Here is a 72089-nt window from a genome sequence, read left to right as displayed (position 1 = left end):
AGGATTTGCTGCTTGTTTGTTTCTAGCCCCTAGATCATTGCCAGGTGTTCTGGCTGGTTTCAATCCCATTTTGAGATTTTAAAAAATTGGTTAGGTACAGCTAATGAGTATTTCAGAGTCAACCATGGAGCTGCATGTAGTGCAGACCAAGTAAGAAGGATAAATTTCCTTCCCCAAAAAGATCATTAGTAAACCAGTGGGTTTTTAATGACAATGGTTTTCCTAGTCATCATTTGACATTTAATTCCCAACTTTTACATTTATTCTGCTTTGATGGGATTTTAATCCAGATCTCCAGAATATTACCTATGTCTCTGGGTTATTAATATGACGACAAAACCACTATGATGTCACCACAAGCCTACTTGGATGCATACCTATACTTACTCCATAAGAGAGATTTGAAACAAATAGTAAACATTTGGAATCATCTATTACCTTACAGCATCCTAGCAGAACAGTCAGGGAGCACATATATTTCCATTTATGCACTGGACAAAATAGCCGAGGACTAGCAAGATTAAATTTGATTAGGATGTTAAATTACTCTGCATGCATTTTCGAACAGGTACAATTTCAATGCTTAGTTGGTGAACAAAGTCTGGAATTCAGAGCACAAATTCTGCAGACATTACCTGACAGTTGGATACAAGAATATATCGAGAGGGCTCTTGTGGTACAGTGATAGTATCACACCTTTGAGTGATTAATCTGGTGTTCAAGTCTCACCTGTTTCACATCCACATTACAACACATTTGAACAGATTGATTAAATAAAATTACTCAAGAACATATTCCCAAGATCAATGCCTATCACAGGTCAGTTGCAAGCAGATATTTTTATAGCTCTCAACATTAAACTGATGGAGCCATGGGTTAATGGGATACAGGAGAACTGCATTCTGTGGTCAGGATAGTTGTTCTCTCACAATTTCTCTTTAACTGCCAATTCAAGAGGAAGAATAGAAAGAGACATGTGCGGCTTTGCGCAATTGCGATATCTCCATGGTGAAAAAATTAAAGTCCATGCGCTTTTGAACCTCTACCATACTGTACATTCTGATAATTTAGTCCCCAGGAAGGGAGGGGACTTCCAAAGTGTGGCGGATGACTGACATGGTTATTCTGACCCATTATGGGTCATAGAGTTGTACAGCTGAAAACAGACCATTCGGTCGAACGTATCTGCACCGACCAGATATCCTAAATTAATCTAGTTCCATTTGCCAGCATTTGGCCGATATCCTTCTAAACCCTTCCTATTCATGTACCCATCCACATGCTTTTTAAATGTTGTAATTGTACCGGCCTCCACCACCTCCTCTGGCAGCTCATTCCATGCACGCACAACTCTATGCATGAAAACGTTGCCCCTTAGGTCCCTTTTAAATCTTTCCCCTCTCCGCTCAAACTTAAGCACTCTAGTTTTGGACTCCCCTATCCTGGGGAAAGACCTTGACTATTCACCTTATCTATGCCCCGCTTGATTTTATACGTGCCTAAGGTCACCTCGCATTCTCCAAGGAAAATAGCTCAAGCCTATTTAGTCTCTCCCTATAGCTCATACCTTCCAACCCTGGCAACATCTTTGTGAAACTTGAAAGGGTTTAGAAAAGATTCATAACATCTTTGTAGCAGGGATACCAGAACTGAATACAGTATTGCAAAAGTAGACTAACCAATGTTGTGTACAGCAGCAATAGGACATCACATCTCCTACATTTTTAAGGAGCCTGGAGGAACAGAACTACAATAGTTTAAACACATCCATAGATCTCTCTCTCTCTCTCTTAACACCCTCTAGCCCTATAAACTTGAAAGGGTTCAAAAACGATTTACAAGGATGTTGCCAGGCCTGGAGGATTTGAGCTATAGGAAGAGGTTGAATAGGTTGGGGCTGCTTTCCCTGGACCATCGAAGGCCGAGGGATGACCTTTTAGAGGTTTAATAAATCATGAGGGGCATGGATAGGATAAATAGACAAGGTCTTTTCCCTGAGGTGGGAGAGTCCAGAACTAGAGGGCATAGGTTTAGGGTGAGAGGGGAAAGATATAAAGGAGACCTAAGGGGCAACTTTTTCATACAGAGGATGGCATGTGTATGGAATGAGCTGCCAGAGGAAGTGGTGGAGGCTAGTATGGGCGGCACGGTGGCACAGTGGTTAGCACTGCTGCCTCACAGCGCCCGAGACCCAGGTTTAATTCCCGCCTCAGGTGACTGACTGTGTGGAGTTTGCACGTTCTCCCAGTGTCTGCGTGGGTTTTCTTCGGGTGCTCCGGTTTCGTCCCACAGTCCAAAAGATGTGCAGGTCAGGTGAATTGGTCATGCTAAATTGCCCGTAGTGTTAGGTAAGGGGTAAATGTATGGGTGGGTTGCGCTTCGACGGGTCGGTGTGGACTTGTTGGGCCGAAGGGCCTGTTTCCACGCTGCTAGATATCTAATTGATCACGAGAAGAGATACAAAAAAATAATGTAATCTAATCTAATGTAATGTAATCTAATCTAGTACAATTGCAACATTGAAAAGGCATCCGGATGGGTATAGGAAGAGTTTGGAGGGACATGGGTCGGCAGGTGGGACTACATTGGGTTGGGATATCTGGTCGGCATGGACAGGGGTTGGACCAAAGGGTCTATTTTCGTGCTGTACATCTCTATGACTCTATAACTCTTTGTAAAGTTTTGTTTCATTGACTGATCTTTAGAGCAACTTTCCCTCTTCTTATCCTACCTTTCAAGGGCCCAAATTTAAAATCCCCTCTTTGAACCCATTCATCCAGAGTTTCATTCTTCTTAAAATTCACCACTTTGACTAAATTCTAATCACCCCCTTATAGCCATCATATTTAATGTGGCATCATAATAGGATCAGGCTTCTACTTACACCCTATCACCAGCGTATGGATGTCAAACGTAGACATCAACATTTAATAAAGATACTATAAGGATGAAATAAAAAAAAGAAAATGAATCAGTGTTTAAAATAAAGACACTTTTCTTCCAGGAATTCCTATCTTGCAGTTCTCTCCAAGGAGACTTGCATTTAACTCTTTTACCACTTTTATTTTTTTGTATCTCTTCTCGTGATCAATTAGATATCTAGCAGAGTTTACTATTCACAGCCAGATCTCCTTTCTCAACCACATTACACTCCTAATTCCAATGTTCGGATTATATCCTTGGTTAACAAATATGTTAAAGCATATTAGGCGCATGCAGGAAAGTGGAAAAAAGGCCACAATCAAATCAATCTTACCAAATGTCATAGTAACCTTTGAGCAGCCAAATGGCGTGGTCCTGCACTAAATGGTTTTTCAAAGATCAGTTCTGAGGCAAGGTCATTGACCTAAAACATTAACTTTTTTTCCCCTCCACCGATGTTGCTTGCTACAAAAAAGTGTACACAATATTTTCTGTTTTTAATATCATTTATTACTGTTTTTTAAGTAAAAGAAGAATGCTGACAAGATGGTAGTATGACACACTGTCCTCAACACCACTGAAGGCAGACTCCAACTCACCAAACTATCATCTCCATGACCATCCACAATCTCATCACCTCAGGTGATCTCCCACCCTCAGCCTCCAATCTCAGTCCCCCAAACCGCACCGCCTGGTTCTATCTCTTGCCAAAAATGCACAAAACCAACTGCCCCAATCGACCAATTGTCTCCGCCTGCTCCGCTCCACCTGAACATATCTCGGCTTATCTTTACTCCATCCTGTCCCCCTTGGTCCAGGAACTCCCTACATACGTTCGATACATCACCCATGCTTTCCACCTCCTCATGACTTCCAATTCCCCGGCTCCCAAAACCTCATCATGGACCTAGAGTCCCTCTATACCTGCATTCCCCATAAGGAAGGCCTAAAAGTCCTCAATTTCTTCCTCTTCCACCAACCTACCCAGGCCCCCTCCACCGATACTCTCATTCAATTGGCAGAACCGGTCTTTACCCTCAATGTCTCCTTTCAATCCTCCCACTTCATACAAACCAGATGGGTAGCTATGGGTATCCACATGGGTCCCAGCTACGCCTGCTTCTTTATAGGATGCGTGGAGCAATCCCTCTTCCACTTTTTCTGCCACTACATTGATGACTATATTGCCAATGCCACACGGTCTCGCATGGAGCTTGAACATTTATTCATCACACTAATAACTGCCACCCAGACCTCAAATTGGTTCATCTCCGACAGCTCCCTCCCCTTCCTGGATTCCTCTATTTCCATCTCCGGTGACTGATAACACACTGACATCTCCTCCAAACCCACTATTGCCACAGCTATCTTGACTACACCTCCTTACCGCCCTCTTCTGTAAAAATGCAATGCCCTACTCCCAATTTCTCCACCACTGTATTGCTCTCAGGTTGAACAATTTCTACTCCAGGACATCCCAGATGTCCACCTACTTCAAGGGCCATAATATTCTCTCCCCAGTGATCAATGGTGCTCTAAATCACATCTCCTCCATTTCCCACACTTCTGACCTCAAGCCCCAACCCCCCGACCCCAAAGACAGAATCTCCTGATCCTCCGCGACTTTCACCACCTAGTCAGACCCTACCACCGAAAATATATTTCCCTCCCTATCTGCATTCTATAGGGACCATTCCCTCCTCCACTTCCTCTTAGGATTAGTGGTGAGTGTGGACCTTTCTCCACTCCTGGCACCTTCCCCTACCACCATAAGAGGTGCAAAACTTGCTGCCAAACCTCCCCCCTCACCTCAGTCTTTGGCCCCCAAGGATAATTTCAAATCAGCAGAGATTTACTTGTACATCCTCCAACCTCATTTACACTAGTCCGGTGCTCTCTACGTTGGACAGACTAAATGCAATCTCATAGAATGGCTCAAGGAATATTTCTGGTCCATATGCATGAACCAACCCCACCTTCCCATGGCCATCTACTTCACTGCCCCCCCAAATAAGTACATATCCATTCTGGGCCTCCTCCACCACCTACAAAAGGCCACCCACAAACGGTAGGAGGAACACTTTCTGCTTTGGAGCTTACAGCCACACAGTGTGAACACTGTATTCACCAATTTCCAAATCTCCCCTCTCCCCATCCCATCCCAGACCCAACCCTCTGACTCAGATCCACCCTCTTGACCTGACCTACCTATCCATCTTACTTCCCACCTATCCGGTCCACTCTTCCCACTGATCTATCACTATCATCTCCCACCTCTTGCCTACCTTTCCCCTAGCCTCTCCCCATTTATCTTTCAATCCCTTTTTCCCTCTGAAGGGTCCTGCTTGAAATGTCGACTCTCTTGCTCCTTGGATGCTGCTCGACCTGCTGTGCCTTTTCCAGCGCCATGCTTTATCATCAAAGAAGAATGCCAGACATTATGGTGGTAACACTAAGAGATAAATTCACTACTCATGCTTTCATAGTGATTTTCTATCCCAGTTAGCAGACAGACCACTGATATAGCATCATTTGCAAAACAATATTTGAGACAATCTAGCACTTCCTCCATACAGAGCATACATTGTTCCCAGCAATCACTTGCTAATAAGTATGCTTGTCCACCTATAAAATTCCATGTCACTGATCATGGATTCTGTTGGTCTTTGTGTAACCGATAATCTTAGATCCACATCTCTCACCACATATTTGGCAGGGGTTTCCACCAAGCAGAAATGGTCCTTGGCCTTGAGAACATTGGTGTTCCTTTCTCTGGTTCCCTTTCTGTACTTGCTCTAGCCAACAGGTGTGCTCGAAGAATTGTGTCCCTTCGTACAGGAGTTTCCTCGAAGTTAACTTCTTCTGAATGAGGGTCTCCTATGCCTTGATATCTGTCTTGCATTTCTTGAAAGAAACAAATCTTAAGGGAGTCGTTGAAACATTTCCTTTGTCCTCTGGCATGAGTGCTTTGCTACAGCTGAGAGAAGATTAACTTTGTTAGATGGAACTCAGGCACCCTTAACCAAGTCAGCTGGGCTGGCATATGCTTTTGTATGGCAGTGGCTTGGGCTATTAGCTGCTCCAACAATACTTTTGTGAGCATGCCTGTTCTCCCACCTGATGCAGCAAATCCATCTCAAAAAAGTGTTAATTGTACTTCGCAAGGGTCTTCGGGTAGCATCCATACGTAGTCTAAGTTTCAAGCCAAATGGATGAGTTAGAAAGATGATTGCTTTAAAAGAAGTGAAGCTAAGTATGCTAAAAGCTTAGAACAGGTTTAGCACACTAAAATCAGGGAATTTCTTCCACTTTTGGGTTCAATTCACTTCCTTGTAAGAGTTGACACATTTGATTTCTCTTAATGGGTGCAATGAGAACTTGGTGTGTAGGGGAAGTGTAGAGTAAATGTACTGAGTTCGACAAAGCAGCTATGAAAAATAAAAGGACAAGGGGTAAGGTCTCAGAAATAGAAATTGCTAGAGAAACTCAGCAGGTCTGTCACCATTTATAGAGAGAAAGCAGGCATTTTGGGTCCGATGACCATTCACAGAGTCATGAAGATTCACAAGGACAGAACTTCAGTCCAACCGATCCATGCTGACCAAGTTTCCCCAAACTAAAGTAGTCCCATTTGTCTATATCTGGCCCATATCACTCTAAACCTTCCCTATTCATGATTATTCCTGCCCAAATATGTTTTAAGTTGTAACTGTACCTGCATCTACTTTGAGGTGATGTGTGCATTCAGGACCATTATGCGCACAACTTATCTATAATAACTGAATAATTTACTATGTCAGTACAATGAAAATCACTAATGAGCACAGACTCAATTAACATGCTTACCACAATAGCTGTAACAAGCATATACAAATGTTGTGGAGTGGAAATTGATAAAAAGACTGATCAAAGTACAATATTCATACAAAACCACCCTTAGCTTTTGACATCACATAAGGAAGCCAGATTTATGTTTATATGACATATTTCAAAACCTCAGGACATTCTAAAGTGTTTACAAATAATTAAGTACTTTTTAAATGTAGCCACTGTTGTGATGTAGAAAACTCGACAGCTAATTCACACAGAAAAGTTCTTCAAAGAGCATCATTACGAAAATTGAGTCTTCTCCGCCATTTATTAAAATCATATCTGACTGTCATCTTAAAGCTACATTCCTGCCAAAATTCCAATAGTTTTTCAACCCGTAACTTGCTCAAAATCTATACTTTTGTCTCAAAATATTCAGACTCGTCTTCCAGCATCTTTTCAGGAAGAGAGTTTTAAAGGCCGATGACCCTCTTTGAGAAAATATGTCACCTCATCTGTTTTAAATTCCTCAAAACTGATAGCAACTGGGTAAAAAGTGGCATTAATCTTGATAATAAGAGTGAAGGTGTCAAGACCTGAAATGATGATAAACCTCAACATGTTGTTGCTGAAGAGCTGTCGACATGAGCTAAAACCCCAAAGGGACGCCTCCAAGTTCATCCATTAAACAAACTCGCTATCAGGTGACACAAACCTTGTTGGCACCTCAAGCCCGTACAAACCAGTGGCCCCCACAACAAATGGCGGCGGCGACGACCTGCGGCCTAGGGTGATGGTGCATTACCTTGATCTTGTTGAGGACGCCGCTATTCTCCAGGGTTTGCACCAGTAAGTCCCGCAACTCCGTGTCTTCCTCTGCCGACATTTTACCAAGACAACCGTCCAAGCTTCGCTAGTGCTCCATTCACAGCGGCATTTTGACAATGTCAAGTTTTCTTTAGAATATGTGCAGAATCGGCCGCAATATTTTCTAAATAATCGTTGGCGCGTGCGTGTTAAATAAAAGAATGTTGTTGACGTTTGAGGCGGTTTGACGAAATGTAAGGCGCGAATGGAGCGCTAACTGTCTGTTAAACGGAGCGCGCGAGTAGCGCTCTGGGCGGCGGTTCGGCGAATGCGGGAATATAGCAGAAGTTTACAGTCTGATGTAACTGAAATGATATATTGAAAAAGACCTAAAGTATTTGTTCAGTCTCTCATCTTTTAGAACAGGCATGTTGGTTTCAGTTCTTTCATGTGCATATACCAGAACTTTCTCAAAGTTACATTCTCAAGTGAACTTTAACAATAGGTGCCATGTTGGCCCAGATAAGGCATTGAAGGTGTGAGGTGCCCTGTCTGAGGCTGTCCAGCCCTAATGTTCAGACTGATTCTAATCTAAAAAAATTTTACAGAATCGTACATGGATTCATATGATCTTATACTCCACAACTACCTAATGAAGAACAAGCGCTCCGAAAGCTAGTGCTTTCAAATAAACCTGCTGGATTATAAGCTGGTGTTGTGTGATTTTTAACTTCATTTTATCTAACACTCTATGACTCAATAACTACATCAAAAACCTCTTAAGAAATTTTGCCTCTATAGTTTCTTGAACATTTCCATGTAAAGAGCAAGGCTGTGCAAATCTCTTAGTAATTCTTGTTGCAGTTTGAGTTCTGCAAATTTGAAGATATTAAGTTCACTTTGAAAACAAAGTTCTTCCGGGAGTTTAATCTATAACTTATTTTCAATTTAAATTAATGGATTGTGTCAAATTTGATTACTGTATGTGATTGAAATGTTGCACAAAAATGTATAATTTATCATGACATTAAGTGCTGTGTATATATGGTAATAAAGAAATAGTATTAAAGATGTGTGTTCAGGTTAGTTTTTGCATTGTGTTGCAATAGACTGAAAACAAATTTGAGAGGGGAGACAAAGCTATTAATTTTTTTACTAAAAAGATTCTGCTTGACGTGTTGATTGATAATTATAACTTGGTCTCAGGTCATATTTTTCAATGTATTTATAAATAGCATTTTTCAAAACCCTTTAAAAGTATTCTGCTTTAAGAAAATGTTTAATAACTTAAATAACTAATTTAGTCAGGGTAAATGACTAAATTAAATTATACCAATGAATACCACATGCAAACACTCCAGGAAGCAATATGGCAGATTGTACATTTGCAAATATATTCTTTCTGGAACAGAAATATATCATGGGTACCTTCATTTTTTTTTTAGAACATTCTTTCAGGTACTTTTAAATTGTTTAAAATTTTCTTCAGACCTTTTTACCTGAAAAGTGCAGAAAAGCAAACATTGGACTTGCAATGGACGTAATGGTGCACAAACTTGAATTATAAAAAGCAGAGCTTTACCGCAGAAAAGAGCTAGTTAAACAATAAATGCAAAATATTTTGATCCTGCAATTACTCATTTTATTAATTATTTATCAACAAAATCGTAAGACAAGATGTGGAATTATGTTGCTTTCTGAAGGCCAGGAGAATTTGTTTCAGGAATATAACGGAACCAGTACCTACAGTGATAAAAACATTTTTTTCTTTCATGGATACAAAGTTTATCCAAATACATGGACAAGTATAAAAATTCCCACATCTTGAAGGAATAAGAGAGTACGCCCATAGGAATAGCTGGTAAAATAGAAAACAAAATATGTAGAATTTAAAAAGTGGCTTCAACTACAATGTAAGAGTGAGAAAGTATGCATGAGGGTGAAATGCATGCTTTGTTCATTAACTGGAACTTATGTAACTAATGCTATTCTGTACAGAGTGTAATACACTGTAACCTCTATAGAGTGGTAGGATTGTGACCAAAACATTTCTGGATTTCAGAATTATCTGGATTATAGAACGATATTGTCACAGCATGTAGCACGGAAACAGACCCTTCAGTTGAACTCGTCCATGAATGTTTAACCATGTAAGAGAACTGGAAAACACAACAGATATAAATATTTACCTGTTGGATGAGTGATTGAAACAAATAACATTTCACTTATACAAATTGCATCCTCCACATTTCTACTCTCAAGGAACAAATCAAAATTAGTTTCTTGGGTGCACTCAAACATTTCTGAGTGACTGGTGTTTCCAAACTATGTTGATTTTTCTCACAGTTAATAAAGAAGGTTGTTATGTAGTAAGCAAAGTAACATTGTTACATATCCATTTCTTCAGTTGCACTTAGGATTTATAGTCATAGAATCGTACAGCACAGAGGAGGTCCCCTAGTCCATCGTCTGTACTGCCAAAGTATACTTGCCGTATTACACTTACACTTTGAATTTTATGACAAGTACTTTTTAAAAGTTGTGATATTTTCCTCCTCAAGTACCCTCCCAGGAAGCACATTTCAGAGTCCAACCACTCTCTGAGTCAAAAGATTTTCCTGAAATCTCCTCTAAACCTCTTGCCTTTCACTTTAAAATGATGTCCCCCTTTTATTGACCCTTCAACTAAGGGGGACAGTGCTTTATATTCACCCTGTCCATGCCCCCTCAACTTTATACACTTCAGATCATGTCCCCCTCAGCCTTCTCTGCTGATCCATTCTTTTGCTTTCTGGCATTCACTGAGCTCATGCCACAAATAATGAATCACAAAATATCCAGTCACAATAGTGATTTGTTCAGGACTGTAACATAATTAAAGAACTGTGACAAGGTTATAAAGCTTAAACAACATTGAAATTGTCAATGCACTAGAGGCTGGCCTGATTGATCATATATGTGAGTAACACAGGGGGAAGATTCTGCACTTTACTGCCAATGATCTCAGCTTTTTGCCAGGAATAGCCTTGCAAAATTAGCCCTCAGATATTCTGAGGTCACAGCTTTTGAAATGTTGATGTTTTGATGCAGAAACAGGATACTGATTGTGGATGATCAGCCATGATCATAATGAATGGTGGTGCTGGCTCGAAGGGCCAAATGGCCTATTCCTGCACCTATTGTCTATTTTGTCCACTTTACACATTGTTCAGGAAGTGTCTGCAATCAGAGCTACAATTGTAACATTTTAACAATGGTGGAATGAAAAGGAAAAATACAAGTATTAGAAATGCCAAGTATGAAGTTCCAGAGAAAGACAGGGCCAATGGGACAGAATTATAATCATTAAGATGTACAGCATGGAAACAGACCTTTCAGTCCAACTCATCCATGCCAATCAGATATCCTAACCCAATCTAATCCCACCTGCCAGCACCTGGCTCATAGCCCTCCAAACCCTTCCTGTTCATTTACCCATCCAAATACCTTTTAAATGTTGCAATTGTACCAGCCTCCACCATTTCCTCTGACAGCTCATTTCATATGCTTACCACCCTTTGCATGAAAAATTGCCCCTTAGATCTCTTTTGTATATTTCCCCTCTCACCCTAAACCTATGCCCTTTAGTTCTGGACTTCCCTACGCCAGGAAAAAGACTTTGCTTATTTATCTTGTCTATGCCCATGATTTTATAAACCTCTATAAGATCACCCCTCAGCTTCCAACGCTCCAGGGAAAATAGCCATAACCTCCCTATAGCTCAAATCCTCCAACCCTGGCAACATCCTTGTAAATCTTTTCTGAACCCTTACAAGTTTCACAATATCTTTCCTATAGGAATGAGACCAGAACCACATGCAATATTCCAAGTGGCCTAACCAATGTCCTGTACCGCCGCAACATGACCTCCCAACTCCTGTACTCAATACTCTAACCAATAAAGGAAAGCATACCAAATGCCTTCTTCACTGTCCTATCTACCTGCTACTCCGCTTTCAAGGAACTATGACCCTACACTCCAAGGTGTCTTTGTTCAGCAACACTCCCTAGGACTTTACCATTAAGTGTATAAGTCCTGCCAAGATTTGCTTTCCCAAAATGCAGCACCTCACATGTATCTAAATGAAACTCCATCTGCCACTCCGCAGCCTATTGGCCCATCTGATCAAGATCCCGTTGTACTCTGAGTTAACCTTCTTCATTGTCCACTACACCTCCAATTTTGGTGTCATCTGCTAACTTACTAACTATACCTCTTATGCTCACATCCAAATCATTTATATAAAGCTTTTGATAAAGTCCAACATAGGAGGTTAGTGAGCAAAATTAGGGCGCATGGTATTGGGGGCAAAGTACTGACTTGGATTGAAAGTTGGTTGGCTGACAGGAAACAAAGAGTAGTGATAAACGGTTCCATTTCGGAATGGCAGGCAGTGACCAGTGGGGTGCCGCTGGGATCAGTGCTGGGACTGCAGCTTTTTACAATATATATTAATGATATAGAAGATGGTATTAGTAATAACATAACAAGAGGGATTGAGTATAGAAGCAAAGAGGTTCTTCTGCAGCTGTACACGGTCCTGGTGAGACCACTCCTGGAGTACTGTGTGCAGTTATGGTCTCCAAATTTGAGGAAAAACATTCTGGCTATTGAGGGAGTGCAACATAGGTTCATGAGGTCAATTCCTGGAATGGCGGGACTACCTTACGCTGAAAGACTGGAGTGACTGGGCTTGTATACCCTTGAGTTTAGAAGACTGAGAGGGGATCTGATTGAGACATATAAGATTATTAAAGGATTGGACGCTCGGGAGGCAGGTAACATGTTTCTGCTGATGGGTGAGTGCCGAATCAGAGGAGACAGCTTAAAAATACAGGGGTATACCATTTAGGACAGAGATGAGGAGAAACTTCTTCACCCAGAGAGTGGTGGCTGTGTGGAATGCTCTGCCCCAGAGGGCAGTGGAGGCCCAGTCTCTGGATTCATTTAAGAAAGAGTTGGATAGAGCTCTCAAGGATAGTGGAATCAAGGGTTATGGAGATAAGGCAGGAACAGGATACTGATTTAGGATGATCATCCAAACTCAATCTCTCTCACATTCTGAAGGATGATTTTGATTCTGTTTATGCACCACTACTTACCCTTCCCTGCAATACATTGGGAATATTCAAGCATTCTCCATCTTTCTCACATTTTATTTCAATTCTTTCTACTTCATTTCCTCACCCAGCCAGTGAAATGACAAATTTGACAAGCCTGTTCTCAATTTTATATTGTTTAGAATCAATGGATATGGCTTTTAATAGATTGAGATTAGATTCCAAAATTCAATTTAACTTTAAGCAAAAGACACAATGCCTAAATATGAAACCATTTTCAGGTACAAATAGGTTTAATCAATACAAGAAATGGCATTTAACCAGACAGTGCACTCAGCTGTTCCACAATAGAGTATCAATTCTCAGCCGGCTGAGGTATAATGTCTCTTCTTACTGCATACATAGCTCTGGAAAAATAGACCTTATTAACGTTGTCTACCGCACAATCCATAGCATGATCAGAAATATAGTTGAATCCTGATATGTCCAGGCATTTCACCATCAGTTTATTAATTGGCTAGCTGCAGCATACACAGTATATGGATAATTCATAGTTAATCTGCATTGGCTCAGTAATGTATGGCAAATTTGATTAGTTTCTTGAAGTAATTGTCATCTACTGACAGCATCTGCAGTACTGTGTTTTTATTGCACTGTTACAATCTGCTGTGAAACATGCCAAATCTTCCCCAATCCAAAGGTTTTGGATCCAATTCAGACCTTCATAGAATTATCCAAGTTGAGATCAGCAACTCAACATTGACTCAGGATTTAGTTTGGAGCGTATATGCCTTAACAACTTATAAAACAAAGTCCTTGGAAGAGTTGTACTTCAAGTCATAGCACAGAATTTCAAATAACCCATAACCATGTACTTGTGCATATTCCTTTAAAAAAAATTCAGCAATATTTTTATGATATAGTGAGACACAAAAAGAGGTGTAATTTTGAACTATGACTTTATTGATCTATCAGCACAAATGCAAGGCCAGTAAGTGCAGTTGCACTTTATTGAAACACAAAATATTTGATATAAACATCATTTGTCGCACCTAGAGATGAATACTTGCATTCAAGTATTTTCTATGCCTAAAAAGGGTGTTGGTATTCAAGTATCCGATTTTTGGATTGAGAGTTTCCAACTGCTTTAAAGAAAGGTCAAATTATATTGGACAGGTATGAACATAGAGTTCAACAAACTGATTAATTTATAAAAGGATTCCTTTAACAACGAAAAGTCAGTTAATGAACTCTTTTGTATTGCAATGCGGACTAAACAAATTTTAATTCAAATATCTGTAATCCACAATTTCCTAACTCCAGAGATCAGCCACATAAAACAACAAGGAGCTTTCAGAAAGAGTCTGTCAAAAGACTAAATGTATGTTTCATCTGAAAAGATCTTTAATCCAATTGGTAACAGCCTAAAGCAAGTTCCAACAATCTTTAGAAACAACTTAACCAAGTAATTATTTAAAAAAATACAAATTTTCAAAAGTGTGATAAATAAACTTTAATTACATTCATTTCACAAGAATTTTTTCCAACAGTAGCTAGGACAATACTTTTAACTCTCTGTTGCATGGCTGATTTATGCTGTGGTCTGTGCGTTCGTAAATATTCATTCCTCAGCCCCAAAAGAAAATACTTTTATGTTTCAATCTATTGAGAAGAATTTCACAACAAAGAGTGGAACTGGAACAGGAAATTGTTTGCTTATTTTTTCAAGAAGAAAAGGAAAACTCCCCTTTCCCAAATCTGCGCAAGAATAATTTCTCCAGCACTAGACATAGCAACATTGAGCCATTTACAGCCAGACCTTTATTTTCATACCAATAATATCACTTACATTCCAATAAATTACAACTGACAAAATTTGCACTCTGTTGTCAAAATCCAGCTCCCTCCCACCCCCGCACACCTACTAACCCGATCGTGTTACTCCCACTTCGCCTCCCATAAAGGAAACACACACTAATTCCCTCAACAACTTGTAGTAAAGGAGCTAATGACCTCAAAACAAGAGATGTTTGACAACATAAATCATAAGAGAGTTGCAACTACTCAGTATGATCGCCATTGGTTACCAGCTCACATTTACTCTCGTTGCAACAGAAGGTTTTTGTTTACCCTGCTAAAATAGCTTTTAGTTACACCATCTGCAGCCAGGCTGTTCTAGAAATGATAATGACAAGAATATTTGGTATAGGGTTTTGGGAAATCACCATTATTTGAAGATACTTTATAGCATAAAAGATTATGATCTGTAATATGTTGTGTTGAAATATTATACTGATTTCATTCCTCTCCTCCAATTTCAGCTGCCAATTAACTACTTATTTATTGGTGGCATGTGAATGCATTGGTCAAAAACAGTAAGCAAAATAATTTCAATTTTTCGTTTTCACAGAAGAGACAAAACAATTATCTACAGGAACTGAAAATAAGACATATTGACAATTATACATGCATTTGACCAGTGTTGTGTCTTAGCTAACGATCACTAGAGCTAGTTGCAGTTTGTTAACGCTAAGGGGAAATAATCACCATATGTACAGAAAATAACACGTACATTTCAATCGGTCCTTATCTGAACTTGCACATTCCACTGAATTTCTGGTTGGTAAGAAAGAACAAAAGTGCAATTAATTTTTACCATTGCTTAAGAAATATTAAAAGCAATTTCTAGAATAGGTCCAAGAATATTAACATCTATATGCACAGATTTTAGAATTTATAGCCATTAACATCGATTGTTTAAAAACGTGATCAAGCAATTTTGCACTATACTGCTTCACCTGCAAATCAAAATGTTTTCAGCATATTTTCGCAGACATCAATCAGATACTGACAATGCACCAAAGACACAGCCAAATCTCACTTCATATACAATAACTGGAATTGCTTTCTAAGATCTTCCTAAAGCTTCATCATATATCAGAACTTTAGATGGATGCACATGCAATTATTCTGTTGCAAAGACACTACTAATTAGGAATGTCAGCGCTTGTGTTGCGGCTTCCATATTTGTGATGGATGATCAGTAGTACGACTCCCAGAAAGAAGCAGATAGAACCAACAGTGATGTACGCAATCCCAAGGAATGGATTCTTTCCTCCCATCCAAGAAATAGTGCTCAAGATCATCCTTTTTCGCCCATCAAAGCTGCGCACTGGATAATCTGAACGGTTTAGTATAGGAAGACTAGTACTTAACTTAAATCTTACACTTCTTGATCATTGATTTATTTTTTCTAGATTAATTTTCAAGAATGCTTATTTAATCCCCCTTTTGTTCAGTTACTTCTGAACACATTAAATCCCAATGAGACCAAAAGTCACCTCACATTCTTACACTGACAGCACATATTGAACTGCTCAGCTATGATGAAATATGGGGTTATATCATCATCAGGCTGGTTTTCTCTGTGAGGAAGTGCCTAAACTTTACTATTTGGAAAGTATCAAATCTGAACCAATCCTACACTGGCTCAAAAGGTACTTCCCAGCAATGATCACAGAGATTAGAAGGGGGCATCCTGTCTCAGTCAACTGCAAAAGTCCAACAAATCAGCTAATTCAGCTCAGACCTGGGATCAAACCAGATAACATTTAATGAAGTAGCATTTTGAGTGTTCATACATTATTTCATGGCACAGTCCAATTTTCAAAATTGATTACACTATTTATTCAATTATAGATTAATTTCCACCTGCTGGAGGAAATAAGAGAGCAATTTTAACTTTCATTTAAAATTAGAATTGGATTTCACATTCTAGCTGTTCTGACTAGGTAATTTGGTATGTTACACCATTTATAAATTGTAATCATACTTTAATACATTGCACACTCTTTGCACTTTTCTCAATACTGTAATCTTACACAATAAAGGGTAACATTCTCTTGACCATTTTCACTTTTATATACGAGTCCAGGTAGTAGATATATTTTTTTGTAACGCTTCAGTTGGGGTGAGCAAAACTTTCATTAGCTCAAAACAAATCTTTTACAACTTCTTTGTCAATCTAATCTTTTTATACTACTCCAGAAAATGCTGTGCAATTATAATGGCTGACATAAAGGAAGAATTTCAAATATTAGATGGAACATTCATTACTTGTCTGGACAAATGTGGTTTCAACTGCACAACCAAATTGACAAAACAGAACAGAACAGCTCACTTGATTGGCACCACATCTTCCAACATTCACTCCTTCCATCAACGATGTACACTATCAACAGTATGTACCGTCTATAAGGTGCACTATAGCAATTTATCATAGATCTTTAGACAGCACCTGTCACTTTCACTTAGACGGACAAGGAAAGCAGATATATGAAAACACCACCACCTGCATGGTTCCCTCCAAGCCACTCACCATACTGACTGAGAAATAGAATTGCTATTTCCTCAGTGTTGCTGGATCAAAATGCAGGAAATCAGTTCCTTGTTAGTCTATCTACAGCAAATGGACTGCAGTGGTTCAAGGAGGAGCCTGACCACCATTTTCTCAAGGGCAGTTTGGGATGGGCAATAGATTTGGCCCAGTCAGCGATGCCCACATCCCATAAATTATTTTTTTTTTAAAATTTGAGACCAATTACTTGACAGCTCAAACAGATCTAATAAAATGAAAAGATAAGCCATATTTGTTATCTTGTCACAGAATGAAAATTTTCCTGATGCCATTAGAGAAAATTGCATGCAAACTGTAATATTTCCTTCTTTCCACAATTCAGATGTGCAAACAGGATAATTGGTACAGTAATTTACAAAATTGATCTGTTGCTGATTTCATAGTTGAGATTATGTCACTGTACAAGCAGAGACATATTAGATTAGATTACATTACAGTGTGGAAACAGCCCCTTCGGCCCAACAAGTCCACACCGACCCTCCGAAGCGCAACCCACCCACACCCCATTTACCCCTATACCTAACACTACGGGCAATTTAGCATGGCCAATTCACCTGACCTGCACATCTTTGGATTGTGGGAGGAAACCGGAGCACCCGGGGGAAACCCACGCAGACACGGGGAGAATGACTGTGTGGAGTTTGCACAGTCACCTGAGGCAGGAATTGAACCCGGGTCTCAGGCGCTATGAGGCAGCAGTGCTAACCACTGTGCCACCGTGCCGCCCACTCTTCAAGTATAAAATGCAAAACCAACTGTAACTTTAAGCAGGCTGACTTGCAGAATAAATTCACATTTTATCTCTTATGATCAATTAAATCTGAACTGCCTTTCCTCTAGATACCTAACTAATATAGTTTTACTGCTTAAGTATTTGCAGGTCTAATAGTTGTTGATGCAACATCTATATTCATTTCATTCCCATTTACAGCATAATGCAATTAGAAAAGTGAAAAGATAGGTACGCAAATGAGCCAATATGCAGTTTATACAAAAGGATAGCAGGTATTATTTGGCCGATAGCTGCAAACATTTGATTGTAGCAAGAAAGTAAACTCATGTACACTGCACCACCGTATGGGCGGCACGGTGGTTAGCACTGTTGCCTCACAGCGCCAGAGACCCGGGTTCAATTCCCGCCTCAGGCGACTAACTGTGGAGTTTGCACGTTCTCCCCGTGTCTGCGTGGGTTTCCTCCGGGTGCTCCGGTTTCCTCCCACAGTCCAAAGATGTGCAGGTCAGGTGAATTGGCCATGCTAAATTGCCCGTAGTGTTAGGTATAGGGGTAAATGTAGGGGTATGGGTGGGTTGCGCTTCGGCGGGTCGGTGTGGACTTGTTGGGCAGAAGGGCCTGTTTCCACACTGTAATGTAATGTAAAAAATGTAATATAAAATGTAATACTTTCCGAACAAACACGAATCAGTACTTCAAGCACAGTACTTCATTAAGACTTCAAAAGGCAAATTAAAATGATAAACGGGCAGCATGTTTAGTTTTTAGCACTTTTAGTAAAAAGGATACTGTATGTAATGTGCAATGTATAATTTCCCTGTTGTAATGTAGGAGTCAACACATCCTTTTTCTCAATAAGCCTGTACAGCTTGCGAAAGGTGGGTAAAGCTGCAGTACGCATCCACACAATGAAATCTTCATTGATGAATCCATTGTTGTCCTTATCAGTTGGATCCAGCTCATACACTGGCTTTGGCCAGTTCACAGGTTTCGCAGTGTCTGTAATATAAGAACAAAGAAAATTACTGCATAGGAACAGGCCCTTTGGCCCTCTAAGCCTGCGACAATCCAGATACTCTATCTAAACCTGTCGCCTATTTTCTAAGGATCTGTACTCCTTTGATCTCTGCTCATTCATGTATCGGTCTAGATACATCTTAAATGGCACTATTGTGCCCGCGTCGACCACCTCTGCTGACAATGCATTACAAGCACTACCCATCTTCTGCGTAAAGAACCTTTCACGCATACCTCTCAAACTTTCCCCCTTTCACCTTGAACTCGTGACCCCTAGTAATTGAGTCCCCCACTCTGAGAAAAATGTTCTTGCTATCCACCCTGTCTATACCTCTCATGATTTTGTAGACCTCAATCAAGTCCCCCCTCAACCTCTGTATTTCTAATGAAAACAATCCTAATCTAATCAACCCCCCTTCATAGCTACTGCCTTGCATACAAGGCAACATCCTGGTAAACCCCCTCTGCATCCTCTCCAAAGCATCCACATCGTTTTGGTAATGTGGCAACCAGAACTGTACACAGCATTTCAAATGTGGCCAAACCAAAGTCCAAAATATACCATGATATTACCTTTAACTTAACCAGTTCCACCAGAGAACTCTTGAATTATGAAAAGGTCTTCTGGAAAATTTTGAAAGATTGAGATAGTTGTAGATGAAAGATATCTGAATTTAACCTGAAGTTTATCTATTCAAAATGCTATTTATTTTTATTTTGAAACTGATTTTACAATTTCTATACCTATTTTAATATTCTAAAAGGAAGCCCAGCCAGTTCTGAAGAGGAGTAACACTGGACTCAAACTTCAACTCTCTCTCTCTCTCTCCACAGATGCTGCCAGACTTGCTCATTTCTGCAGCATTTTCTGTTTTTAAACTCAGTCCTCATGTTGGTCATACACCAAAGACATTTGTTTCAGTTTGAACACGTGAAACTTGCCTTATATCATAGCTTAGGTAGAAATAGTGTTCCACAACGTCATTATTCATTAATTCTGGGGTCAGTTAGCTCAGTTGGCTGGACAGCTGGTTTGCAATGCACAGTCACTGTGGGTTTAATTCCCACACCAGCTAAGGTTACCTTGAAGGATTTGCCTTCTCAACCTCTCTCCTCACCTAAGTCATGGTGACCTTCAGATTAAACCATCAGTCATCTCTCCCTCGAAAAAGAGAGCAGTCTTATGGTCTGGTAGAACTATGACAACTTTACCTTTTACTCATTAAAGTAGAAATTCAACTTTTATTCAATTTCTTCCAAGACTGGACAGCCCACATTTGTCCAATTATTAACCCTACTGCAATATGAATTGGACAATTAGTCAGAGTCATACAGCATGGTAACAGACCCTTCGATCCAACCAGTCCATGCCAACCATAATCCCAAGTTAACCTATCCGACTGACATGTGCTTTGCCCATATCCCTCTTAACATTTATTTGTGTACTTATCTAAACGTCTTTAAAAAGTTGTTAACTCTATCTGCATTCACCACTTCCTCTGGAAGTTCATTCCACACACAAACCACTCTGTTTAAAAATGTTTTTACCCCTTATGCCTTTTTCAAAAATATTTCTCCTCTCACTTTAAAAATATGCCCTCAATTTGAATTCCCCAAACATAGCAAGAACACCTTTGCTATTCACCTTATCTATACCCCTCTTGATTTTATAAACCTCAAAGGTCACCCCTCAACCTCTTACATTCCAGTGAAAAAGGACCCAGTTAATTCAGCCTCTCCCTATAACTCGAACCTTCCATTCCTGGCAACATCCTGATAAATGTTTCTGAACTCACTCCAGGTTAATTATATCCTTCCTGTAACAGGGAAACCAGAACTTGTCGCTGTACTCCAGAAGAGGCCTCACTACATAACATCCCAATTCATATAGTTTAACATCTGAGCAATGAAGACAAGCATGTTAAATGCCTTCTTAACCACCCTGTCTACATGTGACACAAACTTCAAAGAATTATGTACCTGAACCTCTACGTTTTTCTATTCTACAACACTACTCAAGTCCTTTTTTTTTATTGTCTCCATTTGTTTTACCAAAATCCAATACCTCACATTTATCCAAATTAAACTCTAACTGCCATTTGTCAGCCCATTGACCCAATTGATCAAGATCTCTTTGTAATCTTAGATAACCTTCTTCACAACCCACTCTACCATTTCAAATGGTGATGTCATTTGCAAACCTACTAAACTTGCCTTATATATGATTTAGGTGGGAATATAGATCTACTGAGATGTAATAACTATAAGAAATCTAGAAGTAAGCCTGCGACCTTAGGAGCAGCTGCAAGATCCACATTACTCTCAGTCTATCATTTCAAGCACATCAATAGGTGACGCAGTTTCGACACTCAACAGAATATTCCTTAATGTATTACTGCGGTATTTCTGTTCCACACATTTGCTAATCTAATGCTAATTTTCTTATTCAGCAGACTTTTTTGCACAGTATACTCATCTACTAAAATTGCAATTAAATCCAACCAATTTACCGTCAGAGACCAAATACCCCAACCTGGAAAAGGTATACTTACTCCACCATACTGTTATAACTCTGATTTCTTAACTATAGGTGACCCATATAGTTTTTCTCAAAGAGTATTTAAATATATTAATTGCAAAGTTAAGGCATTCAAGAAAACAGGGGCACAACTTTTTACCAACTCAGATAATTTCCAGCATAGAATTTACATTAAAAAAAACCTTATACTGATTCAAAGATATAATCCAATGTTGAAATTAAGGTACCTTTAAAAATGGTTGATAAATTGGAATCCCCAGTTGGGTTCCTGAACTTGACATTCTTATCTGTCCACCATGCAATGCCTTTTTTAATCAATGGAATCGCACTTTGAGTGCCATTGTCAATGTAGTACAGTATCAAAGTATCTAAATGAAAAATCAAAGAACCAAGAAATTAATAGGTGAGGGGGTAAGACAGAGGTGAGAGCACAACAAAAGCCAATTCAAATTTATTTCATGAGATTTTGAAAACACATTATGGAATAAAGACTAGATAAAGCTTGCTCTCAATAACTCAGTGGATAAATGCACCTTGTAGAAAAGAACAGTCAGGCTAGGTGGATTCTTTGCTCCACCATGAGCAGGTACCAGGGGTGTGGAATGACCACTGCTGCTGCCCTTAGGCATCAAAATAAGAAAAGAAGTCAGCTAAGAATTAGGGATGTTTAAAAGTGATCCTTGATGGAAGTTGATTTGCATTATGTCAGTGTTGGACTTAACTGTGATTTCATTGGTCAATTTTTCAGCAAGATTCACCATCTAGCCTGTCCCATGAATCAAGAGAGAGCGAGAGCGAGAAAAATGAGGTGGGAGGATGTGGAAGATGGCATGGAAGCCTCTGCGATAGAGGGGGAGCTACCTAGTTGCCGGTGGTTTTCCAGGCGGGCATACTGGAGACTAGCAATGAATGAAAAAGCATTTACGCTGTACCACTAATCAGCGGTCTTTGTTTGCTGAGTTTCTAGAAAACGCTTAGAGCAGCTTAAGTTATTGGATCACCCTCCCACCTCAAGTGAAAGTGGAAGCGGAAGCGTTGGAGCTAGGGACTGATTACTTAGAAATCTCCCAGCCCATTAGCTTTCCGGTGCTCTCCATAGGAACTGCCTGACACACTGAATGTTTCTAGTACTTATTTTTATTTCAGATTTCAGATACAGATGCACAATCCTTTATCAGAAATCCTTAGGGCGTTATTTTTCAGAATTTTTCAGGTTTCAGAATAAATGACATTTTCACAGTGAAATAAAAAAATCACCTAACAGCAGACGCACATGTGAATAGTACGAGCACTGAGACTCAATTGACACCTGCCAATGCTGGGCCATGCTGCCACCTCACATCTGAGTGACGTGGTTTGAGTGGGTGTGGAGGTGGGTCACCTGTATCCTAAATGATGCTCCACACTCCACAAGAAACATTCGGAATTTGGAAGCTTTTCAGATTTTGGAATTTCGGACAAAGAATTGTGTACCTGTATTTTGTTTTTGAAAAACAGTATGTATTCCTCTATTATCACTTAAAATATTTCAAACATACAAATCAGTAATACACACAGAACATGTAGAACAGGAGTGACTGATTGAAATAAGTCAAAGAATATTAGCAAGATTCATTGACAAGTGATGCAATGGAATGGGAGAGAGGATACACAAACAGAAAAGAATTAGTGACAAGAGATGTATGTCATTCTTACTTAAGGCCATCAGCAAAATTACACTAATTGAATTATTTACAATTTCTTAATTGTCAATAACCTGAATGCCATTGCTCATTTCTTAAAACAAATCATTGGCTGAATAGTATAATGATTTGGAACAAACACTAACTGAATAAAATATGTTCATTGCATTAATTGAGAATTGAATAGTTTCCTTATTTTGATTGGAGGTACCAACACACTCAACTTGGGAGTATGTACCAGCAATTTGCCCCACGGCTCTGTATGAGGTCTTTGAATGGCACTTCTGAGATATACCCTCACTGACACTCTACCTTCATTCTAAGTGACTTTCTTCCACAGGGAGGTTAAATATGTCTGAGTATTTGTTGTCTTGGTACATTGTGCCACCAGGCTAACAAATATTTTTACAAAGTAGTATTCTTTCTAACACACAGAGGTGATGTACATTCACAGACTGTTCCAAATCAAAGCATGTTGTATATAAGCTATGCAATCTGATTTTTAATTTACTTACACAGAAAAGGTGCTTACATACCATTAAACAGACTGTTTGCAATCGCTCCACAAGGGGCAATAGGTAATCCATCAGACATTCGATATGGGTCACACTCTTTGCTTGGATCCTGAGTGGGTAGAGAACAAAGATTTAAGATTGTAGTACTGAAAAAACAAAAAGATTTTTGTATGAAGGATGCTGAAAAAGCCTCACCTAGATATTGGTTGTAAATGGATATTGAAATGATGCAGTTGCGTTCATTTACTTTTCCATTTTATAATAAATGCATAAAGGTACCCTGAAATTAATTGATCTGAAGAATTTTAAAAAGTGGACTAGGGAGTGAAATTACTCCAGTATATAAACCGACTATGCAGGAAGCCCAAACAGGGAAGATTCATCACTAAATTTAGGAATGGATTGTGAAGTCAAGCAGATAGGAGGAAAGTGAATGTATGGGCAACAGCAAGGCAACAGTACTCAATATACTATAATTTATGTGCAAACCTAAAAATACAAGCATGACAAAAAAAAAATAAATGAAGTGCAGAAAATCCAACAGAGGAACAGTTAACTGGGAAAGTTAAAACAGGCAAATAATGGTACAAAACAGCAATGGGAAACATGAGCCTGGAAAAAGAATATCCGTTTCAGAACTCTACTGAAACACCATAACTAACAACATAAAAGAAAAATCAAGGATAATGCTAAGTACAGGGACAACAAGAGACAATATGTGGAAAATACAAAGAGACTTGAGATAAGTTACAGAAGTTCTATAAAAAAAAATCAAGAAACAAAAAATAAAATAGCAAGTGATCTACAACCATGTAAATATGAAAATGAAAGTCCTGTTCCTACCTTATGACAAAAATTACAGATGGGTGGTACAGAAAGATGGGATTAGTCAGAGATAATGTAGTAGATAAATACATTTGAGATTTCAGGACATTCTTTGATAAGGTAGCAAATAATAGGCAAGTGAATATGATCCCCTGACACCATGCTGACAGATAGCAGAATGGATAGTGTCACCAAAACATTTTATATTTAACAATGGCTTGAACGACCAAGTTTTAAAAGATTATGGAAAATTGAATTATTTCAAGCTTCGGGAAGTGGATTTCCTTAAAAAGACGTCACTGAAAAGAGGGCATAGTTTTGTTTTAAATGTCTGCCTGCAAATCACATGACTGTTGATACGGCTTTGAAGTAAACCCCTGCTGGGGCCATTTTTGAACTGTGGTTGACTTGAAGAAATGCCGGTTTTAATCTGGTTCTATAAGAGATTCCAGGACATTCTTTGATAAGGTAGCAAATAATAGGCAAGTGAATATGATCCCCTGACACTATGGGACCAGGAGTGTGCTCGTTGCTCAAATATTCAGGATAATCAGAAGATACAGTCCGCATAACTGCAGTAACGCTGACCAAGCAAAGTTTCAAGGCAGCCACATTCCTCAAAAAATCTATGTAAAAACATCAACACATCTCCTAAAATCAATGTAAAAGCACACTAAGTAATAGAAACATAATTCAGGAGGTATACATATCACTGTTATACTTTATTTACAGTGTAACTGCTTGGACATCACATTAGTTCATGGTATCTGAGGTATATAATTTTTTGACTGTTTATTAAGAGTGCAGGTTGATCAGGCACAGTTTGTTCCTAACTTCACAAAGTTAGGGATGATGTGGGCACTCTCATTAAAGAGAGTGTGAAATATTAGACAAGAGAACCAATGGAGGGACTGATGTCCTTGAAGGTAGATGACTTGTAATCTAGGATGAGATAAAGGAAGCTAGAGAGGAAATACGGATTCTCAGAGGATCCAACCCTCATTTGTTACAGGCAAGATAAAAAAAGGTTGGAATTCTGCAAATATTATACATTATTCAAAAATGATATTAGGGATAAGCCAAATAATTATACGCTAATCTTCTCTCTGTGGTGGGCAAATTATTGGAATTCAGTGTACTGATGAAGACCAAATTCTCTTCACCAGGGAGATCCAGGCATGAATTTAGCCATAAAAGACAGGCAGGCAGCTGGGTTAAATTACCACCTCAACTACTCACTGCCTGAACTTGTTTCTGACCAGCATGGCCAGGCCCAGAAGCAGATTAGGAAAAATTCCTCTCTTTGCCTACCCTCTCCATGTTGGATTACCAAAGGTCAGGAGTGTGTTGCTATGGTGCAGCCAAAGCTTGAAGATAAAGGTTGAAATTTGGGTCCTGTAACACTACGCATTCAACATAAACAGGAAACACTGACACAAGGCCGCAAGAATTCCAGGCAGCCTGCAAATCCATGTATTGTACAGGACTATTCTATACAACATCCTTCTTGCCAAATCCGAAAGAAACTCTCCCATAGTCAGTTTGCCACCAGGGGTTCCCGCAACCTCAAGTTGGCAAGAAGAATGCTACAGGTCACCTCAGCCAACAACTGCTGGGAAGTTCCACACAGAAGGTTGCAGAGGTATTCAACTCATAAGGAGTCCAGATTAAATTGACAGAAGAAAATATTGCCAATGGTAGAGGGCTAAGAAAAAAGGGGGACAAATTGGCAAAAGAACAAGAACAGATACGAGTTAAAAAAAAAATTTGGTTAGCAAATAGTGACGATGTGGTATATACAGCCTGAAGGGGTAATGGAATAGATTTAATTGTGGCTTTCAATAGGGAATTAGATAAGCACCTGAAGGAAATAGAATTGCAGGGTCATAGGGGAAAGACAGGATTGAGTCCAGGCAAATTACTACCACAGTGAGACAGCAAAGACTCAAATGGTTTTGGTCTGTGGTGTAACCATTCTGATTCTACGATGTGAATGTAATATTACAAAAGGAGAGACAAAAGTTATGGACATGATGATAATCAATAGAAAATACACACTAAAAATAATAATTTAAGTTAGTAACTCATCCAGTCCACTGAGAAATTCCTCTTTGATAGCTAAAACCACTTACGGACTTTGGTCAAAATCTTTCAGTCCTCAATGGATACCAGAACAGTACTAAAGACTGAGCTGATGTTGTAGCACTATTCGAGGAAAGGGCAAAACATAAGACCCAAAATACAGAGCAGTCAGCTATATGTGTCAGTGGCAGGAAAGTTAGTTGAAACCATTTCAGAGACAAAATAAGCTTTCATTCAAAAAACCCTGCTTAACTAAGGGGTTCCAGTGTGTATTTGGTAAAGGAAAATCTCATATGATTAGCCCAATCAAGATGGTACAGTTGATGGATGCACTAACTTTTGGAAGAACCACACAGGCCTTTATTGAGAATATGGAAGACCACAGAATTAAAGGAAGAGTTGCAGCATAAATTTAAAATTGGCTAGTGACAAGAAGAAAAAGGTTGGCAGCAGATGGATGTTTTTCAGACTGTGTGGCAGACAGTTCCCAGAGAACAATTTTGGATCAAGTACTCTATAGAAGTCTCCTCTACATTGGGGAGACAGGCCGCCTACTTGCGGAACATTTCAGAGAACAGACACCCGCACCAACCAACCCAACCGCCCCGTGGCTGAACACTTTAACTCCCCCTCTCATTCCGCTAAGGACATGCAGGTCCTTGGCCTCCTCCATCGCCAGACCATGGCAACACAACACCTAGGGATGAATGCAGATTTCTCCAGCTTCTTCATTTCCCCTCTCCTCACCATATCTCAGTCCCAAGTCTCGGACTCAGCCCCGCCTTCTTGACCTGCAATCTTCTTCCTGACCTCTCCGCGCCCACCCCCTCTCCGGCCTATCACCCTCACCTTAACCTCTTTCCACCTATCGCATTCCCAACGCCCCTCCTCCCTACCTTTTATCTCAGCCTGCTTGGCATGCCCTCCTCATTACTGAAGAAGGGCTTATGCCTGAAACGTCGATTCTCCTCCTCCTTGGATGCTGAAGCATCTGTACTCAGCAAAGGATGTGATTTTATCCCTTTATACGCCTACCACAATGAATTTCAGGCAAACCATGACTTCAAACTCTTCTTTCAATGTTTTGGCATCCATGCCCACGAGTCCTCTCCCCATCCCACAGAATGCTTTACCCACCTCTTACTCTCTCTCCAGCTGGGTCCCTTACTTGCAGTTGACATGTCGATTGAGAGCTGTAGTTGAGAGATTAGCCACCTTAAATTTCTCTACTCCCCTGACCCATTTTAACTTAATGTCCTTGTAACTTATTTTTCCATGAGTTCTCGGATCCAACCCTGACTTTGTAATCAAACCTGCTGACAAGGGTGGTGCTGATGTTGTCTGCTGTACTGACAAATACCTTGCGGAGGCTGTGCAACAGCTCTCTGACATCTCCTCCTATGATCTTACCATCAAACATCAAGCTATTGTTTCCACAACTGTGACTAACTTAATCTCATTTAGGGACATCTACAGGAATGCCCAGGCAGACTCATTGTTCCTGCCCCATAAAACCTTTTCCTTTCTACCTTGACTTGATTTTCTCTTCCAAACATCAAGCTATTGTTTCCACAACTGTGACTAACTTAATCTCATTTAGGGACATCTACAGGAATGCCCAGGCAGACTCATTGTTTTCAGATTGTTCCTGCCCCATAAAACCTTTTTCTTTCTACCTTGACTTGATTTTCTCTTCCCTTGTCCATTTCTTTCCACGTATATCTATGATTCATCTGACACCCGCCACATCCTCTTCACATCTATCCCCCATCAAGGTGATCTGAGGGCTCTCCAATTCTTCTATGAGAGAAATCCTGAACCATCCCCATCCACCAGCAACTTCCTTCACCTTGCCAAACTCGTCCCCACTTTGAGCAACAACTCCTTTGACTCCCCTCACTTTCTCAATGTCAAATGTGCAGTCACGGGAATCCACATGGGCCTCAGTTTGAGACTTTGTGGGTTACATGGAACACGGGGAGAACGTGCAAATTCCACACAGACAGTTGCCGAAGGTCCCTGACAATGTGAGGTAGAAGTGCTAACCACTGAGCTACCATACCACCTCTCATTCGGAATTGGAAAATTTATCAGTTTTGCTTCCAATTTTTGCCTTGCTCTCAGTTTCACCTGACCCAGCTCAGATTCCTCCTTTCCCTTCCTTGATATCTCAGGTTCTATTTCTGAGGATAAACTGGCCACCAATATCCATTACCGAACCCACAGATTCCCACAATTACCTTGACTATACATCTTTACACCCTCTGCTCCCTGTAAGGACTCCATTCCATTCTCTCAGTTTCTCTTATGCATCCATTTCAATAAATGCCGAAGAAACGTCTACCTTTTTTTCCCTTACAGACCTACCGTGGTTGACAGCCTTCAGCTGTGTTTGACCCATTTCCAACACTTCTGCCCTCACCCCTTCTCTGCCCTCAGCCCATAAGTCCACCTGATGCTCACTTTCAATCCCACCAGCCACCATACCCTAAGGATCATAAGCTGTCACTGCCACCGCCAGACACAAATCCCCCTCCCTTCCTTGAAAACATTCCACAGGGCCATTCCCTTCAGAACACCTTGGTCCATTCTCCTCCACTCCTAGCAACTATCACATCCCTATGGCACTTCCCATGCAATCGTAGAAGGTGCAACAGTTGCTCATTTACCTTCTTCCTTTTCACTATTCCAGGTCCCAGACCCACCTTTAATTATATCATCCAAAACAATACTCGCTGCTCATAATGTGATCTCCTCTATATAAGGGAGATGAAACGCAGACAGGATTACTGCTTGCTGAACACCTAAGCGTTACCTATAAAAATGACCTCAAGCTTACAGTTGCCTGCCACTTCAAAGCACCATTGTGTTCCCATTCCAACATCGCTGTCTCAGGCCTGCTGCATTGTTCCAGCAAGACTGAACACAATCTGGACCAATACATCATCTTCCACCTCAGCACCTTTACAGCCTTCAGGACTTACTGAGTTTAACAATTTCAGAATGTGAACATCGTCCTCTATGTTTGTTAACTACCTCACACATCTAAATCCCGTTTCATTGGTTTGTCCCCAGCACATCCAACCCAATTTCAACCATTTACACTTCTCTTAGTACCCTACCTAACATTCATTTTTCTCAGTTTATCAGCAGCAATCTCCGGTTGCCTAGCCCCATCTTCACTCTCTCTCTGGACACATTCTCCATGTACTCTATTCACTTGCCCCTCCCCCACCAACATAAATAAATACCAGACTTTCCCTGTTATTTTCAGTTCTGAAAAAACAAACAGTCACTGGACCCAAAATGCTAACCGTCACTGGACTAATGATTCAGAACCCCAGGCTAACATTCTGGAGACATTGGTCCGAATCTCACCGTAGCAGATGGTGAAATTTGAATTGAATATAAATCTGGAACAACAAGTTAGCCAAATGACAACCGTGTAACCACTATGGATCGACATAAAAACCCACCCGGTTCACTGATATCTATTCGGGAAGAAAATCCCACTTATGAAACTTGACCCAAAGCAACATGCCTGTTTCTTAACTGCCTCCAAGCAATTAGGGTCAGGTATTAAATGCTGGCCTAGCCAGCAACATCCACATCTACAAATTAACAATAAAAAGAGTTGCAAGATTAAATGCAACACTTATGATGTTCTTAAATTGAGAAAATTCTTTCATTCAACAATGTCGGGTTCTGGAATGCTCTCTGATCTCATAAATAATTCTGAAGTGAGTTGAAGAAATGGGAGTTGAGGAAGTCAAACTTGCAGGGTTACAGACAAAAAGCAGGAAATACAGGATTAAGCAGGACTGCTCGTTCCAAGAGTCAACGCAAGCATGGCAGGCTAGAGAGCACAATCATACCCAATATTTATGAGAGCACCAGGGTCCATGACAGATTAAGCCAGAAGCAGTGCAAAGCAACTACTGCTGCTCAGAACAGAGCATGTCTGAGACCACAGTGAGCTAGAATCACTCTCCTTACCAGGGCTGGAGCCAGAAGCAGTAGCCCAACGCAATTCGATTGGAGTGGTTACTCCACCTGTAATGAGCCTCAGGTTGGCTGAGAAAATCCAGCTATTTTCAACCAACAGCACAGAATCCTCCAGCAAAGAGGCGGCACGGTGGCACAGTGGTTAGCACTCCGGTTTCCTCCCACAGTCCAAAGATGTGCAGGTCAGGTGAATTGGCCATGCTAAATTGCCCGTAGTGTTAGATTAAAGGGGTAAATGTAGGGGTATGGGTGGGTTGCGCTTCGGCGGGTCGGTGTGGACTTGTTGGGCCGAAGGGCCTGTTTCCACACTGTAAGTAATCTAATTTAATCTAACCTGTCAGGGTACTTATGGGAACAACATGCCACCATAGCCTCTGCATCTTACAATCACACAAATAAGCGAAAGCCTGGTCAAACTGATGGCACTTTAAATAGAGACCAGAAGAGCGTCAGTTCTTTTAGGCCAGACAAAGGTCAGATGAAAAGAAAATCAAACAGTCAAGTCCAATATTCCGTAAGTCTGAAATCCACAAATGACTGAGTTCTCATCTCTACAGAAAGGTAATTATCACAAATTAACCCTAAGGCTATGCTACAGTGATCAAACATCCACACCCAACAGCTCGTGAGACTTCAAGGGTTAATTTTTTTTTATTCTTACTAACTCCTTCATTATGTAATCATATAGTAACATTATCTTTGATACTTACTTTGACACATGGGTATCTGGCCCCTCAATTAGAATAAAAATGTTTCAGTAATACCTCAACAATTATCAACCTTCTATTAAACTTAAAGCCACAAGGACAGCATAAATTTCCTTGACACCACAGAATTTAAATTGGCACAAAACAACAGCTATAAGTTAAATGTAAAAATTTTCTTTTTGATAACGATAACAAACAAACTTCATTACCTGTGATTAAGTTTTCCTATTTCGCAGTTTGCTAGCTATCCCTGCGTTAAAAGGCAACCATTGATAGCATTCTGCTCTCTTCTCTTTACAACCAATCGCTTCTCACTTCTCTTCCCTTTCTAATGACTCACTTCACATCTTGCCCAACAAACTGCCTGACATCCCCAATCACCAGACACATGCCCCTCACCCAATCACCCTCTGTCTCATCTAATTTCGCAATTATATAACAGCTGGTCAGTTACATTCTGGTCAACAAAAAAAAAATCCACAAACGGAATTAAATTCCTCCTGACCTTTATTATGTACTTCATTAACTGAATAGGTAAATTGACAAGAATTTCATTTCATGGTTGAAATGAACAGAAGTTAGAAATTGTTCAAGCGTCACTCCACAGAACATAGAAATGATACAGCACAGAAAGGGGACATTGACTCCATCTTGTCAATGCCAAGCCAAAGACACTTTTTCTAATCCCACTTTTTGCAACTGGCCCATAGCCTTGCAGTACTTAAGGTTCAAATCCACATACTATTTAGTGTCTCTGCCTCTACCACCAACTAGATCAAATTCTAGATGCCTCCCACCCTCTACGTAAAAACGGTTTCCCTCACATCCCCTCTAATTCTTATGCCAGTTAGCTCTAATCTATGACCTCCGGTTTTTGAACTCTGCCCAGGGAAACAGGTTCTTCCTGTCTATTCTATCCCCATCCCACACCATTTTTTGGTACCTCAATCATATCAGCCCTCAGCCTTCTCTGTTCCAAGGAAAACAACCCCAATGTCTCATAGATACAATTCTCCAGCCTTGGCATCATTTTAGTAAACCTTCTCTGCACGCTCGTCAGAGCAATTTGGTCCTTCCTGAAATGTGGTGACCAGAACTGCATACATTACTCCAGTTGTGGCCTCACCAGTGCCTTCTATATTTTCATTTTTATCCCTACTTTTGTATTCAATACCTCTGCCAACGAAGGAGAGCATTCCATATGCCTTCCTTACCACCTTATCTACCTGCAGTGTTACTTTTAGGGACTTGTTCACTTGCACACCAAGATCTCTCATATCATCTATCCCTCTGAATATATTCCCTTTTACCATGTATTCCTTTTGCCCTATGATCTCTCTAAATGCATTATCTCACACTTAATCAGGGTTGAACTCCATCTGCCACTTCCTACCCATTCCATCAGCCCATCTATATCATCTGAGCTTACAAGTATCCTCTGCATGGCAATGTCTGCAATCTTCTGAATTTCTTGCTCGAATGCTAGCAGAGTTGTATTGCAGTCTTTAATACTGTGCTACTTACAGAATGAAATTGACAGTACAGTAAAATTATCCAGCAGCTATGGGACCAGGAGGGTGCCAATTGATCAATTATTCCAGATAACCAAACGGTCCACACAATCAATGTAAAAACACACACTAAGTAATATAAACATAACACACATCACTTATACTTTATTTACAACATAAATCACTTCGGGGAAAAAAAAATGCAACTTACCTTAAATAAAATCAGCAGAGAACCTTCTCACTCTGGCAACTGACTACTCTGACACTACAGTAAATTGCAGTATGAGGAGAAATTGACTCAAAATTGAATCAAAGAACAAAGAAAATTACAGCTCAGGAACAGGACATATGGCCCTCCAAGCTTGTGCTGATCCAGATCCTCTATCTAAACCTATTTTCTAAGGATCTGTATCCTCCGCTCCTTGTCCATTCGTGTATTGTCTAGATACATTGTAAATGATGCTATCGTGCCCGCCCCTACCACCTCCACCAGTAAAGCGTTCCAGGCACCCACGCTCCTCTGCATAGAACTTTCCATGCATATCCCCCTTAAACTTTTCCCCTCTCACCGTGAACTCGTGACCTTTAATAATCAAGTTCCCCACTTTGGGGAACAAGCCTCTTGCTATCCAACTGTTGATATTTCATGTAGCCAATCAATTGAACAAGTATATTTACATTGTTTTTAAAAATTTATTTACCTCAATGATAATTGGGCAAAATAATACAGTAAACTTCACAATATTTGAAGTATATAATTTTTGCCAGCTTATCAAGAGCACCAGTTCATAAGTGCCAGTTAAAACAAAGTTTGCAGTATAAACACTCAGTTGTTACAATTATATTCCAAAAGAACATTCACTTACTTTTAAAGAAGCCTTATCACCATTAAGCTGGCTGTCATCTCTTGATTTGACATATCGTCTATGGTTCTGGTAGAAATTTGATAATCCATAATACATAAAAACATTTCCCTGCAAAATATATTCAGTTTAAACAAGGTTCAGTTACAAGCTTTGGACAGAAAGCTACTTTCATTTTTAGGAAAGTTTGAACAGGACATTGTACAAGGTTGCTAACACAAACACTACTAAGGTAAACACAATCAATCTTTATTTAGTATATAGGTATATAGTATAATCACTTTTTGCTCTGTGTGACCAACAAACTAAATTACAATGAAAACATGGGACACATTCAAGACTAATATGATTGCCCATCCTCCTACTTTTCAGTAACCGAGTTAGGTTTACAAAATAATTCTATGGAGACTGGTCTCTTTTGCCAGACAGAACAATGTCTTTTAAAAAAAAATGGTAGTTTGACACAGCAAGTTGTATGAGGTTATCTTTCTATACTGTACAATTTCCTGTCATATTTAATGTTCTTATCTGGCTATGAATGCCTTATGCTATTAAGAGCCCTGCTTGGCATAATGGAAGCCCTACAGAGTAGAAATTGACCTAATTACGCCACTGGGTTTATTGCATAGAGCCACTTTCTATTGCTGTTTCTTACCATTTAATTTGAAAAGTTACTGCAACAAAAAAGCATCTGGTTTCTACTATCACACGGGTCATTAAAATCATGTCAAGATGCTTCATTGCTTCTGAGCCTAATAATATACAAGAATTTCAAGATGTCATAATGTGTTAATGACACTTGTGGATTCATTACATTATCTCTTCCTAAACAAAAAATGTTAATTTTATGTTATTCTTGAATGGTTTCGGATCTGGTGTACAGACACGTTTATCACTGAAAAGTCTCAAGAAACTAGTCAAAAATATTTTGCTCATACTACCATTTCTACGTCATCTTGTGTAACTACTGAAGAAATATTTCCAATGAAACCAAAAGATCCTGACTGTCCCAAAGTATAAATAAGCAACATTGCATCAAACTAACAATCTACTTAAGCATTCTTTCACAGTATCTTTGTCCTCAGGAGCAAAGAACATCACCATCTCCTTCACCTGTCATTCCCTTCCAGCAGAAGGAAGAAAATACAATCACTACTTAGCAAACAGTTGATCAGAGCATCAGACCCCAGGTCTGGGTTTCAACTGAGTATAACCTTGATTTCTGCAGTCAAAGTTGTGTAATAACATGAAGTTATTTTGAAGGGCATGAACAATCTTGACCTCCTACTGCATGTCTAACCAAAATTCAACCCAGGCAAGCATCTACAAACACTCCATTACCCACCAGCAAAAAGAAGTCTGGAGTGTTTAAAAGTCTCAACTCTCTAATATCTACTTTCATTTAAAATTTAACCATGATCTTTAGTCTGTGTTTAGAATCCTAGTTAAATAGTCTAATAACTATATTAATTCCATTCAATCTTTATTTTCAACTAAAATCAATCAAACACTCTTAACTAAATCTTTAACCAATCATGTCCAACATGTCTGTATATCAAGGAAGGCGAATTACTCGTTCAAAATTGCCTTGCAAATATTCCAAATCTGACATTACTAGCATGCTTAAAAATGAGGAAAGCTAATTAAATTGCTGTGCAACAAAAACAAAATAATATATAGAGCTAAAGATTTTCCACAACTGAAATTTCAATCTGATCTACTGCTGCCTGTTATATTTGAGGGACAGAAATAATGTAGGAAGAAACACTTATTTAAGTATCCATTATTCACATTGAAACCATTATTGAATTAGGGACAGGGACTCAAAATGATATAAGCAAAACAACAATAATTGATAAATTAATGGCATCAAAGACAGATAAACCCTCAGGACTACACAGAACTTTGGAATTTTATAGCTCAGACATCTATACGGTTCTCTCTGTTAGACAACGGTCATTTGAATTGGAGAATGGTGCTTGCATGGTGCTCCACTATATAAAAACATTGACAACTGAAAATCAGTTCCAGACCAATTCAATCAAGATTTAATAAAGACGTTATAACAGTCTATAATTAAGGCCAGGCAGCTCTCTACAACATTTTCATGCTCACGATCCTTAAAAAAAATTTTAAAAAAACAAATACTCAACACTTTGATCAGAGAAAAGTAGCAAGAATTTGTACAACGTAGATTTTGTCTAGCAAGAGATGGTCAGCTAAAGTCTGAGCTCTTTGAAATGAGGTCAGATTATTATTTACCTGGTTAACAAACTGAAATATTGGCAAGAAACAAAGCATAGGGTTATCAGTAGATACTCCGATTGACAGAATATGATGAATGATCTCCTTCTAGGTTCCATGCTCTATCCACTCAATTCATTAATAATTTAGATGATGGAATTGAAATCAACACATGCAAATTTTCCAATGATACAAAGATTCGAAATTTTAAGGTATGTATATGCAAGCTAAAATTACAAAGAGATATAGACTAATTGAATGTGCAAAATCATAACAAGTGGATTTCAACATAGGCAAAAAGAGACATTTTGTAAATAAGTGAGAAGTCAAAGAAGGATTAGGTTCCAACACATTGACCTTTTAAATTTCATGATTTCATGATCAAAAAATAATGAAATTTTGAGGAGTTTTGAGGAAATGAGAGAGAAAGAATACAAGAGGGGAGAAGTCATGTTCAGCTATACAAAATCACAATTAGACCACAATCTGAATCCTAGACATCTCAGCCTGTGCGGTCTAGACTTATTACAATGATACCCGGACACCAAGGAGAAGGCTGCAAAGACAGACTAAACAAACGAAGGTTTTAATCCCTGGAAATTAATAAATTGAGGCATTTATTCCAAGTTTCAAGATATTAAAGGACAACAAAAGAGTAGACTAGAAATAAAATAAATTATACCAGATCTCTTAGGAGTGAAATTATGAAACATTTATTCGTGCAAAAAATTCAAGTTTGCAATTCTGTTCTGTAAACAACAATTCATTCAAAATCAGTTTTAAAATATAGCAAAAACAATCTCAAACTCAAGTGTTGTGAAAACTGCAATCTCACTGAATGGTGAAATTGACTCCAGACACCAAATGGCTCATTTCTGTTACAAACATACAAAATGGGAGAAGTATACCTTTCAGCTCTTTGAGACTACTGTGCCAATGAATAAGATCATGGTTGATTTGTTTTTATTTCAAATAGATATAAACAGCTTATAGTTAGAATTATGGAGTTGGGGCTGGGTGAAGAGGGATGGGAACTAAATATCCAAGGGAACTTAGGACGAACAAAGAGATAAAGGAGGATTGGTAGTATTACTGGTTAAACAGGACATTCACATAATAGTGAGGAAAGCTTTTGGCTCAGACAATGTGGAATCTGCAAGGATAGAGCTTAGAAACACCAAGTGGCAGAAAATGATAGTGGGGGGTTGTATATAGATCACCAAACTGCCGTGATCATGTTGTGGAAGGCACTTTACATGAAATTAGAGCCAAAATCAATGAAAGTACAGCTGTAACTTTAACTGCATATAGATTGGATAAATCAAATCAGTAACAATGCCAACACAGGAGACAATCCTGGAATATGTATGCGATGGTTTTCTCGATCAATAAATTGAGGAACCAACTACAGGACAGGCCATCCTAGACTGGATTTTATAGAGCGAGAAAGAAATAACCAGCAATCTAGCTATGCAAGGTCCCTTGGGAAGAATGACCATAATATGACAGAATTCTTCAGTAAGATGGACAGTGACATAGTTGATTGTGAAACTGAGGTCCAAACCTAAAGTGAGGAAACTACGATGGAATGACATGCAAGCTGGCTATGATAAATTGGACAGAGCTACTTAAAGGGATGATAGTGGATTAACAATGGCAAACACTTAAAGAGTGCATGGAGAATCTGTAATAATTGGCCATTCCTATCTTACACAAAAATAAAACAGGAGAGGTGGCCCGCTGTGGCTAACATTAAGTGTTAGATCAAAGGAAGGACCATACAAATTGGAGTTGGGAGCAGTTTAGAGGACAAAAGGAATGGATTAAGAAAGGTTGGGGGGGAGGCGGAGAAAGTACAACAGTAAGCTTACAGGGAAAATACAAACTGACTATAAAGCCATTATAGGTACGTGAACAGGAAGAAAGTAAAAATCAAACACAAGTCCTTTACAAACAGAAGCAGGAGGTTATACTGGGGAACAAAGTGTTGACAGGTCAATGAAATATATATTTTGATTCTGTTGTCACAAAGTATACAAATAACATCTCAAAAATGTAGGGGAATGCGTGGTCTAATGAGAGAGAGGAATTGAAGAAAATCAATATTAATAGGGAAATGGTGTTGGAGAAATTGTTGAGTTAAAGACCATCAAATTCCGAAGCCCTGACAATCTACATCCTAGAGTACTTGTAGAAATGGCCTTAGAAACTGTGAATGCATTGCTGGTCATCTTTCAAGATTTTATACAAGCTGAAACAGTTCCTATGGATTGAGGGATAGCTATTGTAGCTCCACTATTTCAAAATAGATATAGAAAAAAATAGAATTGCGAATCGGTTAGCCTAACATCAGTATGAGGGAAAACAAGAGAGTCCATTATAATAAGATTTGATGGCAGACTGCATGGAAAACAGTGACAGCACTGGACTGAGCCAGCATGTATTTACGAAAGGGAAAACACACTCGATGAATCTACTGGAATTTTTCATTGATTAACTGGTAGAATTGACATTCGAGAAGGATGCAGAGATGCTTCAGTGTGATTTAGACAAGTTGAGAGAGTGGACATGAAGTATAATATTGAATAATGAGAGGTTATCCACTTTGACAGCAAAAAGACTAAAAAGGGTAAACGCGGGAAGGGCAATAACCAGAGAGTCAAGAACAGCATCACAATCTAATTTAGGGTATGTCATTTAGGACTCATTAGGAGAAATTTCTTCACCGAAAGAGTGGTGAGCTGCAAAATTCTCTGCCACAGGAAGCTGTTAAGGCCAGAACATTGAATGTTTTCAAGAAGGAGTTAAATATAAGAGGGATGAAAGGGTATGGGGTAGAAGTGGGACCAGCGTACTGAGTGGGATCATCACTCTCTTTTGTCCCTGAATTTTAAAACAGTGCTCCCCAGTTTTGGACTGACATAAGGAAACATCCCTTTCAAGTTCATCTTGTCAACACCAGACAGGAATTTTTACATTTCAATCAAGTCATCCCTCATTCTTACAAACTCCAGTGGAAACGAACTGAGCCTGTCCAATCTATTTTCATGAGGAACATTTCCTGTAAGCTACATGGCTGTGTGGCCACTTAGCAGTTCCACGCATGTCAGCAGGGAGACCAACACACTGGCTTTAGATCCCAGACCCTGCCACCATGCATGACCTTCATGTAGGTCTATGCAGCAACAAAAATTATTTTAGGGAATGCTGCTAATAGATGACTCACTCATTCCAGGAATCAAATGCAGTAAACTGCCTCTGAACCTCCAAAGCACTTACATTTTTTCTGAAGGAGATTATTGCTACATACAGTATTAGAGATATGGGCTCACTATATGCTGTTCCAATATTTGTAGAAGTAATTAAAAACGTAAACTTTCCCCCTCTTATATTTGAAACTTTTCAAAGCCAGTACTAATAAACTGCACATTTGTCAAAACAACAAGCAAAGTTTACCTCCACCTTCCATGCATTGCCCTGCCACTCCAAAGGTGCAGCCAAGAGACCCAAGTCCTGAAAACGTTGATGCAGTCTGGCAAAACAGACTGTTGCTGGGACTTAACAAAGTGATGCATTGGAACTTATTGCAGAGCACTGATAAATTTCCATTTATGCTCAACCATGACTACCTTACTTTTAAGTGCATTGACTAGTAGGTATAACTGGAACCAATGAGAAGAATTCCAACCTCCAATAACAGGCCTACTCCTTGACATTCCACTTAACTGCTAAATCATATTCAGTACTGTAGTGCAATGTAAATCTGTTTATTTCAGACATCAGACTACCGAATCCACCACATGATTCTATTTAATTCTGTGCTTTCATCTCCAGGTATATCATCTTTCAGCCAGCTTAATCCTACAGAGCATCTATTTACCCCTTATACTGTCACGAGGCTACTTGCTAGCAGCCATTGTACATCTGGCATGTATGGATTAGGTGGTTCTTATTAGATAGGCAGCAGTCACCAGTATTAAGAGCAACAACAGCATATCTAGGAGCACAACTTACCATAAAACATGAAAATACAATTCCACTTTTGTTTTAACCACCAAGTGCATACACATCATACCAGAGAACTGATCAGTTGAGAGGTACAACAGCTGTTTTTCTCCCAACCTAACCAGAGTAGATAATAGTTCTAAATGTAGCACCTTTGTTTTTATAACTAATTATATATAGGTAGTTAATTCATACCTCAAATGGTTGATCCAGCTGAAAATGAACTTCACAGGTACATGTAGTATTCCATGTACTATTCATAGCACAGCTATGACAGGGAGAATATGGTTCAATGCCAGTATAATCAATCTGAAAAAAAAATTTAAATATATAATGCAATTCCTGAAACATCATATGCAGAATGAAGTGAGTTGGGGGAGACAGTTCTAAAATCAACCACATTCAATGTCCATAGAACAAAGGCTTCAAAACTTACTCAGAAGTCAAAGGACTCATTAAATAAAGAAACTGACAGACATTTCTCTGGGAACAACCTCCATAATTTTTCTATGCTGCAAAGCAGAATACCCATCCATTAAACATAAAATATAATTCAATATAAAATGTCATTTATCTTTTACACAGTCAGACCCACCTCGAAGTGCATGCCCAGTCTGCTGATCATAACAGGTCTCACTCCCCAGGTCTTCTCTAATACATCTGTGGACGAACTGCTGAGCCCAGACCAGGTGGTTCTCCTCAAGAAAGATCCCCTCAAATACAATCTACTTCACCTTACATATCATGGATGAAACTGTCTCTTAATTGATGGAGACACAACTGGCTGCCCATTATGGTCTGCACAGTATCACAGCACGTGCAGATCAGTTTACTCAGGGAAATCTATGTATGCCCATTCCAAGGATTACAATACCTTTTCCTAAATTCAAATCTCATCTCCAGCATTTAGAGAAGTTAAAAAAGTCTTATCTGACATAAACACTTGCTTTTCAATTATTTCAAGGTTTTCTTTGTAAAATGTTTTAAAATTGAAGCTTTATTATTAACTTGTCACACCTCTTGTATGATGAAAGGTAAAGAACAAAGGTAAGTAAAACAAAAGTCATTTTTTAAAACAAAAGACTGAATGTTAATGACTAGGGGGTTAGTAAGAATGTAATAACTGTATTGAAAGCAGTGAGGTAGTCGTCAAGAATGCACAATCTTTCAATGATACAAGTGAAAGAAAATGAAACAAAGGTTTGATTTTCTTTTATAGTGACAATGAAGTATAGGTGTACTGTCTGTGCATCTTAACAATTGGCTCCAATTCTATATGATAATTTCATATAGTAATGCTAAACTTTCCAATCTGTTTGAAGAGTTGTAGCAAATAAGTTTCTAAAACCAATTCTCTAACATTTAAACATTTTTATCATGAAGAGTTGAAGCAGAAGTAATACCTTCCATAAGGCCATGTTAGAACAGCTAACAAAACTAACACGCTTTAGAGTTTACACACAACACAGAGAATGGCAAGAGTGGGACACAACTGAATTTAGACACACCTTAAATAAATAGAGCATTTCATTATTTAGAACATACAGAACTTATTAAACACCCAGTTGGATTTAGTCATCCAAATATTTTAAGCTTCTCTGCGTTTCCTAGTAATTAACTCTAGTCTTGGTTAAATTACTCTGAAGGCAACCAGTTATAAACTGCTCTGAGAATGGCTCATGCCCTTCAATTATGGTTTAGTAATCCCTACCCACTCTATACAAACACATCAGCTCTTCTGAATAGTATCTGATGCCATTTCTCGAAATAGTCTATTCAGTAGGCCTGTATTCCATCTGCTTAACTGACACATTTTCAACCATATAGTCATAATTAGTGGTTTTAGGATTGTGGTTACTGTCTATTTTTAAGTGTTGATCACATCAAATAACAACTTAAATTTGAGAATAGTGTGGTTTTAGATTCAATTTTGGAAACAAACATTTGTGAATAACCACTCATCTAGGCAGTGGGAATATAGTTCACTCATACCCAAAATCATTTCTATTAACCTACAATATGATGCGAACTTACTCATCCAGGGAAAACCCTTTTGTTTGCTACCAATGTATTTACTTGTCTGGCCCCAGGGGAGTCTTCCTGTTTGATATCAGAAATAAGTCAAAGATTAACATCCATCAAAAGAGAAAATGCTGGAAAATCTCAGCATGTCCAGCAGCATCTGTAAGGAGAGAAAAGAGCTGACATTTCGAGTTGAACTGACCCTTTGTCAAAGAGTCAGTTAGACTCAAAACTTCAGCTCTTTTTTCTCCTTACATATGCTGCCAGACCTGCTGAGATTTTCTAGCATTTTATCTTTTGGTTTAAGATTCGAGCATCTTTTATTAACATCCATTACATTGCTTGGAGTTCTCTGTTACTTCTCCAATAGAATCATAGCCCAAAAGCATCTGCTTTTCTTCATCTGGCATCATTTTTTTCTGTGTTTCAAATCCCATAAAACATGCATTTTCAAGACAAATTAACACAGTGGGAAGCTTCAGCAACATTTACCACCATTCCAGGGGAAGCTTTGACCATACACTGGAAACCCATACAAATGAGAAAAACTAAAGATAAACACGTACAGGATGAATGTAGAAGAAATTATATTTGTAAAAGAAAAACAATGAAATAAAACAACTGTTTTCAACTAGCTTTTCTCCTATCAAAATTCATGAAGCAGAAACAGAAATAAATACCTTTTTAGAAAGACAAATGAAAACATAGTTCATTTAAAGTTAAAGCATTTATATCTGATATTTGAATTTTATCTCCAAAACTGGTGCGATTTTAACATTACAATATTATAGCTAAAAGCAAACAAGAGAACAAGAATTTATCTTGCTCTTCAAGCAGATGAAATGTTTGCCACCAAACTCATACTAGTCTACTTTAATAAAATTATCAGAAATAAAAGTTTCCATAACACCTCAAAACAAAATAAAAATGATAAAAGATACCATTCAGACTCAACAAAGATAATTTAAACCGAAGATTCCTGACCAGTAGTCATGAGAGAGATCTTGCATTCAGCTTTCAAGGGCTAATAAAACAGACCTTGGCTTGCAAAACATACGTTTTAATGGATTATTTTACAGTTACTCAGATTCATTGAACTTGAAGATGAAAAGATTCCATCAGAACAAAATCCTATAATTTTATCTCAAGGTTTTTTTTCATTCCCTTCCTTTTTATGCACCATATTGTACTTGGGATAAAAGGTTTATGATAATAAAGCAATATATTTGCAGGAATTTGCCAGTGTCATATCTGATACTTGCTCAATTACTGTCCAAGTAACTAAAACATCTTCTCCATAGATGAGGGAGGAAAAGGAACCTATTTTTGGGTGGAAACTATTTTTCCATAATAGTCTGACAGAAATGAGTTAATTCTTGTGGAGGCATGAAACCATATATCTTCATGATTAGAGGACATAAAGTTCCAAGAACTGATGGCACTCTGCTATTCAGTTTGGCGCTGAACACTCAAAATTTATCTGCAAAGAATTTACATACAGAATGAGATGTACAATTTGACACTCGGTAATACTTAGTCTAATGTAAAGTAGATCATTTTTCTCCTATCAAAATCTGCAATCAAACTCGGTTTTAAGATTCAGTAGTTGAAGGGTGCAGTGCTTGGTGAGACTATTTGCCGGGCAGTAACTAGCACACAGACACATGAGGAAAGTAGAGCACTAGAGCTCATGACACACATGCAGCTGCCAATAGTTGGTGGCACCAGGTGGGGGGCTTGGTAGAGAACAAAAACAGCAGACGGTAAGCAGAGCCCAACATCAAAATTATCCTGAAGAGATTGTTTTGTGAGGAATGGATGTGATTGGTGGAATGGACATGATTGGCAACAAATGGTTAGGGATGACACAGGAGGGATTAGAGATTAGGATAAGGATAGGCATGGAAAGGAATAATGAAATGACGGAATTGTTAAGTGCGTCAAATGAAAGGGACAACTATTTAATACAATGTACTCAAAGTTATTTTTGATGTTAATCTTGAAGATTCACTAGATTTATGGTTTGGAAAAGATGTCGGATGAATTAAAAGTGTTGTTTCAACAGATGAAGCTAAGAGTGCATATGCTTATCATACACAACCTAACTCGAAAGAGAATGCCATCACACAAACAAATTGAAGGATCAGTTATAATGTTGCTTCAAAACAGGAAACCTAAAGAGTGACCATCATGCTGTTTTTTTCCCCCAATGATAGATGATAAAATTATAATAGACAGATTTCAAAGAGTCAAGACTAGAGTGGTTCTGGAAAAGCACAGCAGGCTAGGCAGCATCCAAGGAGCAGGAAAATCAACGTTTTGGGCAAAAGTCCTTCATCACGAATGAGGCAGGGAGCCTACCGGGAGGAGAGATAAATGGGAAGGGGGTGGAGCTTTGGAGACGGTAGCTAAGAGTGTAATAGGTGGATGGAGGTGGGGATGAAGCAGATAGGCGGGAAGAAAGATTAGCAGGTAGGATAGGTCATAAGGATGGTGCTGAGCTGGCAGGTTGGAACTGGGGTAAGGTGGGGGGAGGGGAAATGAGGAAACTGGTGAAGTCCACAGTGATGCCCTGGGGTTGAAGTGTTCCTGCTCCTTGGATGCTGCCTGGTCTGCTGTGCTTTTCCAGCACCACTCTAGTCTTGACTCTGATCTCCAGCATCTGCAGTCCTCACTTTCACCTAGTAGATTTCAAAGAGTGTACATTCATCAAATAATATTGAGCCCACTGACTTTTCAACATAGGAGAAAACAGTTCCCAACTAGACTCCCACATTCTATAATTACTAACAAATGAAATGGTCAGACCCTTGACAGAAAAGTACTTCCAGAGCAGGAGAATCAACATTTCGGGCATAAGCCCTTCTTCAGGCTTATGCCCGAAACGTCGATTCTCCTGCTCCTTTGATGCTGCCTGACCTGCTGCACTTTTCCAGCAACATTTTTCAGCTCTGATCTCCAGCATCTGCAGTCCTCACTTTCTGCTAGAAAAGTACTTCTAGACCATGTTCACACATGGAATGATTTAAGTAGTTTAATTCCAAAAGTTGGTGAAAGAATAACTACATATCCTGTAAAGAGGTACTACGTCAATAAAACTATTAATTTGGCTGAAAACATTCAGTAGTTTAAAAATTGTTACATTTAAGATTTATACAGATTTATATGGTACACCTTGCCCTTATCTGTGTTGCTGATCTTGCCAACAATTTGCAAAACAATGCCAACATAAAGAAGCATCAATTGATAAAAGGAAAAACAATAACAAAATGTAGTTTGCAAAATGTGAGGATAATTTTTGATTAAAACTATTGCTAGATAATACAAAGCAAGAATTTCCATGAAGAAAATATCTTTCCAAATGGAACCTAAAAATATCCAGATTTAGGATCTGCAATCCAGATCCCATGTACAAAAAGTGCTCACATTTAAAAGCAGGGTGTCACCACAACAATGCCTAAAAATGTCCCCAATCATAACTGGGGACAATAGGAATTGATTGACATTTCAATTATGTTTACAGATTAGTTCAGTATACATTAGGTATTATGGAACGGCACACCTACAAAAGGATACATGCGAAGACCAAAAGAAATGTTACTTCGCAGATGTGCAATTTTTCAGATAACCACAGAATTAAATATTTACACAGACCAAAAAAAAAGCTGATCGTACTAGTATCTGGGGTGTATCCTACGTAAACCAATAATATTAGGTTCACAAGTGTATGTCTTGATTGGTGCTGTTCCTCATTTGTCCTCAGCCTAAAAAAAACCTTACGATGCTCCCGCCGCGGGCCTTACCTCGAATTCCTTGATGTTGTTAGAGGTGACAAAGAGACCGATGCCAATGGGGATGAAAATGAGGCCTATGATAAAAAAAGCGGGCAGGACAGTGCCTGCGGTGAGAATGGGCTGCCAGGCGGGGAGGCGCTGCTGCTTGAACGCTGTGTTGTCCGGTTTCCTGCTCTTCTGCTGGTCACCGTCGTCGTCTTTAGCGGAATAATTAGTTGCCATTTCAGCTCAGAGCGGCCAGAAGATCAGGACCTCTACACCTCACACCGCGAACGTAGGGGGAGAGACTTGCCCAGACAAGCTGATGCTGCCTAACCTCCCCCCAACGTCCGACTTAGCACTCGGACCAAACCCTGAGGAGAAGCAACCAAGCCCGGAAACCAAATCCCGAGCGCGCTGACGCCTCCAACACACGTCATCGCACGAACACGTTCAAAACACGTCATGACGTTCACGAACATAACGGGCCACTCTGTTTCCATGACGACAGGAGGTTAGTTTCCAGAGCGCAGTGTTGTCGGCTGGTCTGCGTTGAGTTGAAAGAAGTCTAATGTGGGAAGAATTATTTGGACGTACAGCCTCAGGGGCCCGACTAACACGAGGACTTTACTGATATTCCAGCCTGGAAGGTATAATTGAGGAAATGTCTGAAGGTGGCAAGTCGTGGAGCTGAACGCGGTGAATCACTGTGGGCTGAGACAAACAAAGCAAACGGTTCCCGTAATTATATTACTGATAAATTAGCACTGAAGTAGCCTATTCCGTCTAACTAGTGGTCATTTTCAGATAAGCCTCCTTCAATCTTCACCCGGTTTCCTGCTCCTCGTCCAGGTCATTGTCGTCGCCTTTGGGGGAATACTTAGTTGCCAATTCGGCTCAGAACCCCAGTCAGAGCAGCCACAAGATCAGGGCCTGGACAGCTCACACTGCGAACGGGAGACTGGCTCAGACAAGCCGAAGCTGCCTAACCACCACCCCCCAGGTATCCCACTTACCTTTAGTCAGGCTTCTAAGGCAATATGTCCAAACAATTCTTCATGTGTATACTTTTATAGGAATGGCTTTTCATTTCGTGTGGTTAATTAGGCTTCACAGTAAATGCATTGCGATCAAAAACCTCATTTACTCCTTGCTTGACCAAATTCTATATTTTAATTGCTGTCTGGGTAATTTTTCCGAACTTCCTCATTGGATTTAGTGGCAGTCTCATGTTTGTGGCACCTTGCACTCCCCTAATGGAAAATCCTGTTGAACGAACTCGCTGGAGTCTTTTGAAAAGACAACAGAAAGGATTGATGTGGTTAGCTCAGGCTGGGTGGTTGGCGTGCAACACAGACTGTTTCTAATAGTGCGTGTTCAATTCCCTCACTCGCTGAGGCCACCATAAAGGTCCTGCCTTCTTGATCTTGTCCTTTGCCCGAGTCATGATGAAACTCTGGTTAAACACCCCACCAGTCGTCTTTCTCATGAGAGAGCAGCTCTATGGTCCTTTGGGACTGTGGTGATTTTACTGATATAGTAGTATACATGGATGATCAGAACACATTTGATACAGTACAGTACTGACAACATTCTGGCAATAGTACTGAAGACTTGTGCTCCAAAATATGCCACTCTCCAGCCAAGCTCTTCCAGTTGAGCTAAAGTCCTGGCATCTACCTGACAATGTGATGTCCTGTACACAAAAAATGCAAGAGAAATCGAACCCAATCAATTTCTGCCCCATCAGTCTACTCTTCATCATCAGCAAATCAATGAAAAGTGTCATCAGCAGTGCTGTCAAGCAGCACCTGCTCAGCAATAACAATGGAAAAGGGCAATGTTAGTGAGAATATGGAGATACAGGCTACTAAATTAGGTGGGATTGTGGTTGACAACAAGGAGGTTTTAACAATTTTGAAAGATCTAAAATAGATAAGACCCCTGGGCTGGATGTGATTTATCCTCAGATCCTCTGGGAAGCCAGGGAGGAGATTGCAAAGTCTTTGGCTTTGATCTTTATGTCATCATTGTCAACAGGAGTAGTGCCAGAAGACTGGAGGATAGCAAATGTCTTGTGTAAGAAGGGGTGTCAAGACAACCCAGGTAATTATAGGCCAGTGAGCCTTACTTCAGTTGTGAGTAAGCTGTCGGAAAAGGTTATTAGAGGTAGGATTTACATCTGGAAAGGAATAATTTGATTATGGACAGTCAGCATGGTTTTGTGAAGGGTAGGTCACTAACTAACCCTAACTAACCCTATTGAGTTCGTCGGAAAGTGACAAAACGGGTGGATGAAGGTAAAGCGGTTGATGCGGTGTATATGGACTTCAGTAAGACATTTGATAAGGTTCCACACAGTCGGCTGTTGTACAAAATATGGAGTTTCGGGATTGAAGGTGATTTCGCGAATTGAATCCGAAATTGGCTAGCTGAAAGAAGACAGAGGGCGGTGGTAGTTGGGAAATGTTCATCCTGGAGCTCAGTTACCAGTGGTGTGCCGCAAGGATCTATTTTGGAGCCACTGCTGTTTGTCATTTTTATAAATGATCTGGATGTGGGTGTAGAAGGATGGGTTAGTAAATTTGCAGATGACACTAAGGTAGGCAGAGTTGTGGATAGTGCGGAAGGATGTTGTGGGTTACAAAGGGACATAGATAAGATGCAGAGCTGGGTGGAGAAGTGGCAAATGGAGCTTAATGCGGAAGAGTGTGAGGCAGTTCACTTTGGAAGAAATAACAGGAATGCAGAGTGGCTAATGGTAAAATTCTTGGCAGTGTAGATGAACAGAGATATCTCGGTGTCTAGGTGCATAAATCCCTGAAAGTTGCCACCCAGGTTGATAGGGTTGTTAAGAAGCATATGGTGTGATGGTGTTTATTGGTAGGGGGAATTGGGTTTCAGAGCCACAAGGTTATGCTTCAGCTGTACAAAACTATTGGTAAGGCCACACCTGAAGTATTGCTACAGTGTGGTCACCACATTATAGGAAGGATGTGGAAGCTTTGCAAAGGGTTCAGAGGAGATTCTAGGATGTTGCTTGGTATGGAAGGAAAGTCTTATGAGAAAAGGCTGAGGGAACTGAGGCTGTTTTTGTTGGAGAGAAGAAGGTTGAGAGGTGACTTAATCGAGACATATAAGATAATCAGAGGGTTAGATAGGGCGGACAGTGAGAGCCTTTTTCCTCTGATGGTTAAGGCTAACACGAGGGGACGTAGCTTTAAATTGAGGGTTGATAGATATAGGACAGATATCAGAGGTAGTTTCTTTACTCGGAGAGTAGTAGGGACATGGAACAGCTTGCTGCAACAGTAGTAGACTCGCCGACGTTAAGGACATTTAAATGGGCATGGACATATATGTGGATAATAATGGAATGGTGTAGGTTTGATGGGCTGAAAATATGTTGCTGGAAAAGCACAGCAGGTCAGGCAGCATCCAAGGAGCAGGATCTCCAGCATCTGCAGTCCTCACTTTCTCCTAGGTTTGATGGGCATCAGATTAATTTCACAGGTCGGTGCAACATCAAGGGCTGAAGGGCCTGTGCTGTGCCGTAACATTCTATGCTCTGTGTAGATTAGATTCCCTCCAGAGTGGAAACAGGCCCTTCGGCTCAACAAGTCCACACTGACCCTCCGAAGAGCAACCCACCACTCCTTCTGACTAATGAACGTAACACTATGGGCAATTTAACATGGCCAATTCACCTGACCTGCACATCCTTGAACTGAAACCAGAGCACCCGGAGGAAACCCACGCAGACACGGGGAGAATGTGCAAACTCCATACTCCAAGGCTGGGATTGAACCTGGGACCCTGGTGCTGTGAGGCAGCTGTGCTAACCACTGAGCCACCGTGCCACCCAGAGCAATTGGCAAGTATTCACAGTCAAGACATAAAAGCCCCTCATTAATTTCAGGTATTTATTGAATTCAAATTCCACCATGTACTATGATAAGATTCGAAAGCAGGTCCCCAGAATATTGCCTACGTCCTTGGGTCAACAGCGATAATACCACTAGGCTATTGTCTCCTCATCTTGTACAAGTTCGCTGACACTCAGTTGAGCTCCACTACAGCAACTCAGCTCTTGACCTCATTACAGCTTTAGTTTAAACACAGACATAAGAGCTGAATTCCAGAGGTGAGAATGACTGCCCTTGAAATCAAGGCTGCATTCAACCAGGTGTGGTACCAATGAGCCCTCGCAAACCCTTTGTCAATGGGAATTAGAGCAAAACTCTCTGCTGGTTGGAGTCATAGCTGGCACATAGGAAGGTGATTAGTTGTTGTTTGTCAGTCATCTCAGCTTCAGGATATCTCTGCAGGAGTTCCTCAGGGTAGTGTCCAAGGTCAAACCATCTTCAGCTGCTTCAACAATGACCTTCCCACCACAACGTTCAATGAGTAGGGATGTTCGCTGATGATTGCACAATGTTCAGCACTATTTGTGATTCCTCAGTTACTGAAGCAGTCCATTTTCAAATGTAACAAGATCAATAGCAATATTCAGGCCTGGGCTGACAAGTGGCATGTAACATTCATGCAACGCAAATGCTGGGCTATGTCCAGTAAGAGTCAAAGAGTGTGGTGCTGGAAATGCACAGCTGGTCAGGCAGCATCCGAGGAACAGGAGAGTCGACTTGATGAAGGGCTTATGCCTGAAATATCAACTCTCCTGCTCCTCGGATGCTGCCTGACTGGCTGTGCTTTTCCAGCACTGCCCTCTTTGACTCTGATCTTCAGCATTTGCAGTCCTCACTTTCTCTCAATGTCCAGTAAGAGACAATCTCATTATCAACCCTTGACATTCAATGGTATTACCATAACTAAATTCCTCATTATCAACATCCTGGGGTTACGGCTGACCAGAAACGCAACTAGACTTGGTGCCATATGAATATAAGAGCAGGTCAAAAGCTAGAATACTGTGACAAGTAGCTCACCCCCTGACTTCCCAAGTCCTGTCCACCACTATAAGACACAAGAAATACCCTACACTTGATTGAATGGATGCAGCTCTACACTTGAGAAGCTTGATACTATTCAGGACAAAGCAGCCCACTCGATTGGCACCACATCCTCAAGCATTCACAAGCATCACTGATGTTCAGTAGCAGCAGTGTGTACTATCTGCAAGATGCATTGCAGAAATTCACCAAAGATCTTTAGATTGCACCTTCCAAACTCATGATTACTTCAATCTAGAAGGACAAGAGGAGTAGATATGGTTATCCATTTTGGTAGCAAGAACAGGAAGGCAGACTACTACCTCAATGGATTCAAATTATGTAAAGGGGCAGTACAGAGAGATCTGGGTGTTCTTGTACACCAGTCATTGAAGGCAAGCATTCAGGTACAGCAGGTAGTGAAGAAGGCTAATAGCATGCTGGCCTTCATAACAAGAGGAATTGAGTATAGAAGCAAAGAGGTGCTTCTGCAGCTGTACAGGGCCCTGGTGAGACCACACCTGGAGTACTGTGTGCAGTTCTGGTCTCCAAATCTGAGGAAAGACATTCTGGCTATTGACGGANNNNTCTTTACCCAGAGAGTGGTGGCTGTGTGGAATGCTCTGCCCCAGAGGGCAGTGGAGGCCCACTCTCTGGATTCATTTAAGAAAGAGTTGGATGGAGCTCTCAAAGATAGTGGAATCAAGGGTTATGGAGATAAGGCAGGAACAGGATACTGATTAGGAATGATCAGCCATGATTATATTGAATGGCGGTGCAGGCTCAAAGGGCAGAATGGCCTACTCCTGCACCTATTGTCTATTGTCTATTGTCATAGATACTTGGAAACACCACCACCTGCAAGCCCCCCTGCAAGCCACTCACTATCCTGATTTGGAAACATATTGCCTTTCCTTCATTGTCACTGGGTCAAAATTCCTGGAATTCCCTCCCTAAAGGCATTGTGGGTCTATGGATATTAAGGTGGAAAAAGTAAAAAACAATCAGGGAAACATAGTTCAATGGCACCAGAAGACACCAAGTTGCTTTCTTTCTCTTACTTTCACTTCCTTTCTAATTCTTTGTCGTTTACACATGGTCTTTTGCACACTGATACACTCATTCACTGGTTGAGAATTCATCCTTTCACTGGTGTTAAAGTCATTTTATTCCTCCTTCTACAAGAGATTGGCAGAGAAAGGTGAGTTGAAGATAATTAACTGTTCCTGGAGATTTTCTTATACCTTCACACAAGAGAGTTTTTTTTCATGTTTTCCGTTTGTAGGCTAGGTGATTCTTTGCTTTACTTGGTTTCATAGAAGCTATGGTCACTTGTTCAAAATCCAATCAGAACATCACTGTCAATCAGGTTTCCTTTCGTTCAGACCTTATCGGCTCCATGGTTTCTACTTCCGTTCCAGGAAAAACGTAACGTGTGTGCAACTCACAACCAGTAAATATGGTTTTTAAAACTGTGCAAAAACATTGCTGCTATCTCCTTGGTTAAAGCAGTATCTTCCTTTTTAGTTCTGGTCAACAGTCCAAAAATAAAGAAAATAAAAAGATGTCCTCTTTATGTACCTATAAATCTAAGCACACATTTGTTCACTCATTGGATGAGCAAGGCAGATGAGACAACCAGTTCAAGCAGAAGTATTGTGGGTGGAAAGTATAAGCAAAAACATACCAAGTCTGTGGATCAAAGACCAAACTACAAAGGAGAAATGAGGTGGACTTTCTCAGTTTCTTTTACATCTTTGTCAATTATATCACATTGTTATCAACTTTTGTGATCTTCAATTTGGTAGCTGGTTCAGTCGGACGGGGATTTTTGCCTGAGTTCTTTTCCAGTCAGAGGAAAAGCAATTTTGCTTACTGGCAGACATTTTAGAGGTCTGCATAACCTCTTCTGTCAGTTCTATGACAACTTGTACTTTAACCACCCACAAACTATTGCTAGCAGTTACATTTTCCACCTTAATATCCATTTTTTCATTCATCTGTGGAACATGAGCATCACTGCATTTATTTCCTATTCCTAGATGTTCTTGGGAAGGTGGTGGGTTGTATTTCTGAACTGCTGCAGTCCATGTGCTGTAGGTAGACCACAATGCCCTTAGGAGGGAATTCCAGGATTTGACCCAATGACAATGAAGGTAAGGCAATATGTTTCCAAGTCAGTAGCACAGTTCTAGTTTCCCCACCCCTGTAAACATAAATAAATTAGACCCAGTGGGGTTCCTCTTGTGGTGCAGTGGTAATGTCTCTACCCCTGGACTGGGAAGCCTGGGTTCAAGTCCTGCCTGTTCCGGAGGTGCAGAATAACATCTCTGAACAGGTTGATTTGACTGTATCCTTTGGGGACACATTTCAGATTCTAATTCTATTCAGATTCCACCATCTATCACTGTTTAATCACCAAAACACATCTTCAAGAGGTAGCCATGATGTGGAGGTGCAGATGATTGACTTGGGTGGCAAGGTCAGAAGTAACATGGCACCAGGTTATTGTCTAACAGGTCTATTTGAAATCACAAGCTTTTGGAGCACTGCTCCTTCATCAGGTGGAGTGAAGAATTTTGTAATTATCTCTCTACCTTAATTAATCAGATTATAGGTCATCCCTTCACCTGCTATTCAGTTGTTGACACTCTACTCACACAGTCTGACACTCTCAATCACCTGCAGGGACCTATTATTCAGCTGGTCATCACTCCATTCACATCATTTGTGTGATGTTTGATCTCTCTGATTATAAGGTCTGTGCCTGAGTGCTTCTCTTCACTCCACCTGATAAAGGGACAATTCTCCAAAAGCTTGCAATTTCAAATAAACCTGTTGGACTATAACCTGGTGTCTTGTGACTTTCTGACATTAGAGTGATAGTAAGATGAGATGTGGCCAAGTGACTGCCCCTCTTTCCACAATGCCCACTTTCGCCTAGTATCTTCATATTGTTCAATGTGGGCTGATCACATGTAGGAAAGCTTTTAACCTTATATTTAATCATAGCAATAACTAACAGAAAATAAACAAGGAAGCTGCATTTAGCTTTTGGAATAGAAACAAACTGCTTGTCTTTTGAGCACAAAATTTTTGCAGTATCTGAATGATCATTGCACCCAACTTACATCTTTTTGAGCAAGGTGTCAATTAAACTCTGTCTGGCTTGTGTCTGACATTGCTGCACTTTATCATGCTGAAGGTGGTGTTCCTCCTACTCAATGTCCTCATTTTCCTCAGTAGACCTCCCCCACTCTCCCAGCTCATCAGTATCCATTACAACCACTTTTTGCCGGACATTTTGTTTCAGAGCACAGCATCCAAGGATAATGCAGCATGCCCTATCTGGTGTACACTCTGAGGCTACACAGACTGATGCAAGCATCAGAACTTCATTTTCAGGAGGCTTGTTGTATACACCACCATAGCTCTGGGTCAAAGAGTGAACTGCATTGTGTCTATGCTCAGACTCACTCAAGGGGTTGTAATGGAATCATCAGTTGTGATTACAGAGGGTAGTGTTTGACCACCAGTAACTATCCTTCTAAGGCACCTGACTCTTCAAACACAGTAGGAACACCAAGAACTGTCAAGGATATAAACACCAGGGCATCTTCTATGTGATATCGATGAACATAGATGACTTATGAATTGGTGGAATGGAATCCTTTTTGTTTATGAACTCAGCTGCTTTGTGTTATAGGGCTCTAAGAGAAATGGGTGTACAATCTATCATGCCATGCACATGGGAGAAGCCAACTCCCATGTTGACATTACCCAAGAGCAGCACTGATCTCAGGGAAATGAAATGCGACGTTGATCTGGCACAAATGGCATCAGTAATAGCCTAGTTACATTTGTGGGTGGGTGATTGAGAGGTCCATGCATGTATCCAGTGGATTCTTGGTAGAAGTAATTTGTATATAAATCAGTGTCAATTCAGGTGTCACCTTGATGGTCTTCGAGATATGAGAAGGCAATGGCTTGTGGTATTATTGCTAGACTGTTAATCTCACAACCCAGGTAATGTTCTGAAGTCGCAGGTTCAAATCCCAACATGTGGGCGGCACGGTGGCTCGTGGGCGGCACGGTGGCTCGTGGGCGGCACGGTGGCCCAGTGGTTAGCACTGCTGCCTCGCAGCGCCAGAGACCCGGGTTCATTTCCCGACTCAGGCGACTGACTGTGTGGAGTTTGCACATTCTCCCCGTGTCTGCGTGGGTTTCCTCCGGGTGCTCCGGTTTCCTCCCACAGTCCAAAGATGTGCAGGTCAGGTGAATTGGCCATACTAAATTGCCCGTAGTGTTAGGTAAGGGGTAAATGTAGGGGTATGGGTGGGTTTCGCTTCGGCAGGTCGGTGTGGACTTGTTGGGCCGAAGGGCCTGTTTCCACACTGTAATCTAATCTAATCTAATCTAATGTTAGGTGATGGAAGTTGAATTCAAGAAAATAAGTCTAATGATGACCGTGAAATCATCGTTGATTGTTGGAAAAATTCATCTGATTCACTAATGTCCTTTAGGATCCTTACCTGGTCTGGCCTGGATGTGACTCCAGATGCAGAGCAAAGTGATTGATTTGTAAATACCCTCTGGGCAATTAGGGATGAGAAATAAATGCTGGTCTAGCCAGTGAAGTTCTCATTCTGTGAATGAATAAATGAAAGATGGCCACCCACTCCCTCAGATGATCGGTCCCACCACAAAACCTGGCTTAGTCCTGTGACAGTGTCATAGGACAGTGTCTCTGTCATCTGGAGAAAATGGCATTGAAGATGTTACATTCTGACCTTCTATATCTCCTTAGCATCCTGAGGTACCCTTCAGCTAAGACCTCTTTAATGTGAAGGCTATTCAGCATCTCCTGAAGGTTGCTGCTAGTCCTGAGCTTGCAGTAGCAACTGATAACCCCTGCTGGATCCATCAGTCATGATTGTAACAACCCTATTTAGTCTTTAGTACATGTCTTCAGTAATGTGAGCAATTAGCAATTCAAATTAGTCACAAATGATGGTTTATCATACTCCAACAAACGGTGGGACATAGAGCACTCTAGCAAGGAGTGCTTCTACATGGTACTTTGACATGGGACCTTATTCTGAAAAATACATCAGGAGTCATGTCTCAAAGATATTGTAAGAGTTTGGAATTGCTGCATGAATCCCAGCCCGACACCACCCAAGGAAAAGCATCCAGTTGTTGCATGTTGCATTATACTTCAGTTCAAGGTGTTAGGAAACCAGATCCATGCCCCTGAAACCTTGCATTAGCTTTGCACTTTGTGGCCTGAGAGTGCTACTTTTAAGATCACCTGTGACTACTGTGCTTCTCAGAAAAGACTTCAATATGCAATGATAATTGACATGGTTGAGATTTCTTTAGACTGGTATTTGCATGCTTCATAGTTGTGCAGTGGTTGCAGTCAAGCTATTGGCCCTTGTAGGGTCCCTTATCCATCAGAAGTAAAGCTCAAATGTTGGGACAGAAAACAAACACTAACTCTAACTACACCAGGTGTAGTCACAGCCATTTCCAATTTATTGTTCACATTTATAAATCAAGAAAACATAAAAGAAATGCACATCATGCTTGGCAGAATGAGTTGATAAGTGTGGCGCTGGAAAAGCACAGCAGGTCAGGCAGCATCCGAGGGACAGAGAGTCAATGTTTCGGCCATAAACCCTTCATCAGGAATGTGTAGGGGGAAGAAGGCTGAGAGATAAATAGGTGGGTGAGGTGGGGCTGGGGGAAAAGTATCTGAGAAGGCAATAGGTGGATGCGGGTATGAGGTAAAGGTGATAGGTTGGTGGGGAGGGTGGAGCGGATAGGTGGGAAGGAAGATGGACAGGTCAAGAGGGTGGTGTTGAGTTGGACGGTTGGATTTGGGATGAGGTTGGGGGAGGGGAGATTTGGAAACTGGTGAAGGCAGTGTTGATGCTGTGTGATTGAATGGTCCCAAGATGGAAGATAAGGCATTCTTCTTCCAGTTGGTGGGGTGACTTCGATTTGGCAGTGGAGGAGGCCCAGGACTTGCATGTCCTTAGGGGAGTGGGAGGGGGAATTGAAGTGATTGGCCGCAGTGCGGTAGGGTTGTTTGGTGCATGTGTCCCAGAGATGTTCCCTTAAACACTCCGTGAATTGACATCCTGGCTCCCCGATGTAGAGGAGACCAAATTGAGAGCTATGGATAAGGTGGGTAGATTTGCAGGAAAGTCTCTGCTGGACGTGAAAAGATCCTTTGGGACCTTGGATGCAGGTGAGGTGGGAGGTGTTGGTGCAGGTTTTACACCTCCTGCGGCGGCAGGGGAAGGTGTAAGGTATGGAGGATGGGTTGGTGGGGGTTAACCTAATGAGGAGTCATGGAGGAAATAGTCTCAGCGGAACACAGATAGGGGTGGAAAGGGAAATATATCTTTGGTGGAGTCTGATTGTAGTTGGTGGAAATGGTGGAGGATAATGCCCTGTATTTGGCGATTAATGGGGTGGAAGGTGAGGACCAGAGGCGTTCTATCCTTGTTGCGGTTGGAGGGGTAGGGTTCAAGGGCAAAGGTGTGGGAACCTGGGTCATTACATACTTGAGAGGCTGAAAATTTTAACTTTTGTTGAAGATCAGCAAAAGTGAAGAAGAAAAATAGCAAAGAAAAAATACTGCATTTGCTTCTGGGACTAATGAGGGATCACTTATCTTTCAATCAACAATAAATTTATAGTTGACAAATGATCACAACTTTCAGCTCATATCTCTTGGAACTGGGTGTTAATTAAGTCATGTCTGGCTTGTTGTACCTAATGCTGCACTGTTCTATTGTGCTACTCAAGGTCCTTCTCTTCCTCCTTGTTGCTGCTCTGTCAGTTCTTCAGCAATCATCACATTCCTAATCTGGCTGCTTCAGTTGTGTTGAGCAGAGCATTACAGGTCTGTGAACCACACTCTGTGCAGAGTGTACTGCAAGCCTCACTGGCTCCCTCCCCAGACCTTGCCAAGCAATGGAACCTCACCTTCAGGAGACCTGTCATTACTCCACGGTAGCGCTGGTCAAAGAATGGGTTGCACTGAATCTGTACTCGGCCTCAGGCAGGGGGTTAGATTCATACAATCAAAAAAAGCACAGAAAAAGTCTCTTCAACACATTGAGTATACACCCCCAGTCAAAAAACAACTACCTAACTATTCTCATGCCATTTTCCAGCAATTGACCCAGGGCCTTGTATGACTTGGCATCAAAAGTGTACAGTATATCTAAATACTTCTTAAATGTTATGAGAGTTTCTGTGTCTACCATCCTTACAGGCAGTGACTTCCAGATTCCCACCATTCTGAGTGAAAGGATATTTCCTCACATCCATATAAACCTGCTGCCACCGTACTTAAATCTATGTCCCTAACCATTGATTGGTCCACCAAGAGAAAAAGTTTCTTGCTGTCTACTGTGTCCATTCATTACCATTGTCATCCCCATCCTCCTCAAAATCCCATGTTCCTTTCTTCCTCACAATCCTTGTCAACTCCAAACATCTTCATCTATCAACATTAACCCTAAGCCCCAGGTTTCCAGCTTAGCCATGCCAATCACACTGTAGCATTGACTCCCCATTGAAGCCAGACTAGTTGTGACCATCAATGAACCCCCCCCCCACCTACGCAGTAATCCATGTCCTTCAAAGCACTATCACTTCCCACTCTTTCATGTTGCGTTGCCCCTTTATTATTCCTCCAAATCCCAGAATGTGCTAATCCCCACAATTGATTTCACAACTTTCCGAGCACAGCAAAGGCCCCGATAACTGCTAATTCTGACTGACAACATTCTCCATAAATTTTACTGAGGACAACCCACCTTAGGCTTTGAGATATGGCAATTTGGCAGAAGCACATGCAGTGAGTTGGTGGCACACCTTGTATGTGCATGTTCTCCTCTATTTTTATTTTACCTGCTTAGGATTCCTCCTTGTCCTTTTTGTTGTGTTCTTTGCTTCAGAGATATGATGATACACTTCAGGTTTACTGTCTGAGCAGAACTTTATTCAAAGCTTTAAAGTATCTGCTCTCATGCTTTTAACAGCTTGCCTCAGTTTAATGTCCACATCATGATTTAACTAATTATATATAAAGAACATTACTGGACACACAAATCAAACACCAAACAATTGAATATTACATTTCTATCTGATAACACTAAAATACTTATTTCAAATTAAATCACCTCAACAACAAATGTGTACAATTCATCAAGGTGTCCTTTGGAGTTCAGCTTGTTTGTTTTCTCTAAAAATAGAAATAGTCTTTGAGATGTAAAGGTCTTTGATGATGGTGCTCTGTTGTTGACCACCAGACTCTTTCATAGGATTGTAGTTTTATCGAATGATACCCAGATGTCATAGAGTCATAGAGATGTACAGCACAGAAACCAACCCTTTAGTCCAATTTGTCCCTGCCGACCAAATATCCTAACATAATCTAGTAACATTTGCCAGTGCTTGGCCCATATCCATTTAAAACCTTTCTATTCATCTACTCATCCAGATCCTTTTTAAATACTGTAATTGTACCAGCCTCTACCACTTCCTCTGGCAGCTCATTCCATATACACATCACCCTGTGGGTGAAAAAAGTTGTCCCTTTGTTCCCTTTTAAATTTTTCCCCTCTCAGCCTAAACGTATGCCCTCTAGTTCTGGACTGTCCCAACCCAGGGAAAATACCTTGTCTATTTACCCTATCCATTCCCCTCATGATTTTATAAACCTCTATAAGGTCACCCCTCAGCCTCCGACACTCCAGGGAAAACAGCCACAGGTTATTCCGCCTCTCCCTATAGCTCAAATCCTCTAACCCTGGCAACAGCCTTGTAAATCTTTTCTGAACCCTTTCAAATTTCACAATATCCTTCTGATAGGAGGGAAAACAGAACTGCACACAATATTCCAAAAGTGGCCTAACCAATGTTCTATCTAGCCGCAAAATGATATATATATAAAACCAATAACCAATGCTCTGAATAAAGAAGGAAAGCGTACCAAACATCTTCTTCTATCCTACCTACCTGCGACTCCACTTTCAAAGAACTATGAACCTACACTCCAAGGTCTCTTTCTTCAGCAACACTCCTCAGGACCTTACCATTAAGTGTATAATCCTGCCCTGATTTGCCTTTACAGAATGCAGCACCTTGCATTAATCTAAATTAAATTCCAATTGCCACTCCTCAGCCCATTGGCTCATCCTGTTGTACTCTGAGGTAACCTTCTTCGCTGTACACTATACCTCCAATTTTGGTGTCATCTACAAACTTGTTAACGATACCTCTTACGTTCACATCCAATCATTTATATAAATGACGAAAAGCAGTGGACCCAGCACCAAGCCATGCAACACACCACTGGTCACAGGCCTCCAGACTGAAAGGCAACCCTCCACCACTACTCTCTGTCTTCAACCTTCGAGCCAGTTCTGCATCCAAATGGCTAGTTCTCCCTGTATTCCATGAGATCTAACCTTGCTAACCAGTCTACCATGAGGAACCTTGTCAAGTGCATTACTGCAGTCGATATAGATCGCGTTCACTGCTCTGCCCTCATCAACCCTCTTTGTTACGTATTCAAAAACCTCAATCAAGTTAGTGAGGCATGATTTCCCATATACAAAGCCATATTTATTATCCTTAATCAGTCCTTGCCTTTCCAAATACATGCAAATCCTGTCCCTCAGGATTCTCTCCAACAACTTGCCCACCACCACTGTCAGGCACACCAATCTGTAGTTCCCTGGCTTTTCCTTACCATCTTTCCTAAATAGTGGCACCATGTTAGCCAATCTCCAGACTTCCAGCACCTCACCTATGACTATTGATGATATATATATATCTCAGCAAAGGGCCCAGCAATCACTTCCCTAGCTTCCCACAGAGTTCTAGGGTACATCTGATCAGAGTCAAGATTAGAGTAGTACTGGAAAAGCACAGCAAGTCATGCAGCATCCGAGGAGCAGGAAGATCAATGTTTCGGGCAAAAGACCCTGGGGATTTATCCACCTTTATGCTCCTTCCTAGGCATGATATAATAAATGTTGTTTTTGCAATAACCATTCAAGTTTCACGTGCAGTGTAGTTATTATCAAAAACAACGTGAGTTCATTGTGTATTGTGTAGTGTAGAACCAGTTCTTCCTCTATTTCATGCAACTACTCAGTTTTATGTTACTAGCCTCTTCTCTGCTGTGCATAGTTCGTTACCAGTCCACTCATGTAACAAGAATTATGATCATTTACGAAATTGCCCTGATCACATAAGGCTGAATCTTATGTTTGAGCAGCATCTACGTTTTTGAATGGATTCTCACTGAGAGGCCTAGTGAGATTTCTCACTGTATCTTACCAAAATCATCACATTATCTAGTTACCCTGCTCCTATGGCATCCCTCAGTTCTGATTGTAGCCCTGTCTTACCACGCAACACTCACGCAACAACTCATCAGATATCCACCAAAAAAATGCCATGCCTCACACTTGCACCATCTTCAAAAGCCATTGTGTACCTGGACAAGCATTGTCAGCCCATGTCATAGACATGGCAGACAAGGAGGAAGAGGCACCCTGCTCTGCAGTTAGGGAACAAAAGTCCTACTGGTGGGGTGGTGCAGATAAGTCATGTCTTCTTTCTGATAACCAGGAGCAGAAGCCACGACACCAGATTGTCCCAACCTGGTTCAAGGCTACCCGTGCCTATGCAGTCTCAGCCATCTGGAGAAATATGTAGCAATGTAAGCCACTCCGTCAGCGTGTCACCATCTTCTCTCCCACTTGCCACATTTCCCCTATTTCTACCATTATATCGACCTCCCACCAAGGCTTATGCTCCACCACTTCTACAATTGCCTGCAACATCATTCCTCATTCACTATCACCTACCCCAACTCCCAACACCACTAACTCTGCACTGCCTACTCACTTGCTCATGTAACCTACACAGCTGTCAATATTAAAAGCTGTGCCACTTACTTTCATCTCCTTTCCTTCCCCCTTTCTCTGTCCTAAAGGGAAACCGCCCCCAGTAAAGCAAAAGCATCAAGATAAATGGTGGTCTTCCTGACGTTTGGGTCTTCACCCATTATGTGGTGAGCATCCTGAGTCTGGCTGGCTTAGCGACTGTGTCCAGTCCGCTGTACTTGTATCAAAGGCTGCCCTTGACTTAATGAGCTAGACTCCATGAATGAACCTGTTTACATTGACTTGATTAAAGCCTCATGACAACTATGACAAGCTTCCAGACTATGTGTCTGGGCCTCACAGCAAAGCAAGACAGAAGTATTTAAGCCTGATATCTCTGGCTGAGGGGACAAAGCGCAAAAAGGCAAGAAAAAGCACTGCAAAGCAAGATACTATGACATCAATATAGGCTCACAGTTTGTGAAAACTATGAGCCTAGTCCAGTCTATGAGCTGGGTTCATGACCCTGAGCATAAAGTGTTGTTTTAGCAGCTTTACATAATATTTGCTGGTGAAGCCATAGATGCAGCTTTGAAGTGCAGAAGTATACTATAAGTGAATCCACGATGTGCAATAAGGTTCTTAGAGGCTGGCACATATCAGATGCCAATGTCCATAAAAATGCGATGAATATGGCCAGTGCCCATGGAACATGATCTGAGATGTTGGTGCCTACTGTCCAACATGGAGGTCCTTCAAAGCAAGCAGTAAACTGAAATTTCCAGGTATCTGCTCTGATTTCAATGTTGAGTATTCTCAATGTCTGGCTTCTTTGGTGTGTTTGGTAAGATAAGAAGCTGAACATTAATGAGGTGAATCGGGCCATTAATAGGGCATTTAACAAGCAATAGTCCCCTTTATTTGGTAAGTCCCTGCTGACTAGCAAGAAACATACCTTGCCACACGGCAAATGCATAAAAGATGTAGCAAGATGCTTTCACTTGGACCTCACCAGAATTCTCATCTGGTGCTGCACCAAATCTCACCATACCTCATGAAGATGATTTGGCTGTGTATAGACATTTAGAGATTAATGAGCAAATCTTGACATGGCTCACAAAGTAGTCAACATTTGAATGTCGATGCAGAGAATAAACTTTCTACCATATTGTTAATGTTCACAAACGTAGATTCAGGTTAATATTTCTCACTGTTCTATAAAGTATTTGGATTCAGTTTCTAATAATGATCATTCACTTTCTTCAATGTACCATGAGAGCATGACATTTCTTGGCATATCTGTTGTAAAATACATTTCTGAGTTGTGGTTTGAAATGCTCAGAGTTATCAGAGATGCCTTGCCTTAACTGTGTCAAATGCTGTTTGCTGTACATTTTTGCTGCGCATTTTTCCCATTCCTGTTGTGCATCTTTATACAGTAACAAAAAACAAAACATAAGAACAGGCCCTTCAGCTCTCCAAGCCTGTGCCACACATTTTACCCTTCCATACTAAAACTGTCTTCACTTCCAGGATCCGCACCCCTTTATTCTCTTTCTATTTGTTTTCATCCAGGTGCTTCTTGAATGCTGGTTCCACCATCTCTTCTGGCAGCACGTTCCACCAGGTATTCATCATCTTTGTGTGACAAACATGCCTCATATATCTCTTTTCAACCTCCCCCTTTACACCTTGAATCTATGTCCTCTAATAATTGACCCATCCACCCTGGGAAAAAGCCTCAATTTCCATTTTATCCATGCCATTCACAATCTTGTGTACTTCGATCAGGACGCCCCTCAATCTCTTGCATTCCAATGAAAATGAACCCAGACTAGCCAACCTTTCTTCCTAGCTAAAGTCCCCTGGGCAACATCCTGGTAAACCTTTTCCATACCTTCTCCAAAGCATCCACATCCTTCTGGTGACCAGAGCTGTATGCAATATTCCAAGTGAGGCCTAACTAAAGTTTTATAAAGCTGCAGCATAACTTGTGTACCCTTATGGCCAGAGCCCTTTCCAATGAAGGCAAGCATGCAATAAGCCTTTTTACTATTTTATTTAACTGCACTGCCACCTTCAGTGATCTGTGGGACTGCACATCCAGATCCCTCTGCATATCAATACTCCTGAGGGTTCTGCCATTCATTGTATAATTTCCACCTGTAGTTGACCTTCCAAAATGCTTCACCTCACATTTGTCCGGATTAACCTCCATCTGCCATTTTTCTGCCCATGACTCCATCACGTCTATATCCTGCTGTATCTTCTGACAATCCTCCTCACCATCCGCAACTCCATCAATCTTTGATCATTTGCAAACTTACTAGTTAGACAAACTATGTTTTCCTCCAATTTGTTTATGTAGATTACGAGCAGCAGAGGTCCCAGCATTGGTCCTTGTGGAACACCACTAGTCACAGCCCTCCATTCCAAAAGATATCCTTCTACTGCTACCCTCTGTATCCTATGATTAAGCAGTTTTGTATTCATCTTGCCAGCTCATACCTGATACCACATGACTTCACCTTTTGTACCAATCTGCCATGAGGGACCTTGTCAAAGGGCTTACTGAAGTCCGTGCAGACAACTTCAATCACTTTTCCCTCATCAATTACCTTCGTCACCGCCTCAAAAAACTTAATCAAGTTAGTGAGGCACAACCTTCCCCATACAAAACCAGGCTGTCTATTGCTAATAAGTCCATTTGCTTCTAAATGCATATTGATCTTGTCCCTGAGGATCTTTTCCAATAATTTCCCTACCACTGACAAGATACTCACAGGATTGTAATCTGCAGGATTATCCTTATTACTCTTCTTAAACAATGGGAGAATATTGTCTATTCTCCAATCCTCTGGGACCTCACGTGTGGCCAAAGAGGATACAAAGATGTCTGTCAATGCTCTAGCAATTTGTTCTCTTGCCTTCCTCAATATTCTAGGATAGATCCCATTAGGCCCTTGGGATTTATCTACATTAATACTTTTTAAGGTGCATAATACCTCTTCCTTTTTAGTAGCAACTTGGCTGAGAAACTCGACACTCCCTTCCTTGAGATCATCCTCCACCAATTTGTTTATTTTGGTGAATACAAACACAAAGTAGTCGTTTAGGGCCTTACCTACTTCTTCTGACTCCACGCATAGATTCCCTGCTTTGTCCTTGAGTGGAACAATTCTTTCCCTGGCAATCCTCTTGCTTTTATATACATATAAAAAGCCTTGGGATTCTCCTTAATCTTGTTTGCTAATGACTTTTCATGACCCCTTTTAGCCCTTCTAATTCCCTGCTTAATTTGTTTCCTACTTTCCATATATACTTCAAGGGTTTCATCAGTTCCCATCCTCCCAGACCTTACATATGCTTCCCTTTTCTTTCTGACCAAGGTCATAACATGCCTGGTCATCCAAGGTTCACGTAACTTGCCAAAGGTATCCTTCACTCTCACAGGAATGTGCCATGCCTGTACTCTTGTCAACTCCTGTTTGAAATGCTCCAATACTGTATGTCCAATGTAGATTTGCCCTCAAAATGCTGCCTCCAATGAAAATTCTCCAGTTCCTGCCTAATTTTGTTGTAGTTTGCCTTCCCCCAATTTAACACCTTCACCCGATGACTGCTGTTATCCCTATCCATGAGTATCTTAAAACTCATGGTATTATGGTCACTACTCCTGAAATGCTCCCCTACTGAAATTTCACTCATCTGGCTGGGCTCATTTCCCAAAACTAGGTCCAGTATAACCCCTTTCCTGATTGGACTGTTTACGTATTGTGTCAAGAATCCCCTCTGGTCCTTACAATCCTTTAGCACATTTGCCCCGAGCCCCTAGCCTAACTATTAGTGCTGAAGAACAATGCCAATGCTTTCATGTTAGATAGGGTCATAAGTACATGAATGGCTTTGATGTTGTTTCATGTAAGCTTGAAACATAGGGTCACAGCTATCAGAAGCAGGAAATATGGCCTTTTGAGCCAAAACATAATCATGTCTGATCTGCATTTCGCAGGACTGTTCCCTCTGGGATACCCTAGTCCATTCCATGACCACTAACACCACTTTCTCTTCCCAGGACACCTTCCCATGTAACCGCAGAAGGTGCAACACTAGCCCCTTCACCTCCTCCCTGCTCACCATCCAAGTCTTTCCAGGTGAAGCAGCATTTCACCTGTACCTCCTCCAATCTTGGGTATTGCATTCACTGCACCCAATGTGGCCTACTCTACATTGGAGAAACCAAATGCAGTCTGGGTGACTGCTTTGCAGAACACCTCTGGTCTGTGCACAAGTATGACCCTGACCTTCCCGTAGCTGGTCTTTTCAACACAGTGTCCTGCTCGCATGCCAACTTGTCTGTCCTTGGCATGCTTCATTGCTCCAGTGAATCACATCTTCCCTCCCCCCATTCCAACAGGACTATATTCTCTTTAAAGTCTGGCAGTTAGACAACCATTGTTCTGCCATTCTCACATTGCAGTCACTTAATGTGAAATAGCAACATATTTTCTCCAGAAGCACTTTGCATCCTGACTCCCTTCCTCCAACAATCACCCCCCCCCAACTCAGCTACAGCGTAAATGCTTCGCCCTCCATATGTCACTTTAGCTCTGAAAAAGAGTTATCTGGACTTTCTCTCCACGGAAGGTGTCTGATCAGCTGTGATCTCCAGCATTTGTTCTTTTCTGTGCCCGTAGCATGTTTTGCAGTGGAAGGACTGTTTCCTTATCAATATGTTCAGATAGGGTAATAGTAAATCAAGAATTGTGGATTGAAATGCTCCTTGGAGTATTTCTTTTCCATCAATGACTGCTTTCTTTTTCATCCACCTGTTATTATAAACCTCTGGAGCAAGTGGAAGATTAGATTCTCTACAGTACGGAAACAGGCCCTTCAGCCCAACAAGTCCACACTGACCCTCCACAGAGTAACCCACCCAGATTTATCCTGACTAATGCACCTAACACTATGGGCAATTCACCTAATCTGCACATCTTTGGATTATGAGAGGAAAATGGAGCACTCGGAGGAAACCCACACAGACACAGGTCCCTGGCGCTGTGAGGCAGCAGTGCTAACCACTGAGCCACCATGCCATCCCATTTTTTTTCTGACAGTTCATAGAATCCCTACAGCTTGGAACAGACCATTCGGCCCAACAAGTCCGAAGAGTATTCCACCCAAACCCATTCCCCTACCCAATTACTCGATATTTACCCCTCACTAATGCACCTAACTTACACATCCCTGAACACTATGGACAATTTAGCATAGCCAATTCACCTGACCTGCACATCTTTGGATTGTGAGAGGAGACCCACATAGATACGGGGAGAACATGCAAACTCTATGCAGAGAGTCTCCCGAGGTTGGAATTGAACCCAGGTCCTTGGCGCTGTGAAGCTACTGTGCTAGCCACTGAGCCACCGTGCTGCCCCTGGTTGAACTTGGGCCTCCTTGTCCAGAGTTGGAGACACTATTACTGTACTACAAGAACCTTCAAAAACTGCTTATATTTTTTTTTAATTTAACCTATTTTCTATTCAGCCTGTTCAGAGATGTTATCAGGATTTGAACCCAGGCCTCCCAGTCCAAGCTTATGGACACTACCAGGGTGCCGTAAATACCCTCAAAGACTGCTTTTAAGGGAAGATGAATGATTAGGACTCAATTATTCAATCCAGCTTAACAAGTGTGGTCCAAGCACGAGTGCTGAGTTGCATGCAGTCACCTGCATATTCAATGGTGGGAACATTTGAATATAGCAATTGGGATGCCATGTTGCAGCTGTACAGGACATCAGTGAGGCCACTTTTGGTATACCATGTACAATTCTGATCGCTGTTCTATAGGAAAGATGAGGGAAAATTAGGGATATTGTTGATAGAGACCAAGATGGTCTCAGACTACAGTCTGGTATTGATCAGTTGGTAAATTGGGCAGAGCAATGTCAGGTGGAATTTAATCCCGATAGGTGTGAGGTGATGCAATTTGGAAGGTTTGAGGAAGGTTATACACAATGGGGGTAAGCCCCTAAGGAGTACTGAGAAACAGAGTGACTTGGGTGTACAAGTCCATTGATCCCTGGAGGTGTCAGAGTGGGTTGATTGTGTGGTGAGGAAGGCATTTGGGATGCTTGGGCTTCATTAATTGTGGTGTAGAATATAGGAGCTTGTTACAATTTTTAAAACATTTGTTAGGCCACAGATGGGATACAATGTGCAGTCCTTGTCATCACACTATCAGAAGGACATGATTGCATTAGAGAGGGCACAAGGAGATTCACCAGGATGTTGCCTGGGAAGAAAAATCTCAGTTATAAGGCGAGACTGGATAGCCTGGATTTGTTTTACTTGAAGCAGAGGAGGTTGAGCGAAGATCTGATTGAGGTATACAAAATTATGAGAGTCATAGACAGGGTAGATGGGGAGAATCATTCCCATGGCAAACGTGTCTAAGACTAGAGGCATAAGTTTAAGGTGAAGAGAAAGGTTTCTTTCACCCAAAGGCTGATATCGTGCAACCATGAGGGTTGTGGAGGCAGATACTCCTGCAGCATTTAAGAAACGTGTGGATGAGTATGTAAAATGTTGGGCCATAGTAGGCTATGGATCAAGTACAGGTAAGTGGAATTAGTGTAGTTTGATGTTTGTTGGTGGGGATAGACATTATGGGTCAAAGGACCTGTTTCTATGCTGGATGACTCTTTGACGCCTTGTCTTTTAAGTTGTCGGGTCCATCATGAACTGAGACATTGGCAATACTACAATCTGTGGCACTTCTTTAAACCTTTCCTGCTCTCCAAAATGTTATTGATCACTTCAACTATTTTTCATTAGCTTTACAATTTTTGCATAAAGTTGTGAGTTGCATGAGTTAGATCTGGACATGGCAATGATGTTTCTGCTTGACAGACATGATTCCTTGATACACAAATTTAAAGCTAGAAAATTACTGCTAAGGGCCTGAACTGATCTTCTATACATTAAAGTGGAACTCTAATTCGTACCAGTATCAGTTATTTCCAAATGTTACTTATTTTACTTAATATTGTTATTACTGAACCAATGCTGCAAAGAATGCTGATACATTGTTTCCCTAACTCTGGTGATTCCATTGTCTTGCTTGTTGGTCTAGTATGATTTTTGTATGCCTGGAACCATTTATAGCATTTCAGCATCACTGATGGATAAATCCTAAATCAGAATCTCTAGTTTTTGTTAATAACTCAAGATTTATGCAATTTAGTGTAACTTTAATTTTAATGAGGACTCTCAGGTTTTGTGGCAGGAACATAAGGTTGAAAACCAAATGCATGGATACAGTTCATGGAAAATAATCCACTTCCAAACTTATTTTTCCAAACCTTCTACAGTGTATGAAACATCTGAAAACAAAATGAGTTATATGCATATATATTTATCATAGAATCCCAACCGAAAGAGGCCAGTCAGCCCAACAAGTCTGCACTGACCCTCCAAAGAGTATCCCACCTAGGCCTAATTCTCCCAATCTATCTCCATAACCCTCGCCTGCACATCATTAATACCACGTACAATTTATCATTGCTAATCCACCTAACCTGCACATATTTAGACTGGGGAGGGGGAGTCTGAAGCACCTGGCAAAATCCCACAAAGACAAAGAGAGAATGTGCAAACTCCACACAGACAGTCAGCCAAGGGTGGAGTACAACCCAGGTCTCTAACACTGTGAGGCAGCAGTATTGACCACTGAGCCATCATACCACCCTTCCCTCTCAGTCCTCCAAATTGTTTTTGTGCAGATCTGTGAGGACTCTGTGAAGATTCACACTATATTTAATGTAGTCAACTCCCCAAGATGTTGCTATATGAATGTGTTGTGATCAATAGCTTTTCTCCAGGGTTAGTGAACTAATTTCCTATAACACCAGTGGAGCTGTTAACCACAGAAAGGTAATGGGACAGACTTCATCTTCTGCAAAATGCGAAACAGTAAAATAATGCAGCCTTAATTTCAAAACTCAAATTTCAACCAATTTACTGTCTGAACTTGCATAGGTATTGGGCATCCTTGTTACAATAAAAGCTCCTGCAAAGAATCCAGACTACTATATCAACAGAAAAACCTTCCTCTTTGAATGTACATATATGTTTGTGTCTGTTAACCTGATAGTTGTTATGATTCTTTAATCAATAAGAAATCAGATTACTTGACTGTTCAGACCAACCCCATTATTGGACAGATGGATCCTCGGGGAGAGGGGACATCATCCAAGGAGTTGGCTGCTCACACCATCAAATTTAAACGGCACACAGTGAAGGTATAATGAGTGCTCCCGTCACGCAGGAACATTCATTTAGCAGCATTGGCCTTCTGAAGTTGTGCTTCAGATGTCACACTGCTTAGGGAAATCTTTGCAGTAGTTGAAACTTTATTGCTGGAACAGCACAGCAGGTCAGGCAGCATCCAGGGAACAGGAGATTCGACGTTTCGGGCACAGGGCCTGTGCCCGAAACGTCGAATCTCCTGTTCCCTGGATGCTGCCTGACCTGCTGTGCTGTTCCAGCAATAAAGTTTCAACTTTGATCTCCAGCATCTGCAGACCTCACTTTCTCCTCAAATCTTTGCAGTAAGCAAGGTTTATTATTGTTTGCAGTATCCTTCATAACTTGGTGCTTCCAAAGGCTCTGGCATTTAAGGCAGAGGAGGATGAGGAAGCATCCCTAACCTCAGAGGAAGTGGTGAGGAAATGACTGTGGAAGAAGAGGTAGTGGAAGCAGAGGAGGAAAGATCACGGGAGCATCAGCGAGGTGGAGCACAGCAAGGCTATTAAAAAGCATAGGAGTCCATCCAAAATGTCATCATGACCAATGACCTGCTCAGCTAATGTGGATTAACATAATGGGTGCATTGGAAGAATGTCAGCTAAGACATGAAAGGGATCAGATGGAAGTCAAGGCATAAGAGGAATGGAATTGAATTCATCATGCTTTGGAACATGTGGTGCATGCAGACGACCTACTGGTTGCTGTGAACTTGGTGAGAAAATTGTGACCACTTAACACATAATACTTTCTAAATATCTGAAGAGACTGACAACTAAAGCTAAAAGGATGAAAAATTGTGATTTCATTTTTAAGACAAAAGACTAAAAGTGCTATTGATATAACATTATCTTTGTTGGTAACTTAAACTTTAAACCACATTATGAACAATCAACCTTTTCTTTTGATACAAAATTATCTCAGTACTCGATATACAGGAATCCAATGGTTGATTACAGTAGCAAATAACTGTAATCAGACCTTCGAACTACTCAACAACAATGAGATACTAGAGATGCCATTACCCTAACCCACTTTTCACTATTCTCCAGCAGCCTTCATCATCAGCTGCAAAATCTGCACAATGTGACTCTGACATTGGTGGGTCTGGTGCAGGCAGTAGTGAGGTTGATGATGAAGGAGAATCTGCCCAGCAGTGAGAGATGCCATCTGATGAGCAGCGACTTCAATGTTGGTTGGGTCTGGTGTAGACAGTAGCGAGTCAATGGAAGAGAGCTGGCAGCAAGCTATCATTGATGATGAGCTGGCTCAGGACTAATGGATTCACTTCAAGCTATATCTTTATTTATTTTCTTATTCTCAAAGCTATTCAAAGGTTGCTGGATCATGGCGATAGTGGAAAAGCTTTTCACTGTATTTTACTTTTTTTTTCTCACTGTAAAATACACTTGATAATAAGATCATTCATTCATTTCTAACTAAAACAGTTAGGATTTTAACAGCCTTGGGACAACCAGATGGATAAAATGCTAGGTAGTTGCAATGGAACAGCTGCATGCAGCCGTGCTACTGGAAAAGTATCTCACTGTTGGGTACAGCAGTGCTGCAGCTGCCCACAGACCAATCTGAAAAATTAAAGGCCAAAGTTCATGGACTGCTGGCTTTTTTCTGATGGCGTAGCTCCCTGCCAAATTGCATAGAGGTTCCCTCCCCAGCAGGGCATAAGCCAGCTAGAAAGTTTATAGCGCATGGAAGGAGCCTGACTGATGGTCCCAGCAAAATTAAAAGCTTTGCTACCTCTACGAGGAGGAGACTTCCCACTTTCCTTGTTGCCACACTAGTGGTCACCTGTCTCAATGTTACTTCTGAGACTGCAAGAGCTGTCAGCCCTCTTATTGGGCTAGCACTGTAGAAGTGGGCGGCACGGTGGCACAGTGGTTAGCACTGCTGCCTCACAGCGCCTGAGACCTGGGTTCAATTCCTGCCTCAGGCGACTGACTGTGTGGAGTTTGCACGTTCTCCCCGTGTCTGCGTGGGTTTCCTCCGGGTGCTCCGGTTTCCTCCCACAGTCCAAAGATGTGCAGGTCAGGTGAATTGGCCATGCTAAATTGCCCGTAGTGTTAGGTAAGGGGTAAATGTAGGGGCATGGGTAGTTTGCGCTTCGGCGGGTCGGTGTGGACTTGTTGGGCCGAAGGGCCTGTTTCCACGCTGTAATGTAATCTAATCTAATGTAATCTAATCTAATCTAAAGTCTGCCAACCTCCTTAACTGGATGACTCTTACTGGCAATACTTCAGGGGAGGACCAGCATCCCACTAAAGCATGCTAGCCATCAAAGATGCTGGGACTTTGCCCTTCATGAACCTCTT

General features: G+C 40.8%; 2 protein-coding genes across 5 annotated transcripts in view; both read right to left on the bottom strand.

Annotated features, from left to right (window-relative positions):
• The window catches only part of cep43 (centrosomal protein 43), a 112261-nt gene extending 104367 nt beyond the window's left edge, over positions 1-7894 (bottom strand). For 2 of the 4 annotated variants that reach the window (XM_043696268.1, XM_043696269.1), the window contains exon 1: positions 7538-7894. In XM_043696268.1, the coding sequence (XP_043552203.1) occupies positions 7538-7618 (81 nt within the window). In that variant the 5' untranslated portion in view covers positions 7619-7894. The remainder of the gene's footprint in view (positions 1-7537) is intronic. The other 2 variants (XM_043696270.1, XM_043696271.1) reach the window with 2 other exon arrangements.
• Positions 7895-13581: 5687 nt separating this feature from the next.
• LOC122552955 (cell cycle control protein 50A-like) lies at positions 13582-46013 on the bottom strand. The gene is made up of 7 exons (XM_043696267.1): positions 45610-46013; positions 39980-40093; positions 33539-33646; positions 23564-23651; positions 21573-21713; positions 18579-18788; positions 13582-15820 (listed from the first exon to the last, which is right to left on the bottom strand). The coding sequence occupies exons 1-7, from the start codon at positions 45820-45822 to the stop codon at positions 15627-15629; spliced, it is 1068 nt and encodes a 355-aa protein (XP_043552202.1). The 5' UTR covers positions 45823-46013; the 3' UTR covers positions 13582-15626.
• Positions 46014-72089: the final 26076 nt, after the last annotated feature.

Source organism: Chiloscyllium plagiosum, chromosome 9 (assembly GCF_004010195.1).
Source record: "Chiloscyllium plagiosum isolate BGI_BamShark_2017 chromosome 9, ASM401019v2, whole genome shotgun sequence".
NCBI classification, from domain to species: Eukaryota; Metazoa; Chordata; class Chondrichthyes; order Orectolobiformes; family Hemiscylliidae; genus Chiloscyllium; species Chiloscyllium plagiosum.
This window is presented reverse-complemented; position numbering and strand designations above follow the sequence as displayed.

What these genes read in the sequence shown, in the direction of transcription:
- LOC122552955 (XM_043696267.1), bottom strand. Translation starts at nt 45,822, where the DNA reads ATGGCAACTAATTATTCCGCTAAAGACGACGACGGTGACCAGCAGAAG. An exon ending in ACAACATCAAGGAATTCGAG is followed by an intron (nt 40,094 to 45,609) that starts GTAAGGCCCGCG and finishes TTTTTTTTTCAG; the next exon opens with ATTGATTATACTGGCATTGA. An exon ending in AGCTGGATCAACCATTTGAG is followed by an intron (nt 33,647 to 39,979) that starts GTATGAATTAAC and finishes TATATTTTGCAG; the next exon opens with GGAAATGTTTTTATGTATTA.